The 64,455-nt window shown below is 32.1% G+C and overlaps 1 protein-coding gene, 1 non-coding gene and 2 pseudogenes across 2 annotated transcripts; all 4 read right to left on the reverse strand.

Annotated features, from left to right (window-relative positions):
- Nucleotides 1-10,578: 10,578 nt before the first annotated feature.
- On the reverse strand, nucleotides 10,579-11,866 carry LOC150023063 (uncharacterized; annotated as a pseudogene).
- Nucleotides 11,867-29,705: 17,839 nt separating this feature from the next.
- Nucleotides 29,706-32,229, reverse strand: LOC137834189 (dirigent protein 23-like; annotated as a pseudogene).
- Nucleotides 32,230-34,081: 1,852 nt separating this feature from the next.
- Nucleotides 34,082-36,888, reverse strand: LOC137821184 (uncharacterized). The gene is made up of 2 exons (XM_068625659.2): nucleotides 36,342-36,888; nucleotides 34,082-34,571 (listed from the first exon to the last, which is right to left on the reverse strand). Exons 1-2 carry the CDS (start codon nucleotides 36,622-36,624, stop codon nucleotides 34,216-34,218), a joined length of 639 nt encoding a protein of 212 aa, XP_068481760.2. The 5' UTR covers nucleotides 36,625-36,888; the 3' UTR covers nucleotides 34,082-34,215.
- A 2,838-nt stretch (nucleotides 36,889-39,726) lies between these two features.
- LOC150023064 (U11 spliceosomal RNA) lies at nucleotides 39,727-39,851 on the reverse strand. The gene has a single exon (XR_016517901.1). It is a non-coding gene; the product is annotated as a U11 spliceosomal RNA (small nuclear RNA).
- Nucleotides 39,852-64,455: the final 24,604 nt, after the last annotated feature.

Raw genomic sequence — 64,455 nt, forward strand, 5'->3', positions numbered from 1 at the left:
TTTTTGTTTCCAAGTCAGCAAGAACACCACCACAAGGCAAAATGACTCTAAACATTTTGGCCTGAAACAGGCTGCAAGGATTTTTTTTCACCACTATTCTGGTCTTTCCTTGATACTAACAATGATTCAATTAATGCATTTAAAATGTTAAAATTGGGACAAAAATTGAAAAGTGAGGAACTAGTTTGTTTTGTCTTTTCTTTGTTTATCTTCTACGTAATGTTTGAAGAAAAATTCACCAACTCATGACTTAAACATTGGTTATTCATAGGCAACTCTACGATTTATTACTCTAATATTTATTGCTTACTTCTATTCTGAAATCAAGATATAACTACTATTGTCTAAATTGCCTACAATCATTAATCTAGTTCAGAGTGTTGTTTTGTCTGCTTTTTTATTTTGTACGCTACGTACAAGTTATGTTATAGATAGGTGTTGTGTAAGGGTTTTTCTTTTTGTGTAGCAGATGGAAGAAAGGACATAAAGATAAGATGGTGGAACCAAAGGTGGAAAGAATGGAGCAATGGCAGGAGACATGTTGAAGCATGGGCAATAAAGGTTACTTAGTAGGTAGCAGAATGTTAAAGGGACTTGGGCACTTTGGTATGGTTGTTGTAGCTGGTTGGATCAAAAGCACCGACGAACTTCGTCAATATCCCGTATTCTAAGTCAAAATGGAAAAAAGATTGACATAAATACAAGATGGTGGAACCAAAGGTGGAAAGATTGGAGTTGTGGCAGAAGAAATGTTGAAGCAGGGGCAGTGAATGTAACATAGTATGTAAAAGGAAGGAAACATGTAGGTTGTTGCTGGTGTTGTGAAGTGATGTATGCAGTTAGTACTTTTTGCTGCATTAAATTGCTAGCATAATAGAACTCTCTGCCATGGTTTTAGAGAACTATTTCTAGCAAACCAGAGCATATATCATCTAGCACCATTTGGTTGTTTTCTTTTCAATACAAACATGTTTCCTTGGAGGGTTGTCAGTTAAGAAGGTTTTTTTGTTGGGTGATGAATGTAGGATCCCAGCCATTTACAGCTTTTGCTCTCTAATTGTAGAAGAATTTGGTAAGGTTTATAGCTTTCTAGGATTAAGGGTGTCTTGGATAGTTTGTCTGATTTTGATTAGGATTTGTATTATGGTTTTAAGAATTATCCCTTTGATCCTTTGTATTAGGGTTGTACATCCCTGAAATTATCCGTTTTATTTTTTATTCTTTGTTGATGAAAAAAATTACTATTCTCCTTTTATTTTAGTTTCATATTTTGCATAGAATCTCCTATTCTATTAACTGTTCAAATGTGATAAATATAGTAAGTTGTAAAATTAATTAATAAACAATTGTCCCATAAAATATTAATAACTAAAATTAATTAACAAAATATTAATAATTAAAATTAATTAATAAATAATTATCACATAAAATTTGACATTAAAAGGATATTAATTATTATTATTATAAATTAATAATACTGAAAAATAATTTATCTTTAGGGTTTAGGGACACCAGTGATGATTAATTTATCACTATTGTCTTATATATTTATGATATTTTTTTGTTGTCACTCTTACATCAAATTATCACTGATAAGTGTTCTTGTCACAATAGAGCTTAGTTTTAGTTACATTCAAAATTATTGTCACAAATATAATAGTGACAAGTGCACTAGTGACAATTTAATTATTATCACAAGATATATATTAATAGTGACATATTTATAAGTTTCAGTGATGAATACTTTATATCCCTAAAACTATTTTTTCTTGTAGTGAGCTTAACCTAAATGTAGCATAGATGAAGATGATGTGCTACATAGGACATACAAGAAAATAAGAATTAGGACGGGATGTATTGGAAAAAATGTAAAAGCAACACCTATTGGGGAACAAATTGTAGAGTCTCAGATAAGAATGTTTCGTCATGTCATGAATCAGAAGCCTCGATAATAGTTGGTCATATGGAAGAATGCACAATAAATAGAGATACATGAAGATAAACAAAAGTCAATGTATAATGCAAAGGATATGTTTAGATAAGAGACTTACAAGGGAACAGGAATCCAAAGCTTATGGTTAGCCTTTCACTTATTTGAGTGATTTTTAAAATAATTTTCCAAAATTTAGAGGAAATGGAAAGTTTTCAAATCTCTCCAAGATAACCCTGCCTTACCTACTTTTGGGTTCCCACAAATAAGGGTGTAAAAAGGGTTGAATGAAAAATTTAAAATTTGAATTGAAAACTAATGACAATAAAAAATGGAATTAAAATGACAAGAAAAAATGAAATTACAGTAATGAAACAAAAAGCAAAGGAAGTTTTAGACGATGAAAATACAATTATACTAAGTGAAAACAGGACATGAATATAAAAGTGATTTGAGACAACAATAAAAATTTAAAAAATATGTAAAATGCAGATAAATCTAGGGATCAATAAGGCTAACACTATGTTTGGATCAGGGGGTGCGCTGCTGATGCAGACAGAAGTGAGGGTGCACCCTTTGTTCGCTTATGTGAATGTGAAGGGATATGGGGGCGTGGAAGTGGAGGGATAGGGGCAAATTGGTTCTTCTCACCTAATATAACCCAATTAGACAATGAGATAATCAAGGAAACAACAGACACTTCACAATAAAGTCAGCCATCTCAACATACAAGACAAGACCCCACCAAACTTCAGAAGGACCTTAGCAGAAGAAGAACTTGACATAGGCCAGAGCATCAAATGTACTTTCTTCTGGTCATTTTAAAAGACAAGTTTATCTAAATAAATTGGGCTCACTTTGGGGGTCCAAATAGAAGAATAAGCTAAAGTAGGGTTCACTTAGCATAAATTGGGGTGTACTTAGCATAAATTAGGCTTGTGCCAAACCCACCTTGCATGACAAGTGCTTCTAGGTTTAGAGTTTCTTTGACCTACCTTCTATAAGATTTCTCACAAATGACACCCTTACCCCTCTATCTTGTTCTCCAAGACACTCTCTCCCATAAATAAAGTGCATTGCCTCATGTATTTCACACATTGAATTTGAATGAAGAAGAGAAACTCTGCTTGATTGATTAGTGAGCTTTGTCTCCTAAATTGTCTTCGGCCTTATCTTAAGAGTAGTGCATCTCAAGTGGTGGCTCCTCACCACTCATCTTGGAAGCTCCCACCCTTCCAAGTGGCGTGACTCCTTACTCCATTTTCCATAAGTTGTCTTCATCTCTTTACATTTTCCTTTCTTTTCTTTGCGCCACTTTCCATTCCATTTTATATCTTTCTCTACTCTTTAATTTTGGCCTTTACATTGTTTTTCTTTATCTTGTTCCTTGTTTTAATTTCGCACCTCATCATCATCTTCACCATATAATTGTGTTTTCTCTTTGCCCTCTATAAGTGAACCTTCACACTTACTTAACCACTTGGTTAAGTTCGTGGTTCAGTGGGAATCTTCTTTGGGTTTCTCACCATATTCTGCTTAAAACAAAAACTCAAACAAAGTGCAACCCATAAAATGTGCAAGCTTAAAATCAACTCACATCATCACCTTTGCAGATATTTATAAAAGAATGAGGAGGAAACCACATTTGCATCGTTAGATTACATATGTGCCCCTCATTTTCTTTCACATTTTTACACATGTGGTATGTTTTACATATACCACAATGTATAATTGATTAACCATATGAAAACAAATGATCCATAATCGATTAACCATAAAAACAGTGCATAATCGATTATCCATAATGCATAATCGATTCCCTTCTTTTTTTTCAAGCATAATCAATTATGTTGTGTGTTAATGGAAGCGTAATCGATTATGTTGTTAAAAACTATGAATAATCGATTATGTTTGTTTTTTAAGGCAAACCATAATTGATTATGTTATTTTTTTTTTCTAGATTGTCTAGATTTTCCAGTTTTAATTTTTTTTTTTCATTATTTATACCATACAAATTCAAATAAACAATGGTACATGAAATATAAAATATCATTTTTTATGTTATTAATTCATATATCATAATATTTTTAAATTTTAAATACTTGTTTACTTTTAAAATATATTAAAATTTTCATAATAATAATGAAAATCATCATTAATATTAATATTTTTATATAAATAAATTGTATATAGTTAATATATATATATATAACATAATATAATACAAATGAAATAATCATAAATGATATTAAAATTATCTAAATACATAAATTTAACTAACAAAAATATTTAATTAACTAAAATATTTTAATTAACTAAAATCTACACAAAATTAACTCTTACTTCAATTTTCAATTATTTTATACACAAGGGTAAATTTGTAATCTTACATTTTACACCATTAAAAATAATTCAGAATACCCTCACAACCATCACATCACTCACATACTTCAATAAAATTTACTCACACATTCACTCTAACATATTCCAATCCAAACACACAAACTTTCTTCTCAAATCCTGACACTTCCACTCTCTCAAATCCCCACAATTTCATTCCTTAATCCAAACACAACATAAGTGCAACCATTAGATCGTTTAATATATATATATATATATATATATATATATATATATATATATATATATATGTGTGTGTGTGTGTGTGTGAGTGTGTGTGTGTGCGTATGTACAATATACATATATTAGTTTACTTGAATGTATACATATACATGTAAAGGTACGGTGAATATGAAGTTAGTGTACAATGATATAAGAATATGAGGTTAGGGACACCTTATACATAAAAAAAACATGAAGTAAAATATTTTAAAGATGGCAACTGTCTCCTCCCTCATTACATTTGTGATTGCTGAAAATACACCTGGGTTGAATCAAAGTCCCTTACACTCTGTTTGGATTAGGTGTGCATTGTAGTTGACGACGGATGAGAGGGTGCACCCCTCGTTTGAATCAACGCAATGGAGAGGTAAGGGAACGATGGTGAAAGAGAAAGGTCAGTGGGTGAGGGTGCCTCGCAACATTGGACAGAAAGTCACATAATACATGAGTGTTTTACCATTGTGCCCTTGCTTTTCTTCACTTTTTTGTCAATGAATATCGCACTACCATGCCATGCACCACAGTTATTCCATTTAGAGATTCCTGACTTTAGCACAAGGAATCTCTTTGATCGTGTTGAACGTGTTCAATGCATTGTCTGGGTAGGTTAGGTCATAAATAAGTTACATTCACGAGAGCTGTTATATAACCATGCTTCTCAGAAACACACATTACATTAAAACACACATCTGCATTGCTCCACTAGCCTTGGAGAGTTTCATGAGTGAGTAGAGTGCGAAAGACAGTGAGTTGAACATGCATCTTCAATCTCAAGTTTGTCATTTTGATATTTTTTACGGTGCCTAATCGATTAGCAATGGAAAAACACAGGACACTTAATCGATTATGCCCTAAAAATAAGTTGATAATTGATTAAGCAGAACACATAATCATTATCTTCTATTTTTTTAGGCTAATCAATTATCTTTTGTGTGTTAAATTGTGCCTAATTGATTATGTTATAAAACTGATGTACATAATCGATTAGGTTTGTTTTTGTAACAAAGGCATAATCGATTATAATGTTGAAAACTTTGGCTAATTGATTAAGCTGTATTTTTAAGACATAGCATAATCGGTTATGTTCGTAGTTTTTTTCTAGATTTTGCAGTTTGTGTTTTTCGTGATTTTTCTTCTTCTGTTTTTTAATAAAATATGAGTGTTTTTAGGTGTTTTGTTGGTGGAAATTGTTTAGATAAAGTTTCATCTTCCTCTCTTGTTGTGTTCTTCTTCTCTTCTTCAGGTATGTAATTGTTTTTTCAATTTATATTTTGTTTGTTTTTTTGTTTATGCTTTAAATTTATGATTTAAATTTATATTCTATTTTTCTTTATTTTTTAGGTATTTAGTTTGTTATAAATTTAATTTGTTTAATTTATTTTGCAGTTGTTTACGTGAATAAGTTTGTAGTTTAAGTTGAATATGTTTCTAATTGATATGTTTTAGAAATTATTAATTGATATATATTTAAATTTGAAGTTATATTTATTTACAGAAGTTAGTTATAATTTAAATTAATTATATATTTGAATTTTATATGTAAATATTTCATTTCAAATTCTATAGTTGTATTAATAAATTAATTATTCCTAGATTAAAAACTGTTAGATAATTTATTATTGTATTTTTGAAGAAAAAAATCAGGCATCGTCCTATGGGTTAACTTAACATCGTCATGCCTGAGATCCGCAATGTTCATCCAATCCAATTGATTAATGTGTATTCGCTTTCCACAAATCTCAATGGCAAGGTCACCAAGAGGTGTGATCTTTAGATTTGTATAAAAACACTCGAACCAAGTCCTCATAAACCGGAAGTTTCATTCCAAGGAAAGGTTGTAAACGTTGGAAATTCAGAAGGTTTTGGAATTCAAACCCTGGAGCAACAAAAAAATGGAGAATGAATAGCTTTTGGAGATATGACTGGTCTTCCATGAAACATATTTTCAAACATCATCATTTTCCATTTTGTAGTAAAGTATCTTGAATAAGCAAGTACTTCTTCAATCCCCATTGTTGGGGGAGGAGGAACGACATGATCTTTTGTTGGCGCTTTACCCTTACGGCTTCTGTGGAATTTTTGGGATGATGATGCCATGTATAATGCAATTACTCCAATATATATAAAAAATGAAATGTTCATGACATGAAATATAAAACACAATTTTAAGTAAAGGAAAGTTATGACAATATCATAAATTGAATAATAGAAGTTATCAAACACAATAGTACAACTTCATAAACAAAATATTACATTACTCTAGAAAAGACAAACAAAATATTACATTACCCTAGAAAAGAAAATACTAGAAGTCCTCAAGTAGAAAACTAAAACTTCTGATCATAATTATCCAATAACAAACATAGACAGACAAATTACACAACAAGTCAAATGAAATAAAACGACGACATGTAATTTAAAGACATGAAGGTAACGTGGACGCGAATATATGAAATCAACGCCTAGTCATAAATGCAAACAACTTTATCATACGACGCTCATATGGCATCCCAAATAATTGTTTAACTCTTCCTGGATGCTTACACAAAAACTCGTAGCATTGATCCATGACCTAGATGTTAAGCTCCACCAGCATTGCCCAAATATCAGACTCGGAGAATTGGTACGATGCATGGCAATGATGATGGTGTACATGTGCAGCATATAAGTCGTTTTTTTTGTCTAATTTTCGCAGCTATATCTTGTGTTGCAGTTGCTTGTGCACGAACAATGTCAACCAACTGAGAGGCATTATGATTTCCATCTTTCATTGATGAAACACATTGTTGAAGATTTGTATTCAACAAAGCAAAATGTTCATCAATTTTGTCCATGGTGGGCCCTTTTCTTTTTGATCCTCAAGATGAGAATGTGCCCGCAGAAGGCATAAAAGGAGTGTTTGAGGGAGTGTCAGAAGGAGTGTCAATTGATTGAATACGAGGAATAGGTGACCGTGGGACGTAGTCATCTGCCTCTTCAAAGTTGGGATGCTCGGGTATATAATCCATATTATTGTCGTTAAGGTTGACACTGAAATTACTTATGTCAGGAGGTGAATTGATGTCACAGGTTGTCCTGACCCGACTTCCTGTGACTTTGTCATTAGACCACAAGTCCTCCATTAGGTTATAATGGTGAATGAGATTGACACTCCATTTCGCCGCATATGGTTTGACCTAAATACTTGTGACATATTAGTACATTATGTCCAATGTGCAATCAAATGTATTTGTTGTAAAATATACTTATCATCGTACCTTGATCTAGTCATACCAAACTTCGTCCTTCGCTTCAAAACGTTTGTTGGTTTGGTTCCATGCGAAACCACTCAATCCACTAAACAAATCATGTACTTCCCTCCACCTGTCCTTCAGACTTTTTTTACGGTTCTTGACATGGGTTTTCTTAATACCCGATAATCTAGCCTCGTGTAGAGCCATAACAATGTTAGTACATCCCTGAGTGGTCCAGCTATCATCAATTTTGCATCCTCGACGTACCTCTTCAATCATTGAATTTAGCAGAATTAGGTCCATCTCGGTTGTCCACTTAGTGAACTCTCGATAACCACCTGATGAATTTGGAACAACATTCTTCCCGCAATCCATCTAATTTACTTAAATAAAGTTAGGATGAAAACATTGGAAGAAAAAAAAATAATTATTTCATCAAATTAATTGTTTACATAATCTTCCCACATTTTGTTTGCTATAGTGTCCCTAATATGACACCCTACCCTATAATCATGCTCACAAGCATGGGTAGGGGTTGGTTGTACATTTTCTTGTAATAATTCATGATCTACTTCTTCAATCAGAGAGTCATCATTGTCGACCCCGCGAAGAAAGTTATGTAGAATACAACAAGCTAAAACAATTTTTGTCATAGTATCGACATCATAATGTGGCTCAGTCCCCACAAGCTATAATTGGAAATCATTTTTAAACTCTTAAACTAAAGTACTTACTTGAACTAAAGTACTTACTTGAACGTCGAAGTACCTTTTGCAGGCAATTTCCCGCGCATCAACATCTAAGAAATGATACTTGAAAGAATCAAGAGATCACCGCTGACACGTTAGTACATCCAATCACATGTATGATCTGGGCCCTCCAGCCTATACAGGTACATAATACAAATGTAAGTAAGACTGAAGTAGCCTCGTAATCTCTTATGCTTTCTTTGAATTAAGAAGTGAAATTGAGAGAAGGAATTTCGAATGATTTGAAGAGAAAGTGTGAAGAAAGTTAGGATGTTTCGATTAAGATAAATAAAGTGAAAAGTGTAAGAAAAGTTTATGAGTGATGTAATGAGAGTGATTGAAATTATATGTTTTTTATTCAATAAAAATATAAATTTATACATTTACCCTTATATTTAAAAATTGTTGAAAAAACAATTTAATTAATTATTTGTAAATTATAATTATTTTAAATTAAAATATTATTTTCAATAATTGAAATATTATTTCTGATATATTAAAATATTATTTTCAGTAATTAACATATTATTTCTTGTATGAATTATTAATACTGTTAAATTGCAATGATTTATTTGAAAAAGCTAAAAGTAACATTGTAAAACCAGTCCCTAAAGAACCAAATTGCCTATGCCTATTTGTGCATCTTTCTTCACCACTCATTCTACATAAATTGTAGAATACAAACCCAAACATTAATCACCCGAACACACAAACGGTGACTTAGAGAAACAAGGTAGATTCACCACTCTTAAAACCATAACATTATCTAATTCGATTACTTGTAATGATTTTAATAATTGATCTTACATCCATCATCGATGATTTTCAAAAGTTATGAATATAAGGACTCAAAACTCATTAGGCAATAAATATCCGTTCCTTGATGATCATCTTACATTCATAATAATATATATGATTTCATTAAGAAAGTATGAGGCATTCAAACACGAGTTAAACTTTTGATTTTTAGATATTTCAACAATGACGTATTATTTTATTATCAGGATTACAATTTTAATGACATGTAACTGACTTCGAAGACTCTCATCGTCTTTCAAGAGGCGATCATATTCCATAAAGAAACCCTCCGACTGTTTTTTAAGAGTCTCTACTTAGCTTCATTTTCTTTTCCCTCAAGTTTCTTAATTTTGGATTTTAATGTGGCAATTTATGGTGAATCTTGAAATAGTAGTTCATAAAATGGTAAAAATGGCTACTATAAACCCAAAATTTAAAGTAATTAGAATAATTTACACGAGGCAACTAACAAAATTAAGATGTAATAAATTGAACTTCCTAAAGGTGTAGTTGAATAAAAATTAAACAATACACTATTACAATCTCATAGTTTTAGAGTTAAAGAAATAAAATAAAAGATAACAACATGGACACACCATCCTTTCTCACTATTCAAAAGAATTTTGTCCATCCGTGTTAGTCAAGTACTTATTATCATGCCCAGACATGAGATAAACAAACATAGAAGTACATCATAAAATTATGCTTTTGTGGTACGGAATGTTTGGTTGGACGATAACAAGAGCATAACCAAGAGGTAGCATACATGAAAATGCCGTGGTACATAGGACATATAAGAAAATAAGAAATTAGAACTGGATGTATGGGAAAGGATGTAAAAGCAAAACCTTTTGAGGAAGAGATGGTATGGTAGAGTTTTAAATAAGATTGTTTGGTCATGTCCTGAGAAGACCATCACACACCCAGCTAATAGTTGGTCATATGGAAGATCAACAAAAGTCTAATGCAATAGGTATGTTTAGATAATAGACTTACGAGGGAAAAGGGAATCCCAGTAGGGATTTAGGTCAAGCTTTCCCTTATTTGAGTGATTTATAAAATAATTTCCCAAAATTTAGAGGAAATTCAGAGTTTTCAAATCCCTCCAAGATAACCTGCCCTACCCACTTTTTAGTTCCCACAAATTGAGGAAGGGGGTGTAAAAGGGTATAAGAGTGTATTAGGTTAACTAAGCTATTTTTTATTAAAAAGGAAAAGTAAGTTTCAAGATTTTTAATACTTTAAATCATTTAAATTTACTGGAGCCTCTTCTTCCTTCTTCCAGTAAATTGGAAACATCAGAAGAAATGTCAGGTTTTAACACTTCATTTACTTTACTATTCATTCCCCTTATCCTTTCCATCTCTCCTTTACCTTGTAACTTCCAATCACTCCCAAAAAAAAGCTAGATTTTGACAAAACACAATGTTATTTATCATTTTTCTCGATAGTCTTGTAACTAGAAAAATAGAAAAATCTTAGAAATATATTGGGGTAGGGTTGAGTATACGAGTGACATAAATAGAAAAATATTGTTCACAAATTATTGTATGTAACTATTGTATTTAGACATGAGAACTTGTTGGGTAGGGTTGAGTATACGAGTCTCGAGGGTGTGTTGTTGGATCTTGACCATTCTGTATAGGTTAGAAATAAGAACCACGGTCAAAGTATAGGCAATAAATATCCGTTCCTTGATGATCATCTTACATTCATAATAATATATATGATTTCATTAAGAAAGTATGAGGCATTCAAACACGAGTTAAACTTTTGATTTTTAGATATTTCAACAATGACGTATTATTTTATTATCAGGATTACAATTTTAATGACATGTAACTGACTTCGAAGACTCTCATCGTCTTTCAAGAGGCGATCATATTCCATAAAGAAACCCTCCGACCGCTTTTTAAGAGCCTCTACTTCAGTTTCAAAAATCTTAGTCTCATGTCTTTTTGCCTTACTTACAAATTTTAGTTTCTCAATTTTGGAGTTCAGTGTGATCATTTCAGTCTAATCGTTTTCTTTCATAATATCTTCCACGATCTTCCTTAGTAAAGGGAACTCTCTTATGTAGTGATACAATCTATTAATCATCAGATAGAGGAAAAGAAAACACCCCGCATATTTTATATGCAAAACCATGAATATAAATATAAATAAATAACTCAAACAACTTAACCTAAGCGATTTGAGTTGAGAATAAAAAAGAAAGGTTTTTGAGATATACCCATTAGAGAGGCTTCCAGCATGTCTTTAGACGATAACTTTATGGGTAGAGTTGAGTATACGAGTCTCGAGGGTGTGTTGTTGGATCTAGACCATAATGTAGAGTTAGAAATGAGAATCACTATCAATGTCGCACTCACGATGGACTTTACTATGTGCCATGATCACATTTGACTCAATGGAGAAAAATGATGATGAAATTTTTTGAAAACTAAGGTGAGAATTAGAAATATATCGATGAAAATCACAATGTAGAGTAGCTGCAATATCTTGTTGGAATCACCACCTTGGATCAGTGACATTGATAGAAAAATATTGTTTGCAAATTATTGTATGTAACTATTTTACGATATTGTACGTAATTATACTGACGTCAAGAAATGCTTTTTAAGAGCCTCCTACTACTTTTTAAGAGCCTATACTTCAGTTTCCATAATCTTAGTCTCATGGCTTTTTGCCTCACGTACAAATTTCAGTTTCTCAATTTTGGAGTTCAGTGTGGTCATTTCTTCAATTTGTTTCTCTTCTTTGATAATATCTGCAATCTATCAATAATCAGATAGAGGAAAAGAAGACACCTTGCACATTTTATATGCGAAACAATGAATACGAAAATAAATAAATTAGTCAAACAAATTAACCTTAGGGTTTGAGTTTAAAAACAAAAACTATTGTTCGTAAATTATTGTATGTAACTATTGTACAATATTGTACGTAATTATACTCATTCTCAATGTCAAAGATTGCTTTTTAAGAGCATCCGACTTCATTTTAAGAGCCTCCGACCGCTTTTTAAGAGTCTTTACTTCAGTTTCAAAAATCTTAGCCTCACGTATCCCTGCATATTTTATATGCAAAACCATGAATATAAATATAAATAAATAACTCAAACAACTTAACCTAAGCGATTTGAGTTGAGAATAAAAAAGAAAGGTTAATGCTTTTTAAGAGCCTCCTATAATTTGTTGTCTGTATTGCCTTTTTTGCCATCTTCAATACTTCGACTTTGTTTCTTAATCTCTTCCATGGTCTTCCTAGTAAAATGAGACCTCTTATGTAGTGGTGCAATCTACCAATAATAAGATAGAAGAACAACTAGAAATCGACACATTTTATATGTGAAACCATGAACACAAAAAAATTACAGTAAATGAAGAAACATCACACTCACGACACTTTTGACACACAGAAAGCACTTAAAACATAGCTAACAATAACAACAAAGAAAATCTAAATGTGGTGAATCTTGAAATAGTAGTTCATCAAAAAGCAAAAAATGACCACTACAAACCCAAGATTTGAAGCAGTTAGAACGGTCCACACGAGGCAACTCACATACAAGATCTAGTAAATTCAACATGTTAAAGGTGTAGTTGAATAAAATTAAACAATGCACTATTAAGAGGGATATATACCCATTAGTAACAAAATGAGCTGCCACTTATTTTTTTCAACCCTATTATAATGTGATGTTGTTATTTATACTTCAAAGTCACTAATTTTAATTTTATCCCTACTTACTTAAATTTTATAATATAATTTGTTATTAAGGAAATAATAATTATCAAATTATACGCAATTATTATATGTAATTATTGTATGATATTGTACGTAATTATATGCATTAGCGTGTAATTTGGAGAAAGTCTCCATACACTTATATATTTCTTATACATGTAGTGATGTAAATACACACAAGAGAATAAGAAATATATCTTTTTCTTACCTTCTTCTTATATATCATATTTTTATATGTATCAGAGCACCGATCTTAGTGCTCTGACAGCCCCATCAAGGCATATATAGCCACAGGGGTAATTCACACGCAGACCGCCCGTCAAGTTTGGGAAGATCTCTGCGACCAGTTCAGAGAGAAGAATGCGCTAACCATTTTTCAAATTCAGAAGGCAATAACAACCATGTCCCAAGGTACGATGTCAGTGGCTTCATACTACATTAAACTCAAAACGCTGTGGGATGAGTTCGAGCTATATCGTTCACCCATAGAAAATTGCACGAAATTATTTACATGGACTTGCCACTCGGGCATCATCGGCAGGGGGAGAACATTGTATGTCGACTCAACAAATCCCTTTATGGTCTCAAACAAGCATCTCAGACATGATTTTCAACATTTTCTCATGTGATTAAATCTGCAGGATTTCAACCGTCCATGACGGACTACTCTCTATGCACAAGACATAATAACTCATCATTTACTGTCCTTTTGATTTATGTGGACGATATTCTTTTGACAGAAAATGATTTGACAGAAGTTCAGCGTGTTAAATACTGTCTATTACAACAATTTCACATTAAAGATCTTGGAGACTTAAAATATTTTCTAGGGATTGATATTCCCGTTCCAAAGCTGGTATTTACATGTCATAAAAAAATTTGCGCTTGATATTTGGCAGGATACGGGACTCACAAGTGCTCATCCAGTCAAATTTCCAATGGAGCAAAACTTAAAACTCACACCAGACGGTGGAGAGTTGTTAAAGGTTCAAATCAAATATAGGCGACTTGTGGGACGACTGATATACCTCACGGTTACTCGGCTTGACATAGTATTTTCGGTTCAGACCCTAAGTCAATATATACAGACTCCACGGAAACCTCATTGGGATGTTGCAATTCGAGTCCTAAAGTACATCAAAGGATCACCGTGACAAGGATTGTTATTTCCATATGAGAACAATTTGACATTGACAGCTTATTGCGACTCAGACTAGGGAGGTTGTCAGACAACTCGGAGATTGATATCTGGTATTGTATTTTTCTTGGTTCCTCTATTATCTCATGAAAATTAAAAAAAATCAGACAAACGTATCAAGATCATGTGCAGAAGCAGAATACTGCGTGATGGACAATACTTGTTTGAAGATAGTTTGGTTGCGATATTTGTTGCAGGATTTAAAGGTGCCATGTAACTTGCCAGCTCAACTTTTATGTGACAATCAAGCGACATTACATATAGCAGCAAACCCAGTATTTCATGAACGCACAAAACACATTGAGATAGACTGCCACATTGTGTGAGAAAAATTACAAGTGGGATAATCAGTCATTCATATGTACTGACACAGTATCAGCTCGAATATATTTTTACGAAGGAACTAGGCAAGGAACACCTACCAACTTGAGGGAAGTATTAAGAAAATAATAATTATCAAATTATACACAATTATTGTATGCAACTATTATACGATATTGTATAATATTATCCACAATTATATGCAATTAATTTAATAATGATAGAATCTCATGATTAGTGGATCCCTACCTAATTAGCTTGTAATTTGGAGAAAGAAAGTCTTCATATACTTGTATATATTTCCTATACATGGAATGATGTAAATACACACAAGAAAATAAGAAATGTCTCTTTTTCTTACCATCTTCTTATATATCGTTTTCTTATATTCTTTCTCTTCATTTCAACCATCTCTCTCTGCAGATACATTAACAGTATCATCTTCTTAGCTTCAGATATCCTCTCGCTAGCCATGCTTCGGGTTGATACCATCTACTTTCTTCTTCACAGGAATTCTCTCGACCCCATGGTGGGTGGCAATTGTTCTCGAACAGGGATGAGGCCTAGAAAACGATTGAAACTATTCTTCTCCCTCCTCGGTTGGTCGATTGGTTCACTCTTCAGTTCCTCTCCTTGCAAGCTTCTTCCTCTCCTCTACTTGTTCCACCTCTCGGTCTTCACGTAATCCAAACTCGGATGGTACCTGCATAAGGCACTCAAACGCTCAAGTCAAATTTAGTATTCGACACTCAATATCCTCAATATTGTATAATGACATACCCGATTCTTGGAATCTGTGTTATTTATATTATTTTAGTGGATCTTTCTTATTAGGCCAGATTAGAGAGTTTGGGTCGTATTTAGAAGTGTACCTAGCTCTTGATTGTTGATTAATTTCACTAACTTTGCTTAAACGTAATTGGATTTGTGGTGTCGGTCAACGTAATGACCGGAATCGAGACATGGTCTCGATTGTGCGATCCCTACCAATACATAAAGCAATTAGAATGGTCCACTCGAGGCTACTGGCATATAAGATCTAATCAATTGAACTTCCTGAAGGTGTATAAATGTATAAAATTAAACAATATACTCTTAAAATTTAATAGTTTTAAAGGAAAAGAAAGAAAATAAAATAAAAGATAACAATTAAGAGGGACATATACCCATTTGTAACGAAATGAGCGTCCTTCCTGCCACTTATTTTTTTCAACTCTATTATATTGTGATGTTATTTGTGTTGGGTATGAAATCAAGACCAATTGGGTTGGGCTGAGTAGACACCATGTTTTAGTGAGTGGGCTTAATCATTGTGTTCCTTTATTATCTCTATTTAAAGAGATCATTGTACTTGTAATTGGTGTGCAACAGGATATAATGTAAACCTAATAGTTGCCCCTGTGGATGTAGGTTGTAGTTGGCGACCGAACCACGTTAAATCTTGTGTTGTTTATTTTTCTGCAGTTGATTCGTGATTGTGTGTATTGCTTCCGCGTGCATTTTTCCCATCAAGTGGTATCAAAAGCATTGGTTCGTTTACACACTAGAGATCCGATCAGCAGAAATTAATCGACGAGACGTGAAAATTGCGGCTGCAGTAGCGTTCCAAAGTTAGGGTTTCGCATAGGCGGCAACAGTGTCCTAAAGCTAGGGTTTCGCAGAGGCGGCAACACATCCCAAAGCTAGGGTTTCGCGGGGCTGCAGAAGCGTCCCAAGGCTTAGGGTTTCACAGTGGTGCAAGGAGGAGGCTCCTAGATCTGCTTCACAACAGCGATGACCAGCGACGGTGGTGGTGCGAAGCGCCAGTGCAGTGGGGACTGCGACCAGGTCTGTTGGTGAGTGATTTTGGGTGGTGCAATCTTTGTGGTGAAATTAGTTGTACCGAGTATCTTGTCTAGTCATTTGAGATGGCAGAAGAAGGGAAGTTTCGAATTGAAAATTCGATGGTACAAATTTCAGTTGGTGGAAAATGCAAATTGAGGATTTGCGAGTTCAGTTACTGAGCACATCAATAAAACAAATTTGATCTTAGCCAGAGTTATGTTAGTGGGCATTAACTTCAATGATGAAGTTCAAGCTTTACTACTGCTATTATCTTTGCCTGACAGTTGGTCCGGAATGGTTAGTTACCAGTTTAGCGGGATCCGATGGATTCACTTTTAAGAAAATTTGTGATCTCATTCTTGGCGAGGATGTCCGAAAAAGGAGTTCTGGGGAATTATCTAGTGAATCGCTATATGTCATTAGAGGTAAGAAAAATATCAGAGATAGTGGAAGCAAGAACAAAAGAAGGAGTCAGTCAAAGACTCGGGATTGCTCAAGTGTAACATGTTGGAACTGCAAGGAGGTGGGGCATTTCAGGAATCAATGCCCAAATGATAAATAAGTCAATATTGCAGAAGACTTCGCGGACGAAGACATTTTAGTCTGTTGCGCGGATAGCAGTGTGGATTCCTGGGTCATGGATTCTGAATCATTGCAGAATCTAGTTATTGGAGACTTTCTAGCGGACAACAGAACTCTTTGATGTTACGGGCATGGGTGACATAGTGTTGAAGACACCAGTTGGTTTTTGGACTTTGAAGGATGTTAGAGTTGTTCCAAGCTTGAGGAAAAGTTTGATTTCTGTTAGGCAGTTGGACGAACAGGGACATGAAGTGAAGTTCGGAAATCAGCAGTGGAAGGTTGTCAAGGGAAATCTTGTCATGGCCTGCGGAAGAAAGAGATGTTAGTTGTATATGGTCGGATTATCGTGTCTGAGGGAGTGACCATCCCAGTTCAGAAGATAAACAAAGTCCGATTCACAAAATCTCGTGGGAAGAAGAGGGTTGTCTTTACAAGAGAGAAACTCAGAGCCACAGGTCAGATTCAGGATGAACGAGCATGAAAAGGTTCAGGTAGACCAGTCAGAGGTACTTGTGGCAGTGGGAGCACGGGTTGTGCTTCAGCTGAGGTTCCTAGACGACAGTGGGTTAGGAGAACCAGTATTCCAGCGGTTGAAACTTCTCCAGAAAATTTCTTGTGGAATATGGAGAGTGTTTGTTCTCAGGTTGTTCCAAGATCCGGCAGTTCCTGAAAGTGGGAGTCGGTAGGAACAGAGAACAGGTATATGAAGAGTTTTTGTTCTCAGGTTGTTCCAGGATCCGGCAGTTCCTGTAAGTGGGAGTCAGTAGGAATAGAGAATGGGTCAGTGACTGACGTATTGAAACTCAGGGGAGTTTTAACGAAGTCTTCAAAATGATTAAGAAGGATGGTGGCAACTAGTGGTGGAACATTGAGTTTTGTCGACAAATTACAGAAGTACATGTACACAGTTGAAGCGCAGGTGAAAATTTTTCCATGACTTCAAGTGGGAGATTGTTGGGTATGAAGTCAAGACCAATTGGGTTGGGCTGAGTAGACACCATGTTTTAGTGAGTGGGCTTAATCATTGTGTTCCTTTATTATCTCTATTTATCTCTATTTAAAGAGATCATTGTAAACCTAATAGTTGCCCATGTGGATCTAGGTTGCAGTTGGCGACCGAACCACGTTAAATCTTATGTTGTTTATTTTTCTGCAATTGATTCGTGATTGTGTGTATTTCTTCCGCGTGCGTTTTCCATCAATTTGTACTTCAAATTCATCGGTAATTTTATCCCACTGAATTAAATTATTCTGTTCCGTCCGGTTGACCGGGACGTCTTCGTGCGCGACCTCAACCGTCAGCTAGGGACTCCTTCCCACTGGTTGCCTGTGGATTCCCGCAAAAAAGAGGAAAAAAGGCGCCCTAGCGGCCGTGTGCACTCCGACGCTCAAGTCAGCCAGCAAGAAACACCAAAAAATGTCCACCTACGTGTCTGAGCACCGCGTATGGCACTCTGAAGGTGGTAAAAGAACTGTGTATATGTGTGTGTTGTCTCTTTCAGGCAAAAATATTCCCCAGTCACTTGTACGTAACCTTGAAGCACGAGCAAGCAACTAGAGAGTTCTCTGGTCAATTTGCCGAAAGTTCCAACCCTTTTTCCAACATTCTCTGTGCTATTTAAACTACCCAAGCATTTAAAGCGCCTTAAAGCGTTTTTAATCACAAACGTAACGCACTCATTAAAGCGCTTAATTAGAAAACGTAGCGCATTTAAGACGTTGAAACGCTCGGGAGCCATTATAGTACCTGAATGCTCGAAAGGGAAACTGTATTGAATAACTTTTAATTACCTGGCACCTGACTAAAGGGTGTTTCTATTCTGGCATGGCTGCCGTACACGTGGAGGGCCTCACGACGCCATGACCCCATCTGGGGGGCGCTTCGGCCCACCTGGGAACGTTTCTACGTGTGAGTCCTCCTGCTGGGAGTGTTACTGCGCTAGGGGTGACTCTTTGGGTGCCAACTCATGCCCCCAAGTATCTAGTCACTTACTTTGAGAGCGTATCTGCCTTCCTTTTGTACTCTGCACCCGGTTGCCCTGGGCGTGACTTTCCTCTTGATACGTATCTGCCCCACGGGTGTCTCTGGGGTGGCAGGAGCACTTCACGAGTCAGGCTGCCCTTCACTGGTACTATTACTATGGCCTTGAAGCCACCTTTTCCTTCTCTTTATCGCTGCCCCGTGCTATTGGGACCTGAGGCCTTCCCACGGCGTCGCTCCCTCCATGGTCTTTCCTACTCATGGGTATCAGGGAACCACACCGTGATTGCCTTACTTTAGCACTGTTTGATCTGGCGACGCCCTGGTTGGGCGACGCCTTCACCTAGGCGACGCCTTGCCTTGGCGACGCTTCCTCTCGGCGTCTCTCCACCCAGGCGACGCCTTGCGTTGACTTTGACTCTCCAGCCGTTGACTTTGACCTTGACTTAGTCAACGCCCGGATACGGGAGGGTACATATTCTTTCTCACCATTCAAAAGAATTTGGTTTCTTTGGAGAAAATGTTTCAAGTATTATTGTGATTTAAAGGTGCGGCAGGTGCTCTTGAACTCAAAAAGGAAAATTTTAAGAAATTGAAATAAGACCAGCAATGCTTGTGTTAAGGGATGTTGGGTTGGGTGATAAAAATGCAACCGAAACAAATATAAGTTTTTGTGATAAAAGTTTAGTCATAAATGTAAAATTTATCATTATTTATTTATATTTGTGATTATCTTTTTTCCTTTTACTAGTATGATTTATAAAAGTGACGAAACTAAAAAATTAATTCAATAATTATATTAAAAAATTAAAAAGACATATCATAAATAATTATTAAAAAATATATAATAAAATTATTTTTGTTAAACTAAGAATATAATTAATATAAGTTATTAAATATTTATAAATTAACAGTTATTTATTATGAATAACAAATTATTAATTATTAGTTTGTTAAAATATGTCATAAATTTATTTTTATATATTTAATAAAAAATTACAATTACATATATTTATATTAATAGTAAAAAAATATTAAATTTATGTTATTTTAGATTTAAGTTTGTGATTATTTTATAATTAATATTACTTTCATTTTATGATAATGCAATTAAGAGTGATAACTATTTGTACATTGTTTGTGAATATTTTTTAATTTAAAACAAAAAGTCAAAATATGCATGTCACAAATAATTATTCATTGATATAAAATATCATATGGTAAATTTATTTTTCTCTAGATAAGAATATAATTAATATTTTTTAATGCTTATAAATTAATAATTATCATATAATATTAATTTTATTATTATTATTATTATATCACTGGTAATTATTAAAAAAACATTTTCTTTTCTACATTTGAATATGATAAACCCTAAATCATAAACCCTAAACAACTTTACTTCCATTGTGCCACTCTACAATTGATACTTTTATTCATATATTCGTACTTTTATACATTTATATTTTTTATTATGATATTTGTAAATGACATATTCACTTAAAATTTAAATTCAACATATAAAATTTAAATCATCTAAATTATCCTCTCTCTCATATATATATATATATATATATATATATATATATATATGATTCATATAAATATTTATCATTAAAAAGAATAAACATAATTAATAACAAAGTTTATTTTACAAAATGATATAAAAAAAAAGTCAATTATCATCACTACCATCTTCATCAATGACATTGTTTTCTTCATCATCTGTTACATCAATACTTACATTATCACTTTCTTCATTGTCATCATCATCATCAATAACTTCCATAACATCACTGGATTTCCACTAGTTGTGGATTGGCCTAAGTCATTTCTATTCAATGAAAACTCATGCTCATTATTTGACGTGTTAGATGTAAATGAAATTGAGCCAATGTCTTCGTTTTCTTGATGCACCTCATTTTTAGCTTCGTCAGGCATATCATACCAATCTCGAGGCTTTGTTTTCACTACTACTAGCTAATTAGGATCTTTGGTGTTTTTAACATAATAATACACTTGTTGAGCTTGACTAGCTAAGTCATAAGGCTCATTGGTCTTCAATTTATGTTTAGTATTAATAAGAATAATCCATATTTGTTTTCTTTGTATCCTCTCCCCTTGGAATACACATCCCACCAATCACATTTAAATAAAACAACATTATTTCCACCAGAATAACTTAATTCAATAATATCTGTCAAGACACCAAAGTAATCTAAATTACATGTATTCTCATCACATCTAACTAAACTCCACTATTTTGTGATTTCAAGTACATATTTCGGTTACTATTTTTTTGTTTGTTTGTTTTATTTCTGTACAAATTTTGTTTCTAATTAATTTGTTTTATTGTAATTCATGTTCGTAAAATACCACACAACGTTTATTCATTAAAGATTGACTTTGTTGTAATCTTTTTGAATTGCCATTAATTTGCGAATAAATTATGTTATGGACCATTCATTTGGTAGTGCTGAACAGGTCCACATTTGCTTACACTAAAAAAATTGGATTGAGCCAAAAAGGTTCAGTGCTGAAGAAGTCCACTTTAGCTTGCACAAAAACAAAAATTGGTTTGAGCGAAAATGGTCCAATGCTGAAGGGGTTGACTTTAGCTTGCACCAAAAAAATTGGATTGAGCGAAAATGGTCCAGTGCTGAACAGGTTCAGTTTAACTTGCACCAAAAAAAATTTGGATTGAGCGAAAATGGTTCAATGTTGAACAGGTCCAGTTTTAGCTTGCAGCAAAAAAAAGATTGAGCGAAATGATCCAGTGTCGAACGGGTCCACTTTCGCTTGCACAAAAAGAATTGGATTTAGCCAAAAGGATCTAGTGCTGAACAGGTCCACTTTAGGTTGCACTACAAATATTTAATTGATCTAACTTTACTTCGTTCAGTGACAGGGAAACATTAAAGCTATTATGCGTTCCTGGTCGGACGTATGAGACTAACAACAATTGAAAGGCACTCTTCAATTGAATGAGGGTTAAATTTCAAAATTTATTGACTATAGGTGGCCCCCTCCTCACTCACTTCACACGAACAGGATGGTCATGCACCGCCCTTCCCATAGAATCCACCTTTCTCTGTGGGTCAAACTAGGAAAATGTACTATGGGTGCAAAAACTTTGTCATAGGTCACCACATTTTCCTTCATGGATAACCACTTCTTCCCTACCACTTGACGACAATTTTGTTTTGTTTGCTATTTTAAAATTGTATAATGAATTTTTTAGAAACATTGAGTACAACTTTTTAATGGAATGTTGCTTAGGCATAGTATGATGAACTTTTGTCTTCCTCGCTTGGATCCTAATTGTATATCTCTTACCCAAAGACTTATTTTAGTGTAGCAAAATGGGGAAATGTAAATATTTATAACCTTTTTTTGACTGAGTCCAACGAACTAAGAATGAAGTCATACTTAACCACGGACGACCGTTAAATTTACCTTCCACAGTATGTGGCACCTGCTAATGGACCCTTTGGGTTTCAATACGAATAAAAGCATTTCTGGAAAAACTTGTCATTATAATCAGAAATGATGGAAAGTAATATTAAGTGTAATTAGAAGTTTAGGGTTTAGGGTAGAACAATCTTGGTCTTCAATTCTCGCATTAAAAAGTTGGGACATTGTTCAACTCAATGGAAGTCTATGTAAGCCATTATGTTTCTACAATTATGAATGCTCCTAGGATCCACTAAAACATCTGACGAATAACTACACAATTGCACAACATGAAGATTTACATCCAACGCACTCTCAACCACCACCATTCTAAACTACCACGAAAGTTGAACTCCATCAACACATTTTCTCATTCTGCATTATGTGCATCGATGACCCAATTGCAAACCATTTCCTGACCAGAATGCTTGAAGGTCGTCCTGAAAAAAATTGTGAAAATCAATTTTCAATGCACAATAAAACTTATAACTTACTCTAATAGTGAAGGGAACAAATACATACGTTGTTGTATTCAGGCAAGGTCTTCCCCTCATAGTCAACCATACCATTCCACACCTTAATATATTTCAAAACCAAAACTCCACAATCATAACTACATAAAGGAAAGCACATCAAAATAAATTACATATTCATATGCATGAAAATAAGAAAATTTTTCATTTCAATACTAACCTGTTTGGTTGTACAGGAATTTTTTGTTTGACTACTTTTATGGGGGGACTATTCACTCCACAAACTTGTATGGGATTCTACAAGGTTGCCAATGCCAACATGTTGAACAACCCAAAGTTGGTGCCAAAAAATTAATGTTAGTCATTTAAAACTAAAAAAATGTAATAAAGTTGAAGTATATAATTATTTCTCATAATTACCACTAACTTGCAGAACAAGAACACAACTAGCCAAATAAATTTCAAGGGCATTCTTTTGGTTGTTATATACCTCAGATGACCATGTTAAATTAGAAACTATTAATTCATACACTGCACCGCCCCAATTGTATCCATCCAATGCATCTAAATTATCTAAAACCTTAAAAGGAAATGAAGAAAAAGTTCTAGAAGTCCTAGGCAAAAAGAAAACATATAATAAAAGAAGTATGTACAATCGACAGAATTCATCAACATTTTTTTCCTATAAACTTTGTTCCCTAATTTTTCCAAAAGAATATATATATATATATATATATATATATATATATATATATATATATATATATCTTTATGTCCTCTCCTCCAAAGACCTTATTCACCAACCCACCACCATCATCCTCCAAACATAATTGTTCACCCACCACTTGCAACCCCAACCCAAAACACACATCAACAACCTTAAAAGGTACTGAATGTTGTCTGCTCCTAAAACAATTATCATTAACACTCCACCTACTAATGAATTCGTGAAGAATGGGACATGATATGTCAAATCTTGTTCTAAGTGGAACATCCACTTAAAGGGGGTTACCTCTATTCTTTGCCACTACAATGACGTTAAATTTCTATTGATGTTAACAATATGTTCAGGTTGCACTCTGTGTCTTACTCGAATCTACAAAATAAACATGCAAGGGAAATTTTTAAATTCAATATAATTTCACAATTTCAAAACTAACTATCGGCTAACAACCCAGTAGTAATAAGTCAAACCTTCATTTTCCTTCCTTCATGATCAAACTTTTCAAAATTGTCCAAAACAAAATATATCTACCAATTCATCCAAAAGAAAATAAACAAATTAAGAGAAAACGTATTCTGAAAATGTGTGTGCAAGAACACCTGATTTAATTCATTTTCTCCCCATCTCATGCCCATCCCCACCCAAGAGGAACACTCACTTCACATTTTCAGAAAAGTTTCCCTGGGTTTGTGCACGAAGTTTAATGTGGGTCACCACACATTCCTACTAGGATCACCATTTGATGTTATTCTCTAAGTTAAGTGAATTTTGTGGTTACTTAACATTGTCTTACACTAATGGCCTCTAAAGAACTAATTTAACCCAGTTTCTCCCTACCTCATGTGATGTGATTCCAATAGCCACATAGAACAAGATTCTTGACACTTTGAGGAATCACCTTGAGCTGGAAAATATAGAGGCACTTTCTTAGAAGTTGGATCATGGTTCTAAGTCAAGAACTCACCAATAACAAGTACCAAATCCCAAACTCATTTGGATGAACCAAATATTGTCAAATTGAATCAACAAAGGAATTTAAAAAAGAAGAGACCGAACAGAATTGAATCAAAATAAAAAGTACCGAACAGAATTAAGAAACAAACAGAATATAGGTGCTGGAAAATTAGAAGAACCGAAACAACAACAACTCAAAACACAAGGCAACATGAACAAATTGAAGAAGAAGAAAGGAAGGAGAAGAGAATGCTCATGAAGATGGAGGAATGGTTGGATGATCACGCCACTAGAAGTATGGATGCTCCTAGATGAGTGTGCAAGCCGCCACTTGAGGAAACCATGGTCCTTCAAGATAAGACTAGAGTAGAAGGCTCAAAAGCTCTCCAAATGCTCACTCCAATTTTGAGTATAGTTTCTTTAGATAAATTCAAATCTGAATTTTACAAAGAGAGCACCTCTATTTATAGCCTAAGGTGCTGAAATGTAAGCTACACAAATTCAAAAAAACTCCCTCCCAAAAAGCTTCTAGAATTTGCGCCTAAAACAAGGCATGAGGAAGGTGTGATCCTTTCTCTCACTTTGGCACCTCCTTATTTACTCCTACACCTATCTACTAATACACCCCCCCTAAGACTCTTAACTAAAGACTAAAAGATGCTTTAACAATAGAGGTTTCTAATGTTTCCCTCTAAGCACCTTTCTAAACAATATTTATTTAAAACTTGGCCTTGCCCTTCATGGGATGGTCTTTGGGCTTTTGTGGGCTTTGGCCTTCTTGGGCTTGGGCTTGGGCTTGGGCTTTATCTTTTGCAAAGATTAACAAGAAAAACTTTAAATGTGAAGGCGAATGATCTTGTTCTTCATTATAAAAAGCCACCTTTAGTTGATTCTCATCATCATGCCCCTCCCTAACCAAAACGAACACTCACTTGACATTTCCAAACAAAGTTTCCCTGGGTTTGTGCAAGAAGTCTAATGTGGGTCACCAGATGTTCCTACTTAGGTCACCACATACTGCAATCCTCTAAGTTGAGTGAATTTGTGATCACTGGACTACCCTACACTCATGGACTCTAAAAACCTGATCTAACTCACTTTCTGCCCACATCATGCCCACCCCAACCAACACCAACACGCACTTCACATTTCCTGAATAAGTTTGCACAAGGACTGTGCAGGAAGTCTAATGTGGTCACCACATATTCCTACTAGGGTCACCACATACAACAATCCTCTAAGTTGAGTGAATTTGTGATCACTGGACACTGCCCTACACTCATGGACTCTAAAAAGTTGATCTAACACACTTTCTGCCCACATCATGCCCTCGCCAACCAACACCAACACGGACTTCAGATTTCAAAAAAAATTTCACTGGGTCTGTGCACGAAGTGTAACGTCGGTCACCACATACTGCCACCCTCTAACTTGAGTCAATTTTGTGCTTACTTGGCACTGTCCTACACTCATGGGCTCTGATAACCTGATTTAACCCACTTTCTCCCGACATCATGCCCCTCCCACACCAACACGAACACTCACTTGAGATTTCAATAAAAAATTTCCCTATATCTGTGCAGGTAATGTAATGTGGGTCACCATATATTCCTACTAGGCTAACCACATACTGGCAGTCCCTGAGTTTAGTGAATTTTTTGCTTACTTGACAATGTCCTATACTCATGGCTTCTAAAAACCTGATTTGACCCACTTTCTCCCTACCTCATGCCCCACCCCAACCAACCGGAACAGTCACTTGACATTTGTAGAAAAAGTTTTCTTGACATACTACCACTGTCTCTGTTGACTTAATTTTGTGGTTACTTTTCCACCTAGGAAGAAGGTGGTTGTTATCTAAAATACTTCATCGGAATAGAGGTTGCTCAATCCAGGAAAACATTGAGAACGTATGCCTTTGATATCCTACAAAAAACAAGCTTAATGGATTGTAAGCTCATTGATAACCCCATTGGTCCAAATCAAAAGTTAGCAAAGTAATCTTAGACAAAATGAAATCCTAAAATGTCTTAGCAAACGATTGGAAAACTCATTTGTCTTAATAATTACCAAATATTACCAACAATTACCAAACTCGTTTGTTCAACGATTAGAGCATACATTTATATGCTCTACCTTTATTAGTTTGAAAAACATATATCAATTTTATATTAGTGTGTCTAGTAATTGACCAATCTTTCTTTCTCTCTTCATTTTGTGGTGGTTTCATGTATAAATTCAAATTTAAGTGTAAACATTGGGTGAAATACAACAATACCAGCAGTTCAACATTCATGATAGAAAAGGTTCAAACTTCCTTCAACAAGAAACTCAAACTAAAATTGAATCATCAAACCATACTTTAAAGGTCCACAATACATGTTATTGTCACTCTAACAACTTCTGTAACAGTAACAAGACAATAGTCTTATGGTCTAATTCATTTTTCTCATGCACTAACAAACCTTACTTTACCCTATTCCTCGTAATGGACCAATCTTTCTTTATCTCTTCATTTTGTGGTGCTTTCATATATAAATTTAAATTTAAGTGTAAACATTAGGTGAAATAACAACAATATCAACAGTTCAACATTCCTGGGAGAAAAGGTTCAAACTTCCTTCAACAAGAAACTCGAACAAAAATTGAATCATCAAACCATACTTTAAAGGTCCACAATACATGTTATTGTAACTCTAACAATTGTTGTAACAGTAACAAGACAATATTCTTATGGTCTAACTCATTTTTCTCCTGCACTGACAAACCTCACTTTATCCTCTTCCTAGTAATGGACCAATCTTTCTTTTTCTCTTCATTTTTTGGTAGTTTCATGTATAAATTTAAATTTAAGTGTAAACATTGGGTGAAATAACAACAATACCAACAGTTCAACATTCATGGGAGAAAAGGTTCAAACTTCCTTCAACAAGAAACTCGAACAAAAATTGAATCATCAAACCATACTTTAAAGGTCCACTTGAGCAATCCCGAGTCTTTGACTGACTCCTTCTTTTGTTCTTTCTTGAACTATCTCTGATATTTTTCTTACCTCTAATGACATATAGCGATTCACTAGATAATTCCCCATAACTCATTCTTCGGACATCCTCGCCAAGAATGAGATCACGAATTTTCTCAAAAGTGAATCCATTGAATCCCGCTGAACTGGTAACTATTGTAACCATTCCGGACCAACTGCCAGGCAAAGATAATAGCAGTAGTAAAGCTTGAACTTCATCATCGAACTTAATGCCCACTGATATAAGTCTGGCTAAGATCGAATTCGTTTTATTGATGTGCTCAGTAACTGAACTCGCAAATCCTCAATTTGCATTTTCCACCAACTAAAATTTGTACCATCGAATTTTCAATTCGGAACCTCCCTTCTTCTATCATCTCAAACGACTAGTCGAGATACTCGGTACAACTAATTTCAGATCTTGGCAATCTTTTTCTTTTTTTTTTAAATCAAGACCACAAAAATTGCACCACCCAAGATCAGTCACCAACAGACCTAGTGCAGTCCCTAATGCATTGGCGCTCCGCCGCACTGGACCGCAACTACCAGGGCGCACACCGCCGTTGTTCGCGCTCGGCACCACCACCGTCGTTGTTCACTGCCGTCGCACTGCACTCTGTGTCGTCTTAAACCAGCACACCTGCAGAACGCACATGCAATCCTAACTTTGGGATGTCGTTGTCGCCCCTACGAAACCCTAACTTTGGGATGCCGCTACAACCCCTGTGAAACCCTAGCTTTGGGACGCTGCCGCCACCTATGCAAAACCCTAGCTTTGGGATGTTGTTGTCGCCTCTGCGAAAACCTAACTTTGGGACGCTACTGCAGTCGCAATTTTCACGTCTCGTCGATTAATTTCTGCTGATCGGATCTCTGGTGTGTAAACAAACCAAGGCTCTTTGATACCACTTGATGGGAAAAATGCACGCGGAAGCAACACACACAATCACGAATCAACTGCAAAAAAATAAACGACACAAGATTTAACGTGGTTCGGTCGCCAACTGCAACCTACATTCACACGGGCAACTATTAGGTTTACATTATATCCTGTTGCACACCAATTACAAGTACAATGATATCTTTAAATAGACATAAATAGAGATAATAAAGGGACACAATGATTAAAACCACTCAATAAAATATGGTGTCTAGTCAGCCCAACCCAATTGGTCCTGGCTTCATACCCAACAATGCTAACTTTAAAACCATCATTTCCAAACTTGGAATAATGAGTATCCATTATTCACCTTGAAAAGAGGGTATTATTATTTTATTTTATAGATTATCCGTTACCTAACCTTGATTTATTTCAATTACCTTGATTAGTTTCTGCTTCCTTAGTTAGTATTTAAGATTCCCTCTAATATTTGTAAAAAATGGAATCAATTGAAATAAAAGTTCTATTATAAAATATATCGTCATCTATCATATGAAGAATTTATCTTTTAGCACATGTTGTAATATCTATTCTTTTAATTTCTTTTGTGCTTTCATTAGTGATTCATTATGAATACTTTACAATCTAGGAAGGGAATGCCGTTTTCATTTTCTATAAATATTGTTATTATTACTATTGCTTTGACCACAATAATGGTCGCTTTTATTTATTGTTATAATTGGTTGTTATACTTCTTCTTAGTATTGTTAGTTACAAGTATTGTTAATCATAATTATTATTATTATTTATTATTATTATTATACTCCAACCATGTCTCCCTAGTCACCACATCTATTACATTATTTATTAACTCTTCCAATTAATTAGAGATGTGAAAATAGGGTTAAATTTAACCTGAAATTTTAAACTATATAATATATTAATTATGTATACAGAACAATTATAAAAACTATTCTAAACTCATTTAAATTCCAAGCACCAATGGACATAAAAAAAACTTTCATTTAATTTTCAAGTTGTTTAGAATGCCATCTACATACCAAAACCATAAATTTAAACAAGAAGAGATTATATATTTCTTAAGCGTTGTGGATAAGACATGACTTTTGGGTTTGTTTTTATACACCATTAACAAGCAACTATTAATCAACAGGAGTTTATTATTACATATTAATATATTGTGAAAATTATTGGAAAGTAATAGTTAAAGAAATGATGGAGTGTGAAGTTTTGGCATCAAAGTATGCAATCTCAAATACAGCATAGCCCTTTACAAATCGAAATTTGCCAGTTCCAGACACCACAGAGACCTCTCTAAATTTCTCACGTTGACGACTCACGCCTTCGACCTCTATGCTACTACCATTGTACTGCAAGTTCGTGAACACAACTGAAAGTTGCCACAAATGCATTAGCGCCATCGAGGCCCGACACTACAAGCACCCCTTGGGCCCGGCCTACTACAGAGGATAATGGGTTTGGGCTCAGCATGACCGGGTCGTCCACTGCAAATATGGTTCCGAATTGGTCGAAGGACCATACCTTTCCGGTGAGATCGGAGAAACGGTTGCGTTGGATCCTTCTGCTGTGTCTTGCAGGTACAAAATCATGGTTTTTGGAAGAGGCTCTTTAGCTTCAGCTACGTAAAGCACTGTTGTGGATAGCAAGAGTATTGAAAATATTGAGAAGGAGAAGAATTTGGATGATGCCAGTTTTTGTTACTACTAATGTTTGAGATGAATTTGGATTGAAGTTTGAGTGGATTTATAGTACTAAGATCAGGATTATGTTTTAAGCAGAGGTTATTAGATTTTTCATGCCATGTGTTATGCATGTCAAAGTCAATGATAATAATAAGAAATGTTCAAGATGTGCACAAATGGACATGTTTCATTCCCTTTTCACGTTTTGGATTGACACAATTTTTCATTACACATCAGCTACTTTTTCATCCAAAATCAATTTACTTTCCAAAAAGATTGTTTAAAAATAAACCAGAAAACAAAAATAGTTCAGGATGTTTTAAAATCCAAACTGTCCCAGTTTTAATAAAATGATAATCTCGATGGACGAATTTAGTAGTTCTTCTGTTTTCTATCAAACACAGTTTTTTCGACTAGGACTACAACAAATTTGTGAAAACGTGTTTATCTTTTCAATATCCTGTAATTATGCACTTCCGGTCGTTGTTTTATAATATGATCCATCAAACAAGTTTTAAAAAACTAAAAACAGATTATCAAATGCACCTCTAGATATTGTTATGGTTTAAATATTAGTGACTTAAGTTTAGTAACTTCATACCCTAAATATCAAACCAGTAACATTTGATTTCAGGACAAGTTGATTTTCAGCCAGAAAGACTTTATCCCCAATCCTCATATTTATATAGGAACGTGGGCTGCATACTAGGGTTGAGTAAGTATTAAAAAACTAACTTAAAGATATTCTCTTCTCTAAAATTGGATTTCAAGAATCATTATAGTACTATTTTAAATAAAACAATTTTAAAATTGGATCTCAAAAATCATTATTACTACTATTTAAATAAAATAATTTTAAAATCGGATCTCAAAAATCATATTTAATACTATTTAAATAGAATAATTTTAGTGGACAATAAAATAGATCACTATTAATTTAATCTACAAAATTTCATAAAAAGAAAAATACAAATGTAAACAAGACACTGTGATTAAGGAGTGTCTCTCATAGAAACAAGATAGATTCATCATCTTAAAATCATAACATTATCTAAATCGAATACCTGTAATGATTTTGTGTTGGTCGTGTTCGGTCCTCGATCCGAGCACTCAAATGTAATAGCTTCGTTAGACATGTTCATTTGGAAAAATACCTACCTCGGTCTGGGATGAATATGCACTCAATGACATGTTATGAGGTCGACCCAGATACGTGATAAACCATATTGTAAAGATAATTAAAAGTAAAGTCACGGGAGAAATAACTGAAGTAGTTAAGCGTATATATATTTTCGATGTAAATAAAAGTTGTTAGAAATGTTGTTGCGTTGTACCTGAAAAATGAAGGTACACGTTAACAAAATATTCTTGTCATTTAAATTATATCCTTGTTGTTGAAATTATATTCTTGTTGATGAAATTATTGAAGGAATGTCTATAAAATGGTTTAAGACCCTGAGTAAAAGTAAGTTTTTTTTGGAAAGAACTATAGACTGAAACAAATTTTATAGTTTGAATGCTCTTACTGATTTGATCGTCGGAATGTGATCAACAAGTAGAGTCCCCTTCATCACAAAGCATTGGCATCTCAGTTCAGCAGCATCACATGAAGATGAGTCAAAGCGGAGCTCACTACCAAGTCCGACCAAGGTCAGCAAGCGAGAACATTTGGTGCCCACCATGGGGCACGATAAAATTTGACCCCACCCGCATTTACGGTTGAGCAATCCAACGTGATGAGAAGTACCAGATAAGGAACGTAAGGATCTAAAGGAGGTGAGGCTCCAACCTTGCAAAAGAGAAAAATGAGGAATACCGACGTGAGTAGGAGCGGATTCGGGAAGAAGCTATAGCGGATCAAGAACTCCTCCGTGAGGAAAGGCAGCTGAATCAGGCACGTCTCATTGCAGAGATTGAAGCTTCTCGAAAAGCTATCGAAGAGCATGCACAAGCTAATGAGGAGTTGCACAGGGCCAATAAGGACCTGCTGAGGGATAGGCACCGTCATGGCTGAGGTCCCACCCGGGAACGTTCCCTGGACCTGTCATCAAGGGACGATCCAAAACTGTTCTTTCAACAAATCATGGAAGAGCCTATGCTGCCCCATTATATCACACCCAAGATCGCCCTTTTTTCTGGTGTAAAGGACCCTGAGAATCATTTAAAGGCGTTCAGGGCTCAAATGATCATCTCTGGAGGGTCAGATGTAGTCTGATGTAAGATGTTCGTGGGCACATTCACAGGAAGAACTCTGCAATGGTTTAGTGGAATCTCGGATGGACACATCACCTCTTCCCCTCGGTTCTATAGAATGTTTAAGGACCAGTTTTCAGTAAATAAGGTCATATCGAGGCGTTACCTGAGGTGCGTGAACGAACTACAACCCATATCGAGGTCGTGCTCAGGAAAAACGATAGCTCACGATTGAAACAACCCATGTACAAGGAGAACAACTGAGATCGTTCTGCCAGAAGTAGTGAAGTATCCACCATGAAAATAATGGAGCAGAGGTACGCCCCATATGTTGCAAAGAATGATGAACCTAAGACAAAGGCCAGGGAAGAGATGACGACCAGGCTTAGATTTCGGGTATCCTGCAGATAACTCATAGCATGCCTGGGGTGTCGAATAAATTGAAGTTTCCTCAAAAGACAAACCGGTTTTCGGGATCACATAGGGATATTTGGTGTGATTTTCACTGAGCTTATGGGCATGGAATCGAGCGATGCATTGCCCTAAGTTATCAACTGACAAACTTAGTCAAAGAGGATTTCTTGACAGAATATCTCGAGGTCGCCAAGCGAAGCCAGAAGCGAAAACCACATTCTTGGAGCAAAAGCATGAATTAGGAAGTGAAATTGAGAGGGGAAATTTTTGATGATTTGAAGAGAAAGTATGAAAGAAAGTTAGGATGTTTCAATTAAGATAAATAATGTGAAAAATGTAGGGAAAATTTGAGTGATGTAATGAGAGTGATTGAAATTATATATTTTTTAATCAATAAAAATATAAATTTATACATTTACCCTTATATTTAAAATTGTTGAAAATAAATTAATTTATTAATTGTAAATTATAATTATTTTGAATTAAAATATTATTTTTGATAATTGAAATATTATTTCCAATATATTAAAATATTATTTTTATTAATTAACATGTTATTTCTTGTATGAAATATTAATACTATTAAATAACAATGATTTATTTGAAAAAGCTAAAAGTAACATTGTAAAACCACCTTTTAATTGTGATTTTCTTCACAAATCAGTGCATTATCCCTAAAGAACCAAATTGGCTATTTGTATCTTTCTTCACCGCTCATTCTTCATAAAACCACCTTTTAATTGTGATTTTCTAGATAAATCAATGCACTGTTCCTAAAGAACCAAATTGGCTATTTGTGCATTTTTTTCACCACTCATTCTTAATAAATTATAAAATACAAACACAAACATTATTTTTTTTCTTTCTGGATGAATAGTAATCACCCAACATTATTTTCTTGTTTTCACCCAGACACACAACGGTACCTCAGAGAAACAAGGTAGATTCACCACTCTTAGAACCATAAGATTATCTAATTCGATTACTTGTAATAATTTTAATAATTGATCTTACATCCATCATCGATGATAAGGACTCAAAACTCATTAGGCAATAAATATCCGTTCCTTGATGATCATCTTACCATTTTGAAGAATATGGCTATCAACTCACATATGATTTTCCAAGTTATGAATATAAGGACTCAAAACTCATTAGGCAATAAATATCTATGATCATCTTACCATTTTGAAGAATATGGCTACAGGCTCACATACATAATAATATATGTGAGCTGCTTAAAACAGAGGTAATTTGTTTCAAACACTTAGTATATACAAATGTGATCTCATTAAGAAAGTACGAGACATTCAAACAGGAGTTAGTTAAACATAAGGATAGAGTTGATTTTTAGATATTTCAACAATGTATTATTTTATTATCAGGATTACAAAGAGCTCTGTTCAATGACCTGCAACTGACTTCGAAGACTCTGATTGTCTTCCAAGAGGCGATCATATTCCATAAGAAAACCTTCCGACTGCTTTTTAAGGGCCTCTACTTCAGTTTCTAAAGTCTTAGCCTCATTTCCTTTTGTCTCACATTCAGATTCCAGTTTCTTAATTTTGGATTTCAATGTGGCAATTTCTGTCAATGTTTTCTGTTCCTCTGCATTGCCATTTTTGCCATCTTCAAAACTTCGACTTTGTTTCTTAATAACCTCATTGGTCTTTCTTAGTAAACGGAGTTCTCTTATGTAATGATGCAATCTATCAATCATAAGAGAGAGAAATAGCAAAAATCCTGCACAAATTATATGCAAAATTATAAATAAATAAAAAAGACTACAACAACATTCATGACACACAAAAAAAAACACTTAAAACATAACAGAGAAAATCTATTTCAACTCTAGTATCAAAGTCGTTAATTTATTCCCACTGAGTTAAATTATATAATATAATCACTTCTCACTGTTCAAAAGAATTCTGTCCATCCGTGTTAATCAAGTACTTATTATCATACACATGAGATCAACATAGAAGTAGATCATAGAATTCATGCCTGTTGGTTTCTTTGGAGAAAATGTTTCTAAGTATTATTGTGATTGACAGGTGGCAGGTGCTCTTGAACTCAAAAAGGGAAATTTAAAGAAACTGCAATAAGACCAGATATGCTTTTGTGGTACGGGATGTTTGATTGGGCGATAAAGTACCAACAAGAGTATGTCCAAAATGTAGCAGAGATGAAAATGCCGTGGTACATAGGATATACAAGAAAATAAGAAATTAGGACTGGATGTAATGGAAAGAATGTTAGAAACAAAACCTATTGAGGTAGAGATGGTATGGTAGAGTCTTAGATAAGATTGTTTGGCCATGTCATGAGAAGACCATCAGACATCCCGATAATAGTTGGTCATATGGAAGAATACACAATAAATAAAGATATACCCAAAAAAGCTAGATCTTAAAGCCTTTATCTAAAGTTAGATTTTGATAAAACAGAATGAATACTTTAGCTGTCTTACTAGGTGGGAAGAGCCTCTTGTTGATGTTTGACACACTTCAGAAAAGGAAACAAAACAATGTCAATCAAGCTAGTCATTGACATAATCAAATAATATTATATTACGTCTTCCACAAAGAAGAGAAGGGCACTCACTCTTATAATCTTATTATAGAGTTATACAGTAAACAAATGTGCTGATATGATTTATATCACAAAGCTACAGATTACCATGGTCACCATGCCATCACTTCATTCTTCAGATTACCACATCACTTGCATGTTTCTACTTCCCTCTCTTTCCGTTCTAATTTCCTTATAAGACTAATTTTCCATTTTTTTTCTTATGATTATCCATGCCAAACTTTTACTTAAGACCTCACAATTCAAATTCAAATAGACAATTGAAAGTATTATAAGTGTCAAACTCCTAAAATTTCAAGCAATCAATTATATAGTAAGCTGATGACGATTCACATCCCTTTCCTAGAACACCTTAATCACCTCTACCCAAAATAAAAACCCATTCCCACGAAAGTTTGAAACGACCTGCCTAATACTGAATCATTCTACACCAATTACTACAAAAGATACGAAGTATGTGAAACCACTAGCACCATTTCTAATTCATCAAATAGCACTGAAGAACCAATATATAAACGGAAATCCATATTATACGGAAGCACAAAGTCGGGTACTTTTTAAATATAAGAACTAAAACGTAAAGATTGTTCAGATATAAAGATATAGAGGCCAAATCAGTAAGTAATTAAACAATAAAAAACAACACAATGGAATTTCCTAAAAATATCATCTATCATTGTAATCACATATATGTAAAATAGCACAAAAATCCACAATCACTTGATCCATAAATCAGCATATATGTATAATAGCACAAAAATCCACAATCAATTCCATATATCAATAAGTAATTAGCAGTTACTTTTTACTCCCACAATCAACAAAAATAAATAAATAACTCAAACAACTTAACCTAATTCCCAAACCCAAAAAAAGAGGGGTTTGAGTTTAGAAACAAAAGAAAAGGTTTTTGAGAGATACCCATGAGTGAAGCTTCCAACATGTGTTTGGACATGAGAACTTGGTCGGTGGGGTTGAGTATACCGGCCTCAAGGGTGCGTTGCTGGATCTTGATCATGCTGTAGAGGCTGGAAGAGAGCACCACCACCAATGTGGCGCCCACCGTGGACACCACGATGGGGCCACGGCCACGTTTAACCCGATCGAGGGAGATGATGACGAGTTTTCTGAGAGAAGTCTTGAAAACGAGGGTGAGAATCAGAAGCATTTCGCTGAAAATTGCAGTATAGAGTAGCTGCAACATCTTGTTGGATAACTGGCAGAAAATTCTAGAGAAGAGAATAGAATAGAAGAGAAGGTCTGAATAGAGGAAGAGAAAAAAGAATAGAGGAAGAAGAAAAGAAGCGTGTGGGTTCACTAAGGTATGCGCTGATCCAATGCGGCATGTGCTTGGAATTTTCTGTATTCAAAACTTTATTTTTCATTTCAAACTCCAAAACAAGTCAAGGTCAAGGAATACGTGTTAACTCATGCGAGAGAAGTTATATCTTTCTTTCCGATTAAAATCTTACAGATAAAAAAATAGAAAATTTTATATAACTATTGTGGTTTGAAAAATTTATACTTATTTAGAAATTTAGCTATTTGGAATGGGTATCTTTTATTTCTCAATTAAATAATATACGGTTTCTTTAGACTAATTTCTGCATCAGAATATTAAAACAATATAAAAAAAAGTATAGAATTATTTTTAATTAATTGAAAATAATTTAGGTACTTATAAAAAAATTCTCTCTAACCAGCTAAAAGCTATCAAATAAACATAACTACTTATTAAAACACAACTTAAATGTTGAGTAATTATATATTTAATAACTAAAAGTTTTTTTAATTTATTTTAAATTGTTAAAATCTAAAAAAAAATTATATAAATTAAATTTCGAGTCAAATTCGTGTAAAGAATTATTCTTCATTATAATTTAAAATAGTTATTATTTCTCAATAAAAGTAAATATTGTATTAAAATTAAAAATAAAATCAATAATTAAATTAATAATAAATAAATATAACGTTAAATCAATAATTCAAAAGGGTGTAGCAATAAAATAATAATCTAAAAACTATAGTCATAAACATGATTTAAACATTAAGATCTTTTAATATAATTAAGAAATATAATTGGTAAATAGAACTTACATATTAACCGAATATTTTATAAAGTTAATATAAATAACTTATTGAAATCAAATTATTAAAATACCATCTTCCCCCAACTCCAAAAACAAAATTATATGAATTTCATCTAGCAATCTTATTTACCATAAATAGTAGAAAGCTAATTTTTAATTTTTTAAAACTTCTCTAAAAATTCTTATAAAATGTTAGTAGAAGTATACTCTTAATAAATAATAGTATAATCCTAATATAAGAGGCATTGGTAATAAGGTGAGGAATAGAATGGAGGTTGTTGATCAATTATGACAAGACATAATTAATTATATACCCAAATAGCTGTCTAAATAACACAGAGACCGTGACAGTTGAATAAAATTTCCAATACATTAAAATAGAAAATTATATTTGTATACCTTCCATCAAATCAAATGTTGATATAGTGAATTGTCAAATATTCATTCTTTATTTTTAATCACTTCTAGAAGAGTAATTTTTTTTATCAATATACAATTTATTTATATAAGAAAAATAAATAAATAAATTAAAAATATGTTTAGAAGTACGATTTTAGAATAAAATTATAAAAAAACTAAAATTGTATTTAAAATAGTGATTACTAAAAAATATTAAAAGCATCCTCTAAAACCTATTATTTTTCAAATTGAAAATAATTTATATTTCTTCTAAATTTTATTATGGAAATACATGCACTTTTTCTATTCTTATTACACTAAAATATATATAATTTTATAATTTTATTCCTTTTATTATTTTTATAAAAATGAATAATTAAAAAATAATACTATTTAATATATATATATATATATGTATGTATGTATAATTTTGTAAAAATAATAAATATATGTATACATTACTGTTATTTTAGAAAAAAAAATATTTTTAGTTATTTTAAAATGAAGATAATTTATTTAAGTCTTTCTTTATTTTGTTAAATAAATTATTTTTATTTATTAAAAAAATTATCTAATTAAAAAAAATTATCTAATTAAAAAATAATTGTGTATTTGTAAAGCCCCCCACCTTCCTTTTTTTTTTCTCTCTCTTTCCTTATTTCTTCTCTCTTCAATTTCTCTCTCATAATTCATCTATTTCAAGATTTGATCACACCTTGCAGTAGCCGGTCGAGGAGACATATTACATTTATAACCAATCAGATTTTCAAACAGAACAAGTTCAGTTTTCACTCTAAAGATCATTTATTCTTTTTTTTTTCCTTATGATTTAACCATAAACTTTGATGGGACGGTTGATGAAAATTATTTTTCTTAACTTGGTTTACCACATACTGAATTTTGGTAATGTTTTGAAAACATGTTTTAGATTCGTAGATTTTGGAGTGGTTTCCCATTGGAGTTGAAGTTTCCACTGGAATAAAGAATTTTAGGTAAGGGAAGTTATCTTTGTTTTGAATAGAACTTTTTTTTTCTTTTTTTCAGGGTCGGGTAAGGAGCCAATCTGATACAAACCCAAAGATGACTAAAAAACACTACAAGCAAATTACAAAAAGGACAGTCATCTCAAAATACAAAGATGAGGCTCACCAAACATCAAGACAATATCAACAGAAGAAGAAGCCATGAGCCAGAGCATCTCAAATTCTTCCTGCTAGTCTTCTCAAATGAGTAGGAAATGTTGTAAATAAGTTGGGCTCAATTAGAGGATCCAAATAGTATAAATAAGCTATAATAAAGTGTCTTTAGCATAGTAGGGGGTGTGGGTAACATTCTACCTTGTTCCTAGCCCATTTGAAGGCATTTTGACCTAGTTTCTAGAAAGATAAGCCTAGAATACGGGATTGACTTAGTCAAACCCTATAGCTGCCAATTTTTTCCCCTTTTCCCATTCTACCCTCTTTTCTTCTTTTTCAAGGCTCCTAAATCTATAAATAGGGAGACCTACCTTCATTTTTTTCCATTCCAATTCCATTTTAATTTCAATTCCAAAATATGTCTTGTTCTTGTTTTAGCTTCCTTGTTTTCAATTCGGTTTATATTCTTGCTCTCCATGTATTTGCTTAAATTCTGCACCTATATTTGTCATTCATCTTCACCATTAATTGTGTTTTTCCTTTGGCCTCATGGAAATGAACTTTCACATCTACTTAACACTTGTTAAGTTAATGTCCAGTGAGAATTTTCCTTAGGCTTCTCACCTTTATTTGTCCTAAAATCTAAATTTAAGTAAAGTGTCACTAATCAAATGAACAATCCTAAAATCAACTCACATCACAACCCTTTTAGTTTCCATAAATTACGTCGATCATATGTCTTGATTGCCATACAACATTCACCATTCAAGGGTGAATGTGTCATGATTAACCAACCGAACTTTAGTATAGCTGATTTAGATAATAAGTTGATCTACTAACTAAATTGGTATGTTAGAGTACAAAGTTGGTTAAACTGAATTTGATTATGAGATGATGTGTTTATGAGTTTGAATAGTTGAGGTTGAGATTGTATTGAAATTATTAAAGAATGATGTTTGAACAAATTTTAGTCCGAACTAATATTTTTGAACGATTTAGATGTTATATAGTTGGATTGTTCTTGAATAATCTTTAAAAAATTAATTATTAATTAAATTTCTTTCTTTCTCTTTCTTTTCTTTTTATATCTTCAATAATTTGATTATATATTATTTCTTTTTTATAAATATAAAATGAATATTAATTAGTATATTCAATTGAACTGTGAAATTTATAAATGATATGAATTGGTGTGACTGATGGAATGAGTACGAATTTGAGATATATATGTAATTGGATTTGACAAATCTTAAATAATGTAGGAGTGAATGATATGCATCGTATGAGGACAGTGAAATTGTATGAGATCGAGATTGATGGAGGAGGGCCAAGCTCACCACTATGAAAGCCAAGCTCCAAGTCTAGACCGTCTAGAACCATGTGGGGAGCGTCTAGACTCAAGAGGAGAGCGTCTATACTCAAGAGGAGAGCGTCTAGCACAAGATGAGGGGCGGCTACATAAGGAGCGTCTAGGAGGAAGCCTAGACCATCTAGGACCAAGCACCTTCACGCACAAATGGGTCAAGCAACGGATTGGAGGGAGAAGAACTTATACATGCTACATGGAGGCCCATTAGGGGGTGGCTTAGTAGTTAGTGTAGTGTTAGAAAGCATAAACTTGTCTTATATGTGATTTACCCTAGATTTTGTGCACATTCTAGAACCTTGCCTCACATGGCCGGCCATGTGGTCCATGTGCCATGTGCCTTCACATTTCCATTTCATTTTGCTTACATTTCATGTGAAATTAGCTTAACATTTACGACCTCCTTAGCTTATAAAAGGAGATGCCTAGCACTTGTCTTTGCAAGATTAATGAGAGTAATGTTATGCTGCCCACATTGCCATACATTGCTTTTGCCTAATTTCTAGGACCTAATCTTCATCTTCATCACCTACCATAGGGCTGGCCGAACCTCCCTTCTCTCATACTCATCATGCACCTTCAAGATCACCATCACTCCTAGGAGGATCTTGCACATCTCAATCCATAGCTTCCGCACCCTTGTTCACAAATCCAAGAAGAGCTCCATGACAATGCCATCATTTGGTATCATGAGCATAGGTTCTTCAAAGATGAGTAGTTCTTGGTCATTTTCATTTTGAGTTCTTCTTATTTTTCCTAGTTGTTCATCTTGTTTTCATATTTGTCTTGCTGTTTTTTAATTTTTGCTTTGAATTGGTGTGCTGTTTGGAAATTCCAATCGGTGCATCTTGTTCAATTGTTCTTGAGCAATCTTTGTGCAATTTTTGGTAGGATTCCATACACTTTGTGTTGCTGTTTTTATTTTAGGTATTTGAGTCCTTATTGCAATTTTATTTGGTTCATTTTATGCTCTTTGAGTCTTTTAATTTCTGAATCTATATGTGTTTTGGCTAGTCATGTTTTTCCAAAATGTCATCAAATCATAGTGGTACTTTGTTTGGCTTATTTGTTTCTTGATTTTGGTCTAAATGTTTGTTTTGAATCTGCTTTGTTTTTTTATCCTTTGGTGCCTTTTATTTTTTAGCTTGAGTTCATATTTGTGTTTAGATCTACACAAATTCCTTTTCATCAATTCCATTGTGTTATCTTTTGGTCTCTTGCTGGTTTTTTTTTCCAGATTTTACAGAATCCCCTGTTTTACATAACTCTGTGCTGGCTGTTTTGTTTAAGAAAATTGTTTTCCTACATAGGAAATTTTTTATTCTTTGGATTATGCAAGATTGAGGTGTTATAGAAAAGACAAAAAAAGAATAAGCTCAAAAGAGTCAATAGAAAAAAAATGATAAATATTATAAAAACAGTGTGCAAATCTGGGCGCTACAGTTGGCGTAACTGAACACTGATTTTGAAAAATTTATTCAAAAAAATGGTTCATGCGTTTGAAGTGAAACCAACGCCAGAATTTAGTTAAGATCTTGAATATTTTGCATATAAATTTTCAGAAGCAAATCTTAAAAGGGCAGCTCAGCATAAATCGGGGAAAATCACGCTCTCTGGCCCACAACAATTTTTTCAATGGTGCTGTTTTTGATTTTGAAATCAATTCTAGTGCTATTCTTAGGATCCATTTTGTGTGCCTACCTTTCTTTGAGTACCTTTATTTGCTTGTCTAATATTTATTTGGAACTCTTTCTAGTTGTCACATTTTAACTCCATTTGTGTGGTACTGTTTTTTTTCAATTAAATTGTTTCTTGCTTTAATTCTTTGGCCTCTAAATTTGGTGCTGGAATTCATTCTCAATTGGTGCTTATTTGAGTGGAAATTTGACTTGAGTAAGGTCTAGTCTTCTTGATAAGTGTTGGAATTGGAGAATTAAGTCCCTAATTCTAAGAGGAACAAAGGCAAAGGCAGAAACAAATACTTATCAAAAACACCACAAACACTTGGAGGGCCCAACAAAAGAAAAGACAACCAAGGAAGTGCCAATAGCAAAACAAAGATCAACAAAGGGAGTTTTCTTAATTTTCTTTGCAACTTAACTTGTGTTAATTACTTCTTTAATTACGTGATTAGACGGTGAGTGTGTTTTCAAGGGCTCCAAGTGTCCAAGAAGCCTCACCTAGGTCCGACTAGTGTAGAACTATTTAGTTAGCAATTGTTAATTGTTTCTAATTGCATCTATTGCTTAATTAGTTTCGCTTTTGCAATTGTGTTGCTTTGTTAAGCTTTGTTAATCCTTGCTTGGTTAATTAGTTAGCTTGCATTGTTTTCTTGCATTAAAATCTGATTTCTCAACTTAATTGTGTTCTAAGTGGTTTACTAAGAGAAAACTTTGTGTGAAGACATTGAGGGATAGTTTTTGGCTAAGGCAAAGGCTTGGTATTTAAGTAGTCCACTGTGACTCACCTCCCTTACCTGGAAAACTACCTTCTTTGACTTTCCTAAATTTTCTCAAGGTAAAATACTTGTATACACAAAGCTTTAGTCATGTCTTCCTCTTCTCATTCTGCAAAGTCTATTGAAAGTGAAGTAAAATCTATAAAAACTCTTTTGAAAGAAGTTTCACAAGCTGCGCAATTAATTTCATTTAGACAATTGGAGAATGAGACTAAAAGTAATGAGTTGACTAGAGCCCAAGAAGAGAAGTCACAAAAATCAAAAAAATCTCATACTCATGCATCTAAAAGTAATGAGTCTCTAGGGGAGGGGAGCCTTAGAATCAATGATTACTACCAACCACCCTCTAGGAGAACTAGAAGAAGAGAGGAAGAGAGCCCAAGGGAAGTAAGGGTAGACCTACCCCATTTCTATGGTAAGGAAGATGTAGAGGTATACCTAGATTGGGAGATGAAAGTATAGCAACTCTTTGCTTGCCATAGGGTGAGTGAAGAGAGGAAGGTACCCTTAGCAACCCTTAGTTTCCAAAGCAATGCCATGTATTGGTGGACCTCTCTAGAGAGAGACCGACGTCTTCATAGGGAGCCTCCCATAGAATATTGGAATGACCTTAGGGGAGCCCTAAGACGTCGCCACATACCTTCCTACTACCATAGGGAGTTAATGGACAAGCTCCAAAGACTCCAACAAAAGAACATGAGTGTGGAAGAGTATAGGCAGAAAATGGAGCTCTACATGATGAGAGCATCCATTAGAGAGGAAGAAACCACCACCATATCTAGGTTTCTAAGTGGGCTCAATCTTGAGATAAGGGATAGAGTAGAACTTCTACCCTACCAAGACTTGAATGACTTGGTTCAACTTTGCATTAAAGTTGAACAACAAAATTTGCGCAAAACTTCAAGTCAAAGGGTGGGTTCTTACTCCAACTTTTATCCCAAGAAAGACTTTAAAAGGGAAGGTAGCACATCTAGAGACGAACCCAAAGAAACTACCAAACCTTTAGTGAAAAATGCCTCCATCATGCTGCAATTGCTGTAGCACTAGATTGATTGAGAAACTAAATCTACAAGTAGGTCCTCATCCAAAACCTTACAATTTACAATGGATCAATGAGGATGGAGAACTACGTGTAGACAAACAAGTGGAAATCAAGTTTTCTATAGGTAACTACAAAGACAAAGTTTTATGTGACGTAGTACCTATGGAAGCTTGCCACATCTTATTAGGTAGACCATGGCAATTTGATAAGAAAACCTTGCATGATGGTCTAACTAACGAGATTTCCTTCATCCACAAGCACAAAAAGTTTGTACTTAGCCCTTTACCACATTCCCAAGTGGTAAAAGACCAAATACAAATGAAACATAAAAGGGATGAAGAGAAAATAGAAAAAGAGAAAACTTTTGGGAAACAAAAGGCGTGGGAGAAGAGTGTTCCTTCCCACAAGGTCATTCAACAAGACAAGCACATTGAAAATACCCTTGAAAACATGCTTCTTGTTGAACAACCTAGCCTTCCCTCTTGTAAAGAAACACTTGCAAGCATAAGCAAAAAAGAAGAGTCTTTAAAAGAAGCTTGCATAGATAAAGACTATTTCTCAAATGTGCTAGGATATTCCCAAGAGAATGTCAAGTTATCTATAAGCATCTACAAAAACAAAGTTTTGTGTGAAGTAGTGCCTAGAGCAACTTGTCATGTCTTATTGAGACAACCATTGCCAAGTGTACAAATTTTCATACACAATGGTTGTACCAACGAGACTATCTTTACACATGAGAGAAAAAGTCTACATGAAGGAGAACTCATGGGCCAAATTGGAGTTGATAAAACTCTAGAGCTTTTAAAAGGAAAACTTTTGTCACCCATGAGAAAAGAGGTTCAAAGACATTACTTTAGGTACAATTCTTGTTTTCAAACTACACCTAAGGCAAAGTCTCAAGAACTCTATACTCCTTCACCTTTTGTAAATGATCCTTGGGAAGACACACATTTCATATTAGAGCTTCTTAGGACAACAAAAGGTTTTAATTCCATTTTCATGGATGTGGATAAACTCTTCCTAAGAAAAGTGACAAGTCACCATGATTTAACTTCAAAAATACTAATGGATAGAGCTCCAAAATTTAAAAACATAGCTCTTCCTTCTATGCTTCACGAAATCATGAGGGACACCCACAATTCTTGGGATAAGAATCATTTTCCTATTGAGCATGCATACAATGGAGTAGTCCACAAGATTACTCATATTTCTACATTTGAAGTTGTATGTGAACCTAGTTCTCTTACCCTTTTAAAGTTGTTATATCCTAAAGGAATTATGCCTAAGGAAAAAGTAACTACTATTGAAAATTTTAGAAAACATAAGAGGATTAGAGGACACATACAACCATCAAAAGGGAAATATTGTGAGAAGTTGCCAAAAACTTAAGAAAAACAAAAATGGCAACTTTACACAATTAAATTTTCTCCAAATGCTCACACTAACTTCTTCGCTTTGTTTCAAGATTCCCATAGATTGACATTTGATCCGGGAGGACACACCTTGACGAAGCAAGATGCTGCTATCCGAGATCAAGTCTGAAGATCTGAGGATAGATCTTCTCAAGAAGGAGGAGATGATGGACACCATCCAGCCACAACCATCCCCCTAGGAAGCAAAAGCATTGGATTTGAGGACAAATCCTTTTCAAGAGGGAGGGGATGATGGAGGAGGGCCAAGCTCACCACACTATGAAAGCCAAGCTCCAAGTCTAGACCGTCTAGAACCATGTGGGGAGCGTCTAGACTCAAGAGGAGAGTGTCTATACTCAAGAGGAGAGCGTCTAGCACAAGATGAGGGGCGGCTACATAAGGAGCGTCTAGGAGGAAGCCTAGACCGTCTAGGACCAAGCACCTTCACGCACAAATGGGTCAAGCAACGGATTGGAGGGAGAAGAACTTATACATGCTACATGGAGGCCCATTAGGGGGTGGCTTAGTAGTTAGTGTAGTGTTAGAAAGCATAAACTTGTCTTATATGTGATTTACCCTAGATTTTGTGCACATTCTAGAACCTTGCCTCACATGGTCGGCCATGTGGTCCATGTGCCATGTGCCTTTACATTTCCATTTCATTTTGCTTACATTTCATGTGAAATTAGCTTAACATTTACGGCCTCCTTAGCTTATAAAAGGAGATGCCTAGCACTTGTCTTTGCAAGATTAATGAGAGTAATGTTATGCTGCCCACATTGTGCCATACATTGCTTTTGCCTAGTTTCTAGGACCTAATCTTCATCTTCATCACCTACCATAGGGCTGGCCGAACCTCCCTTCTCTCATACTCATCATGCACCTTCAAGATCACCATCACTCCTAGGAGGATCTTGCACATCTCAATCCATAGCTTCCGCACCCTTGTTCACAAATCCAAGAAGAGCTCCATGACAATGCCATAAGAGATCATACACCTGAGGTAATGTATGAGTTGTTGATTGGTTTGGTATTAAGTATTGACACCTATGTTTAAGAGATTAGAGATCTTCTAGCTTCATTAATGATCTAAGTTACATAGACTAAGATATCAGGTGATGAGAAGCTGATGAGTGAGTTCAAACACACTGGGTCTTGTTGTAGACACTTGGTATTGGATGTTATTTTGATTCTTTCTCTTAGATTCGCTTGTAAATCTAAGTCTTGGGTATTGGATCAGATGTTTGTCTCTGGTAGAGTTTACGTAATACAAGTCTTCCGAAAGACGTCTGTTGGATAACTGTGGTGTATGTATCCATTTGTGGTTCATATGATTGTTGATGGATAGTTTTGGAATGAAGTTGGATTGTGGTGATTGGTATTGATTATTATATGAGTATGGTTGATGTGAAATGAAATTATATAAATGAATGATTAATCTAATTGTTTCTATTTACTTATATTTTCATATGTTATAATTTTATTTTCGATAGTTTATCCTTAACATGTTTTGTTTGTGTATGAATTGCAATGATTGTACTATGTATATGAGTAGAATACATATAGATATAGGTGCAGGAGGGACTTTGGAAAAAGAGGTGAGAGCATAGTTTTCATTTATTCCCTTTTATAAATAATTTTGTATATTTTAGGGTGTTATAATATCTCTTTATGTAATAATATAAATAATTTATTAAGTTTAAAATTAAATATTATTTTATAATTTTTATATCAAAGTTTAGGGGAAGGATCAACTTTTACTATTATTAACATTTACTATAATGTGAAATGCAATATTCCTAATTTTAAATAATTATATTAATTATTTTATTTGTAATTTAAAATAAGTTTTAGAAAATTTTATGTTCTAATTCTTATGATTAAATTTATGTTTAATATATATATATATATTGTATTACATCAAGATAAAGTTTAAACATTAAAAAATAAATAAAAATAATAATAATAATATTACAAATTAATTAATTAAAAAATATATTTAATTATTAAAAATAAATAAATAAATAAAATATAAAATATATATATATATATAAGATTATATTTAATAAATGTAATCATGACTTTTACGAAAGATTTAAATAAAATGAAATAAAATTAGCTTATAAGCAAGAGAATATCAAAGTGAAAGAAAGGTAAAATACCAGATAGAGAAAATAGAGAGAAAAATAGGATTTGGATGTAATGAAAAGTGAGAGTAAGTTATTTTTATATTAATTTTAATAAATTTATATGTGTTTTATTAAGTTTTTATTTATTTTGAATTGTATATTATTTTATTTTTTGTGTTGTTTTATAGATTAGATAATTTAATCAAATAGTCTTATTTATTTATATTTATGTTATTTAATTTATTTTTAATTATACATTAATTTTATTTATTTATACTATTTAATTTATTTTTCATTATACATTGATCTTATTTTTTATTTATTTATATTTATATAGTTTAATTTATCTCTAATTATGCATAAATTTTATTTATTTATTTATATATATTATTTAATTTATTTTTAGTTAAGCACTAATCATATTTATTATTTATTTATATTTATCATTTAATTTATTTTTAGTTATGCACGAGTCTATTATTTGTTTATTTATGTGTATTTATATTATTTAATTTATTTTTAATTCTACACTCGTCCTATTTTTTATTTATATTTATATAATTTAATTTATATTCAGTGCATGAATCATATTTACTTATTTACTCTTACATATATTATTTACTTATTTGGAGATTGAATGATTTTCGATAGTTTACCCTTAACATTGTTTTGTTTTTTAAGCGGACTGGCCCGCTAACTCGTCAAAAAAAATTAAAAAAAAGTTAAAAATTAATTGACTTGACAACAATGGTCTAGTGGAGAAGTGACAACTTTGAGTGAAAGAAAATTAGGTTTTCACTCAAATCACAACGTAGTCACGTTGTTCGAAAAAATGCACACAACACACGACACACTCTCCTTTGCAGTGGCTCGCTCTGCTTTCGACTCCGTGTAGCTTCGCCTGCAATTGTTGCGCGCTACTGTCACTCTATTGTTGCACATCGCTATTGCTTTCACTCCTCCTCTACTTTAAAAAAAAAAAATGGATCGGCCCGCAAGTCCGCGGGATGGGTCATGTAAACCAGCTCGCATTTTGTATGCGGGACGGGATAGACCGGCCCGCTTTGCCACCCCTATTCAAAATTGATCAAAGGACCAATCCTTTCCGATGAAGCCAATAATCGGAGAAATGGTTCCATTGAGTCCTTTTACTATGTCTCAGAAATACAAAACTATGGTTTTTGGAAGAGACTCTTCAGCTTCGGCTACGTAAAGCACTGTTGTGGATAGCAAGAGTAAAGAAAATATTGAAAAGGAGAAGAATTTGAATGATGCCATTTTTTGTTACTACTAATGTTTGAGATGAATTTGAATTGTGAAGTTTGAGTGGATTTATAGCACTAAGATAAATATTATGTCTAAGCAGAGGTTATTAGTTAAAGTTAAAGTAAATGGTAATAATAAAAAATGTTTAAAAATGAAAATGTATCACGTGAAATAAAATGTGATTGCGCTAAGTATAAAATGTAAGGATTGTGAGAAGTAAGTGTAAAATTGTGAGATGATATTATTTTGACATCCTGTTTCACTTTACACTCATAATAAAATATTAATATTTATAATAAAAAAATTTAAAATATAAAAAAATATTTTTAATAAAAATATAATAATGCAAAATATTAAAATAATTTTTAAAATTAAAAATAATTAAAATATTAATATTTAGTGAGATATCAGTTTTCAAAACCGTGTGAATATAAATGGACACATTTCGTTTTCTTTCCGTACAGAAACAACAGTCTCTAGAAAAGAACTTTTCATTAAACGCAGTTATTTTTCCATCCAAAATCTATTTACTTTTCAAAAACATTGTTTAAAAACAAACCATAAAAGAAATAGGTCAGGCTGTTTTAAAATCCAAACTGTCCCCATTTTTACAAAATGATAATGTCGATGGACAAATTTAGTAGTTCCTCTGTTTTCGATCAAATATGTGAAAACGTGTTTATCTTTTTAATATCAAAATCATGATTTTGGTACAAAAGCCAATAATTATGCACTTTGTTTTACAATATGATCCATCAAACAAAGTTTCTGATTTAAAGTTTACTGAATTCAAGGGTTATTAAGTACTAAAAAGGATATTTATTATTCTCTAGAATCAGTCTCAAATGGGGTGATACCATCTCATACGTCACGTAACGTAATGCTTTTGAAGAGTCTGCGACTGCTTTTGAAGAGCTTCTGACTGCTTTTCAAGAACCTCTGACTGCTTTCTAGTCTCATTTCTTGTTGAATCACGTACAAATTTCAGTTTCTCAATTTTAAAGTTCAATGTGTCAATTTATTCAGTGAATGTGACAATTTCTTTAGTCTATTCGTTTAGTTTCTTAAAATCTTCCACGGTCTTCTTTAGTAAGGGCGGTCTTCTTTAGTAAGGGCAGACTTTTATGTAGTGATGCAATCTATTAATCATGCACATTTTATATGGAACCATGAATACAAAAAGACTACCCAATAAATAGTTTATGATAAAAAAAACAAAAATAACGACTATAAACCTAAGATTTGAAGCAATTAGAACGATACATGAGACAACTGACATATATAAGATCTAATAACTTGAACTTTGGAAGATGCAGTTGAATAAAATTAAACAATACACTATTAAAATTTAATAGTTTAAAAAAGAAAATAAAATAAAAGATATCAATTAACAGAATATATATATCCATTTGTAACAAAATGGGCATCCATCCTACCATTTTTTCAAAGACGTTGTTATTTATATTTCAAAGACGTTAATTTATCACACTAGTTAAATTATATATTGTTTTCTCTCACTATTCAAAACAATTTTGTTCATGAGTGTTAATCAAGTACACAGTTGTGTTTATTACTATACACATAAACATAGAAGTATAGAATTCATGCCTGTTGGTTTCTTTGGAGAAAATGTTAAGTATTATTGTGATTGACAGGTGTGGCAGGTGTTCTTAAACTCAAAAAGGAAAATTTTAAGAAATAAGACCAGCAATCCTTTTGTGGTAAGGCGGGATGTTGGGTTGGGTGAAAAAGTACCAACAAGAGCATAACCTAAATGTAACATAGGTGAAGATGTTGTGGTACATACAGATAAGATTGTTTAGCCATAATGAATACTTTAGCTGTCTTACAAAATGGAAAGAGGCTCTTGTTGATGTTTGAAACATTTGAAAAGGAAACAAAAACAATGTCAATCAAGCTAGTCATTGACATAATCAAATAATATTATATTATTTATTCCACAAAGAAACAAATGCACTTATATGATTTATTTATATCACGAATCTACGAAGCCATCACTTCATTCTTCAGACATCTAGTTTGAAAGCATTATCATGAAACAAATAAATAATCCAGTTGGGTAACTAAACCACATCACTTGCAGGTTTCTTCTTCTCTCTTTTCGTTCTAATTTTCTTATAAGAATAGCGGATGGTCATTTCAGTAATTCCACAACCCCTTTTCTAAGACACTACACCCAAGATAAAAACTCATTCACACGAAAGTTTGAAACAAAATACTCAACACTAATTATTACATAAGAATATATAAACGGAAATACATATTATATGTAAGGACAAAGTCAAGTACTTTTTAAATATAAGAACTAAAACATAAAGATGGTTTAGATATAAAGATAGTGATAAAATGAGTAAGTAATTAAACTATAAAAAACAATACAATGAAATTTTCTAAAAAAATTCACAATCACTCTAGCCATAAATCAATAAGTAATTAGTACATTCTTTTTATCGATTAAAATAAATAAATAACTCAAACAACTTAACAGATGTTTAAGTTTAAAAAAAAAAAAAAGTTTTTCAAAGATACCTATTAGAGAAGCTTAGAATTACTTGTATAGCAGAAAAGACTAGAATTAAGAAGAGAAAATAAGAGAATAGAAGAAAGGGTCTGAATAGAGAAAGAGAAGAGAATTGGAGAAAGGGTTTAAATAGAGGAAGAGAAAAAAAGGTGTGGTCTGCGCTCAACCCCGCATGTGTTGTATTCAAAACTTCATTTTTCATTTTAAACTTCCATACAAATCAAGGAATAATACGTGTTAACTCATGCATGCAAGAAGAAGATAATATCTATGCTTAACTTATTCAGTTATATATTCAATTAATTTTTTTATTGTAGTTATTTTTTTAATATATCTTGTTAGGTCAACTACTATTTAAAGAAATGCATCATTAAGTGTTTGGGTTGTACTCCGAAAAAGTCTAACTAGTACAATAACTACTTTTTATTTAAAAAAAATTATACTTATTTAGAAATTTAGCTATTCAGGATATTTTTTTTTCTTTTATTTATCATTTAAATTAATATAGGGTTTCTTTAAACTAATTTTTGCATCAGAATATTAAGCCATATATAAACAAAAAAATAGTATTATTTTTAATTAATTGAAACTAACTTATGTATAAGTTGATTTACAAAAAATTCTCTCATAAACTATAAATATTTAGCAAAACCAGCTAGAAGCTATCAAATAAGCATAATTAAATCACATCTTAAATGTTTAGTAATTATATATTTTAATAACTAAATTTTTTTTTTTATTTTAAATTTTTATAATCTAAAAATTTATATAAATTAAATTTCAGGTCAAATTTGTGTAAAAATTTATTCTTCATTATAATTTAAAAAATATATTTTTCTCAATAAAAGTAAATACTTTATTAAAAAAATAATAATCAAATTAATAATAAATAAATATAACATCAAATCAATAATTCAAAAGTGTAGCAATTAAATAATAATCTAAAAATTATAGTCATAAGCATGATTTAAACATTAAGATTTTTAATATTATTAAAACAAATGGTAAATAAAACTTACATATTAACAGGTTATTTTATAAAGTTAATACAAATAGCTTATTGAAATAAAATTATTAAAAAACTATCTTCCCCAACTCCAATTTTTTTTTATAGAATTTCATCTATCAATCTTATTTATCATGCATTCACTACAAAAATTTATAATTTATAATTTTAATAGGAGTTTATTAATAGAGTTATTATAAGACATACTTAGTAGAGGTTCTCCAAACCCCTAATAATAAAGTTTTCCAAACCCCTAATAAAAGATACACCAAGTTTTCTAAACCCTCTTAAATATTAATACTTTTTAAATAAATTTATATTATTTTATTTTTTTATTTTTTAAGAGAGTGCGTAATATCTTATTTTTTTTTTCAAAACACAATCACACTTACTTACACAATACAAGAATTTTACACAGGAAAAAGTTCATTATGTTTTTGGAAAAATAGTAAAAATTAATTGATTGTGAACAAAACTATCTTACATCAATATTATTATGAATGAATCATTAGAGGGCCAGTTGTTCACATAGCATAGTATTTAAAAGATCAGATCAGATTCTCCAACTAGTGGCTAGGTAGAATCTGCCACGCCCACATTTTTGTTCTTTGTTTACTAAAATTTCTTAAACCACTAAGTAACAAAACAAAAAAAAGTTTAATTTAAGGATTTATTATAAAATTAAATAAAATTTCTATTATTGACAATTGCCATTCAATAATATCGTAAAGAGTGAATGTATATTCAGTATATTCAATTACTAATTACTGTTTGTTCCAAGATAAAAAGAAAAGTAAAATAGAAAAGTTTCTTTTAAACGTGTTATAAATATCAGAACACCAATGAGGATGTGCTTTTCTTCAAAGTTTGTTAGGCAAAGCAAAGATGCCTTTGCATTTTCAGTAGCCTTAATTTTTGTCGTCGTCGGGTAGAGACTGATATTTCCAGTGAAGAAACTGCATCAAAGCTTGATGTTTTTTTTTTTTTACAAAAAATAAATTAAATTAAATGAGTCATTCTAGGGATATCATAATCCTTATACATACATAAAATACAAAATACGCATATAATAGGATCCGGGAATTCCCCTTACAAAGACTTACAAATGTTGGAAAAAACGGGTAATTTTTCCACTAAAACAAAACCCTAACAGAGTTACCCGACAAATAATATTGAATAAATAAAGCGGAATAATAAAAGAGATAAAGAGGAAAAAAACACACCCGAAAATTGTTAACGGAATTCGGCCTGTTTAGCCTAATCTCCGAGCACAGCAAAAACAACTCACTTTTATTATTACGAGAGAAGATATTACAAATTGGGATATCTAACAGTGAAGGAGGGAATGTTAATATATAACCCTCAAACCTCCTTCACAAACAATGAACCCTGTAGGACTTGGGTTAAGCCAAAATCAACAAATCTCCACCTTGACTTAATTTCAAGTCCCACCTAGAACAAATATTCTCAAAACATAACAAAAACAAACAAACTTTGCAGTGCTTCAAATTTAACCACCTTGCCTAATTTATTTTTTAATATGTTAATAATGTTAATACATATTAATATAATTTATACATATTAATATAATTAATAATAATAATAATAAAATAAATTATATTTATATTATTAATATTATTAATATTTATTAATATTATTCATATTATTAATATTTATTAATGTTATAATTAATATTATTATTAACATTATATTCATATTATTAATATTTATTAATATTATTATTAATATTATTATTAAAATTATTATTAATATTATTATTATTATTATTATTATTAATATTATTATTAATATTATTAATATTATTAGTATTAATATTCAAATTATTATTAATATTTATTAATATTATTATTAATATTATTAGTATTAATATTCATATTATTAATATTATATTCATATTATCAATATTATATTCATATTATTAATATTAATTTTGATATAAATATACATTTAGATATTTATTGTGTGTGTATAGTAGTTTTATTTGACTTGAGTAATATTACTTTTATCCGGATATAGATAGATAGAGAGAAAAAGGAAGAAATTATATAATATTAATATAACTTTAATACTATAAATACATATATATTGATTAATATATTTCTTTATTTAATCATTAATTTTTTAAAACTCATGGTTAAATTTAAATTTACTTTCATATTATATATATATATATTAATATAAAATTATTTGATATCTTATTTTCAAATATAGGTTATTATAGGTAGTTGTGAAGTTTTTGTTAGATGGCTATATAGGTGCTTGTATCTTACACTTCTTTTCTGATTTGAGATTCTTGTATAAGGATTGAAATATCCTTAAAATGTTTTGTTTAATTTTTTTTATTCTTTGTTGATAAAAAAAATCTTATTTTCAAATATTTACTTACATAGATTAAAATTGATATAATGTATAATTTTTAAAATATTTTAAATTATAAATTATTTAATCACTTTGTCATTATGATTTATATTATATATTAGTAGAAAGGGTTATTTAGTAACAACCTTTTACATAGATTTATGGAATAATTAATATAGTTTAAACTATAATGATATGGTAACTAGTAATCTGTATTAGAGATTTAATTAATAGTTAATGTAAAAGTCATCATTTTATGTTAAAAGATAATATTGTTTGTTGACAATATTCTTTACTATAACACACAAGTAAAACCAACTACCTATAATGAACTTAATTAAGTCAATATGATCGTAAAATAATAATTAATATGATAGTTGATTTTAATGTAATAGTTAATATGATGACTATGAGTATGACATATATTAAATTTGATTCATACTAATAGATAATATAATAAATTATGTTTAGATTCAAGTAGATTATAGATAAATTAAATGTGATTCATATGTTAATATTGTTAGTATCATTAATATTGTTAGTATCATTAATATTGTTAGTATCATTATTATTGTTAGTATTATTAGTATTGTTAGTATTATTAATATTGTTAGTATTGTTAGTATTATTAATATTGTTAGTATTGTTAGTATTATTAATATTATTAATATTGTTAGTATTATTAATATTATTAGTATTGTTAGTATTATTAATATTGTTAGTATTGTTAGTATTATTAATATTGTTAGTATTATTAATATTATTAATATTGTTAGTATTAATAATAATAATAAGTATAATAAAAATCATAATAAAACTAAAAAATTTGCTTGGTGTAGTGGTTAAATTTTATTTGGTTGCTGAAGGATTGCTGAAGGAACCTGGCTGGATTTACCTTCTTTAACATGGCTTCTTTGCCCGTGGATCCAACTTTGATTCAATCACATGGTTAAATGATGATGACAAACGATTGACGAGATGTTGAGCGTATGTCACAGCCTCAGCCCAAAACTCTCTGCCTAACTCAGCATTAGACAACATACAACGAACTTTCTCCACAAGTGTCTTGTTCATACGCTCCGACCATTGTCTGTTCGGAGAACCTTAATCTTCCTTCCTGTCTGGTTTTCAACTTCAGCTTTCCACTTAAGGAAAATTTCAAGCACATTATTTTTGTTCTTCATAGTAAACACCCAAACTCTCCTGGAAAAATCATCCACAAAAGTGACAAAATAATGCCTACCTCCGATTGACGGAGTCTTGGCAGGTCCCCATACATCTGAATGCACATAATCTAAAATACCCTTGGTATTGTGAATTGCAGTGCCAAACTTCACTCTTTGTTGTTTTCCCAGAACACAATGCTCACAAAATTCAAGTTTGCAAGCCTTCGTACCTTTCAACAATCCCTGCTTGGTAAGAATTTGCAAGGATTTCTCTCCAGCATGTCCCAACCTCATATGCCACAACTTCCTTGCCTCAGCATCCTTCTTAGAGCTAGAAGTTGCTGCCGCTACTGTCCCCACCACTGTACTACCTTGATAGTAATACAAATTTTTCTTCATCACGCCTTTCAACATCACCAGTGCTCCTGAAGTTGCTTTAAGAATTCCATCTCGCATCGTCACGACTAGGCCTTTAGATTCTAAAGCCCCCAATGAGATGAGGTTCTTCTTCAACTTTGGCACGTAACGTACATCCCGCAAAATTCTGGTGGATCCATCATGATTCCGCAGCTTGATTGAACCTATCCCAACTGTCTTACATGGATTATCATTACCCATGTAAACAACCCCGCCATCAAGTTCTTGAAATTCAAAGAACCAATCCCGAATGGGACACATATGATAAGTACAACCTGAATCCAATATCCACTCATCTGGATACGATGATGCTGAAAGCGAGACAATTAAAGAGATATCTGATTCCACATCACTTTTGCATTCTGCAACATTTGCATCTTGCGAAACCTTCTCTTTCTTCTGCAGTTTTGGACAGTCTTTCTTCCAGTGTCCTTTCTCATGACAGAAAGCACACTCATCTTTGGCAACGACTCGACCTTTAGATTTAGACATCCCTCTTCTCTCCTTTGTTTGGCTTTGCTGACGACCTCTTGCCACCAATGCTTCTTCTGATGTCGTTGATTTGGTTTTCATCTTATCCTGCTTTCTCAATTCATGACTATATAAAGCAGAACAAACAGCATCTAACGATACATTCTCCTTCCCGTGAAGGAGCGTAGTCTCCAAATGTTCAAATTCATCAGGAAGAGATGATAACAACATCAAAGTCAAATCCTCATCCTCAAACTTCACATCTAAATTCAACAGGTCTGCTACTAATTGATTAAACATAGTGATGTGTGCATTCATAGTAGTACCTTGTTGGTAGTCAAATCGGAACAACCTTTTCTTCATCAGGAGCTTGTTCTGACCACTCTTCTTCAGAAACTTGTCCTCCAATGCCTTCCACAGTTTGTGTGCAGAAGTCTCGTTTTTTACAGCATACTTCTGCTCTCTGGACAGGCAGGATCGAATAGTTCCGCATGCTAACCGGTTGATGATGCTCCAGTCTTTCTCCTCTACCTCTTTTGGTTTCTCTCCTTCAATAGCAATATCAAGACCCTGCTGAAAAAGAGAGTCCAAGACCTCTCCTTGCCACATGCCAAAATGTCCAGTGCCATCAAATATTTCCACCGCCAATTTCAAAGTGGACACCGGGAACCTCGACCATGATGACGAGGAGCCCGACACTCTGAATACATTCTTCGCTTCTTCTTCTTGATTTGCCATTACAAACTCAAAATATAATATTCAATATTACAAATAATTTCAAACAACCCAAGGCGAACCTTCGACTCTTGATACCACTTGTTGGGAAAAACGGGTAATTTTCCCACTAAAACAAAACCCTAATAGAGCTACCCGACAAATAATATTGAATAAATAAAGCGGAATAATAAAAGAGATAAAGAGGAAAAAAACACACCCGAAAATTGTTAACAGAGTTCGGTCTGTTTAGCCTAATCTCCGAGCACAACAAAAACAACTCACTTTTATTATTATGAGAGAAGATATTACAAATTGAGATATCTAACAGTGAAGGAGGGGATGTTAATATATAACCCTCAAACCTCCTTCACAAACAATGAACCCAACGATGTAGGACTTGGGTTAAGCCAAAATCAACAACAAAGACAAACTGGCTTATTACCCCATCTTACATTCTTTTTTATGGCTAATGTGTGTCATGTTTAATTTTCTGTTGAAGAATAAAAAATAAGAGAAAAGTCAGAAGAAGTGAAGAAGAAGGATGAAATTGTGGCCAAAAAGAAAAATATCATTGAAGATAGATTATTGAAGACCTCAATTGGAATTTTTCTTGATCACACAAATGTTTTTTTTTTAATATTGATTGTCGCATTTCTTGATATGATAATGATAATTTGAGTATTGGTGGTAAATGTAAGCATCCCATTATCATACTTTACGTTAATAGAGTAATAAATGTAATCTTATTATTTCTGTTTAATGTTTGTTAGTTAAACATAAGACTAATAATGTGCTTTTCTTTCAAAATAATTTGCCTAAAAACTTAGTTAGACCTAAAATATTGTTATATTTTTATAAATTTTATATATTTCAATTAAAATGATGATACATATATGTGGTAGTTCTTCCTCCAAAAAATTGTAATCAATTGAATTTTTTAAAAAATTAAAATATTTGTTTTTTTATCGTTTTTTAGTTGTTTTAGGATTTATGTGTATTAAAAAAACAACTCATTAAAAAAATGCAATCTATTTAAAAACTAAAATAAAAATTAACGGGAATTTAAAAAATCTTTAGAAATGACGGGAGCTTGAAAAACTTCTGGAAGTAATAGGGGATCGGAAAACATATGGAAGTAATGAGGTTTAAAAACTCCTAAAAGCAATGGGGGTTTGAAAAACCTCTAAACGTAATGAGGGTTCGAAAACTCGTGGAAGTAACTGAGAGTTTTTAAAACTGTCAGGAAAATAATTTATCTTCTAGAGGATCATTCAAAACTGTCAATAATTCATTAACGACGTTGCATTTTTCAGAGAAAAACAAACCGCAGGTAACGCATTTAGCGGGTGTTAAAACCACCAAAAATGCTAAATATAACCTCCGTTAAAAATATTTTTTCTTGTAATGCTTTTAGAAAAGTTAATTTTTAATTTTTTAAAACTTTTCTAAAAATTCTTATAAAATGTTATTAGAAGTATACTCTTAATAAATAATAGTATAATCATAATATCATAATATAAGAGGCATTGGTCATAAGGTGAGGTATCTAGAATGGAGATTATTGATCAATTATGACAAGACATAATTAATTATATACCTAATTAGATGTCTAAATAAGACAGAGACCGTGACAGTTGAATAAAATTTCCATATATTAAAATAGAAAATTACATTTTTATACCTTCCATCAAATGTTGATATAGTGAATTGTTAAATATTATTTCTTTACTTTGAAGTTGTATATCAATGCTCTTCTATAAAAGTGATTTCCTCTTTTTTTTCTTATCAATATAGGATTTATCCATATAAGAAAAATTAATTAATTAAATTAAAAACATGTTTAGAAGTATGATTTTAGAATAAAGTTATAAAAAAATAATCGGAGAAACGGTTGCATTGGGTCCTTTTACTGTGTCTTGGAGATACAAAACTATAGTTTTTGGAAGAGGCTTTTCAGCCTTGGCTACTTAAAGCAATGTTGTGGATAGCAAGAGTAAAGAGAATGTTTGAGAAGAATTTGGATGATCTCATTTTTTGTTACTACTAATGTTTGAGATGAATTTGGATTGTGAAGTTTGAGTGAATTTATAGCACATATTAAGTCTATGCAGATGTTACTAGTTAAATGATTTTTCATGTCACATGCACATGCCATGAGAGTCAAAGTCAATGGTAATAATAAGAAATGTTAATGAAGATGTATCACATGAAATGAAATGTGATTGCGCTTACTAGTAACTGTAAAACGTAAGGATTGTGAGAGCTAAGTGCAAAACTGTGCCCTTGTTTGGTTTTTGAAACTACTTTCTTTCTGTTAAAAAAACAACAGTTTTTAAAAAGAACTTTTCATTTACTTTTCCATCCAAACGATAGACTTTCTCATTACACACAATTACTTTTCTATGAAAAAAAACTATAACGATGAAAGAATTTTTATTATCCTTAATAATATGAATAACATTAATAATATTAATAATATGAATAATATGAATAATATTAATAATATTAATAATATGAATAATATGAATAATATTAATAATATTAATAATATTAATGATATAAATAATATTAATATAATTTTTATTATTATTATCATTAATATAATTTTTATTATTATTAATAATAATATAATTTATATTATTATTATTAATATAATTTATATTATTAATATAATTTTTATTATTATTATTAATATAATAACTGTTATTATTATTAATATAATAATAATAATTATTAATATTATTATTATTATTATTAATATAATAATAATTTTTATTAATGTAATTTTTATTTTTATTATTATTATTAATATAATAATTATTAATAATAATAAGTATAAATTATATTAATAATAATAAGTATAATAAAAATCATAATATGACCAAGTGCAGTGATTAATGCTTTTTTTGGTTACACATTGAAAATCGAAGTAATATTTCTTATTCCCCGATGCTGATGTGTATTTACATCACTTCATGTATAGAAAATATATACAACTGTATAAAGACTTTCTCCAAATTACAAGCTAATGCCTATAATTATACAAACATGATAATAAGATAAGAGAATACAAAATATCTACTTCAATTTACAAAGTCTTAGCCTCTTTTTTTTTTGCCTGTTCATGTCTCAGTTTCTTAATTTTGGAGTTCAATGTGACAATATCTTATTCTTTATTGTCCTTTTTGCCATCTTCAAAAATTCGGCTTTGTTTCTTAATCTATTTCATGGTCTTCCCTAGCAAAGGGAGAACTCTTATGTAGTGGTGTAATCTATCATCTATCAATCATCCGATAGAAGAATAACAAAAAATCAGCACATTTTATACTTTAAAGTCGTTAATTTTAATTTATTCAGATATTATACGTAGTTATATGCATTAGCTTGTAATTTGGAGGAAGTCTCCATACACGTACATATTTCATATACATAAAGTGATGTAAATAAACACAAGATAATAAGACAAGAGAATTTCAAAGTTTTAATGTCATTTCTTTTTGCCTGTTCAGATTTCAGTTTCTCTATTTTGGAGAGTGGTACAATCTATCCATCATCAAATAGAGAAACAACAAAAATCCTGCACATTTTATATGTGAAACCATGAATACAAAAAGACTACAGTAAATAAAGAAACATCCAAATCATGAAACTCTTGACACACAGAAAGAACTTAAAACATATCTAACAATATTCCTTCAAAAAGACAAAAATGACCACTATAAACTCAAGATTTGAAGCATTCAACCTGCACATTTTATATTTCAAAGTCGCTAATTTTAATTTTATTCCAACTGACTTACATTTTATAATATAATTATTTATTAAGAAAATAATAATTATCAAATTATATGTAATTATTATATGTAATTATTGTACGATATTGTACGTAATAATTATATGTATTACCTTGTAATTTGGAGGAAGTTTCCATACACTTGTATATATTTGTTCATATTTCATTTTCTCTATTTTGGAGATCAATGTGACAATTTAATCTATTTCATGGTCTTCATTAGTAAAGGGAGACCTCTTATGTAGTGGTGCAATCTATCGATCATCACATAGAGTTATAGCAAAAAATTATGCACATTTTATAGGTGAAACCATGAATAGAAAAAGACTACAGTAAATAAAAAAAACATCAAACTCACCACACTCTTGACACACAGAAAGAACTTAAAACATACCTAACAATAACAATAGAGAAAATCTAAATACAACGAATCTTGAAATAGTAGTTCATCAAAAAGGCAAAAATGACTACTATAAACCCAAGAGTAGGTTTACATAGCATAAATATGAGTGTACTTAGCAAATGGGACTTGCTCCAAACCTACTTTTTCATGACACATGCACCTAGGATTATGCTTTTTAACCTAGGGGTGGCATTGACCTAGAGCCAAGCCCTAGGTCGCCCTTCTCTTCTCCCTTTTCTACCCCTTTCTCATCTTGCTCTCCAATTCACTTCTTCCTATATAAATGGTGTCTTCCCCCATGTATGAAGACATTAAATATTGAATAGAAAAAGTACTCTAGAATTTTGGGTCTTATCTTGGGTGTTTGTGCACTTCAAGTGGCAACTTTTCACCACTTATCTTGGAGTCTCCTCCCCCTACAAGTGGCGTGACTCATATTTCCATAAGCATCTCTTAATCTCTTCACCTTTGAGTTTTTCCTTTCCTTTTCCTTACGCCATTCTTCCACTCTTTTATTATTTTATATTTGGCTTTCTTCATCCTCTTATGCTTCTTTTCATATCTTTTATTTTCGCACCTTCATCATCATAATCACCATACTTGTGTTTTCTCTTTGCCCTCTAGAAGTGCACCTTCACACTTACTTAACCACTTGGTTAAGTTCGTGTCCAATGGAAATCTTCTTTAGGTTTCACCATATTTGTTAATCTAAACAAGCTTAATCAAAAGAGTAATCCATAAAATGTGCAATCCTAAAAATCAACTCACATCAAAGCTTAAAACTTGTACTCAACTTTTATATTTATTACATTAATTGGATTTTGGTTGATGTTATCATATCTTGAGCATTGTTCAGTGATACTTTTTTATATTCTTTAAGCTGATTATGGTACCATCTCTTTGTTTTCATAGTTTCCTCTTTCAATTTGCTTTATTCTTTCAATTGCTTTCTTCTTTTGTTTATATTAGTAAATTAATAGAATAATTTATTTCTCTAACTATTGGTGATTCTGATTGAAGACCTTGCTCTGTGCAAGAGTTGAATTATTTGAAACTTGAATTATTTCAATTGAATGATAGTTTTTGTAATCGATGATGATGATAAAATTGGAATTTTTGGCATGTGTTGAATTGTATAATGCTTGTTATTTATAAATGGAGAGTCTGTCCGGGTTCTACACTTTGGGTTTTATTTCAATTGAAGAAGATGATTCTTTAATTCCATTGTGACAATTTTTTCCATGTACGGGCTTGCGGGTGATAGAGGTGAACCTGTTTTTGATATACTATCAGTTTTCCCTGTCATAAAGAAATGTATCTTTATTAGTTTTTTTATGTACATTCATATTGGATTAAAAGAGAAGACTACTACTGTTGGAAACATGTTGGGAAGAGCTTTCTGCCTATGGCTTGTTTGGGTTTATGTGGCTCTATATTGAGAATTCATCACTAGGGTGGGGGAAACTGAAGTCAAGGCTAAAGCACGAAGAAGCATGGAAGGATTTCATTAGCAAGGGAAGGATGATTGAAACCGTTGTTATAGTGAATGACTGCCAATGTCATTCCCATGATATATGTACTAATTGTGAGACTCTAGTTGTAGTACATGCTAAGAATCTTATGTATGCTACATGATAAACAAAAGTGACAATTTATTGACAAAGCATGTATAAATTCACTTTCAAACATTGAAAATCTATTGAAATACTATTAATGTTTGTGTTGACAAATTTTTATTACTAGCTTGCTTATAGAATAAAAGTATTCAAACACAAATTATTAAATAAATAATTTGTATAATTTTCTAATCAAACAATTTACTAAATATTTTTAGTAACATTTTTATAATATTACTCTTTTATTAAAAAATATTATTAAAAAGATTTAGTAACAATTTTTAAATGTCACTTATTTATTAAAAAAAATTATTTAGATTTTTAGAGACATTTTATAATGTTACTCTCTTTTTAAAATATTACTAAAAAAATTTAGTAACATTTTTAAAATATTACTTTATTAAAAAAGTTATTAAAAATATTTAGTAACATTTTTATAATTTTAATTTTTTATTAAAAAACATTACTAAAAAAATTATTAATATTTTTAAAATGTCACCTCTTTATTAAAAAAAGATTACTAAAAATAATTAGTAACTCTTTTTTAATGTAGTAACATTTTTATAATGTTACTTTTTATTAAAAAAACATTACTAAAAAGATTTAGTAATATTTTTAAAATATTTTTTTTATTTTATTAAATAAATGTTTCTAAAAGTATTTAATGATATTTTTATAAATTTATTTATTAAAATGTAAAAATATTACTAAATTTTTTTAGATATATTGAATATTTCTTATATGGAATCAAATGTTACTAAATGATATTAGTAACATTTTCTTTAATTTACTTTAATTTAGTAACATTTTTTTAATGTTATTAATTATTATATATCTAGTAATGAGAGACGGTTGAAAGTAAGAATCATTTTACTGAAAGTAGGGATCACATTGATGCGGAGAGTGCTCATAAAACTTGTGAAAATTGGTGTAAATATAGCTCACAATGTATCTCATAAACCATTGTGATGAATATAATGAGCATTGAAATGGACGAGGGTGTTGAAAGTGGTGCTGCCATTTTATATCTGTAGTAGATACTACAGAACTTTTGAGATGTAGATGTGATGAAACATTGATAAATTTATAGTAGTGAGGGTATGTTTGGATGAGCCTGAGGTTCTTCATTGTAGCTGGTTTTGTTGGAAAAATTTGTTTTTTATAATGTTTCTTAACTGTTAAAGTTTATCTTTTTGTAAGCTTGTGCATCACCTATCACGTGAGTAA

Source organism: Phaseolus vulgaris, chromosome 11, assembly GCF_051622355.1.
Source record: "Phaseolus vulgaris cultivar YP4 chromosome 11, ASM5162235v1, whole genome shotgun sequence".
Classification (NCBI taxonomy): domain Eukaryota; kingdom Viridiplantae; phylum Streptophyta; class Magnoliopsida; order Fabales; family Fabaceae; genus Phaseolus; species Phaseolus vulgaris.

Coding starts and splice junctions, on each gene's coding strand:
- LOC137821184 (XM_068625659.2), bottom strand. CDS start 36,624: ATGTTGCAGCTACTCTATACTGCAATTTTCAGCGAAATGCTTCTGATT. Junction 34,572..36,341: donor GTTGGAAGCTTCACTCATGG/GTATCTCTCAAA, acceptor TAATTTGTGCAG/GATTTTTGCTATTTCTCTCT.